The 71,576-nt window shown below is 46.9% G+C and overlaps 1 protein-coding gene across 4 annotated transcripts; it reads right to left on the bottom strand.

The window, feature by feature from the left end:
- Window positions 1–25,974: 25,974 nt before the first annotated feature.
- Window positions 25,975–67,721, bottom strand: SAMD10 (sterile alpha motif domain containing 10). Of its 4 annotated transcripts, none has more exons than XM_081949818.1 (5): window positions 67,473–67,721; window positions 37,582–37,766; window positions 34,005–34,173; window positions 29,580–29,720; window positions 25,975–26,832 (listed from the first exon to the last, which is right to left on the bottom strand). In XM_081949818.1, the coding sequence occupies exons 1-5, from the start codon at window positions 67,501–67,503 to the stop codon at window positions 26,810–26,812; spliced, it is 549 nt and encodes a 182-aa protein (XP_081805944.1). In that variant the 5' UTR covers window positions 67,504–67,721; the 3' UTR covers window positions 25,975–26,809. The 4 variants fall into 4 exon arrangements, with proteins under 4 accessions (XP_081805944.1, XP_081805945.1, XP_081805943.1 ...); XM_081949819.1 differs by having other exon boundaries at window positions 25,982–26,607; window positions 29,620–29,720; XM_081949817.1 differs by having other exon boundaries at window positions 25,996–26,607.
- Between the last annotated feature and the right edge of the window lie 3,855 nt (window positions 67,722–71,576).

Below are 71,576 nucleotides of genomic sequence, written 5' to 3'. Positions count from 1 at the left end.
GGGTGGACCTGTGGGTCCTGGGGAAGGGGCTTGGACTTTTGTTTGCGTGGGAAAAACCTGGAAGCTTTCAGATTCATGTTTTCCCAGGCGTGACAATAGGACGTCTCTAATAAAATGGAACTTTGAGGAAACTCAAGCCTCGGAGTCTTCTTTCGTTACTTGGAACTCTGACACCGAGGCCTGCCTGTAAATAAATAAATTTGTTAGAAATATAGAGAATGCTTGTTGTTCTTTCTCTTCCCTCCTCACCTGGTTGTGTGCTTACAGTATGTTCCATCAAGGCGCCAGGGACTCATAGAGACCACCTAGACCAGGTGTGGGCAATTATGGCGCCTTTACAACCTGTGGACTCCCACTCCCAGAATCCCTGAATCATGCTGGTACAGTAATTCTGGGAGTTGAAGTCCCCAGGTCGTAAAGGCGCCATTGTTGCTGAACCCTGACCTCGACTGACCTTCTTCAGAACAACCTGGCCTCTCTATGGCGTTCGATAGCCTTGCTTGCTTTACTCGCTGAATTTTAAAAATGTGATGCAAGAAATTGATAGCTCGGAGTCGTGGGCGGGGAATGAGAAATTTCTGCAGCTACATTCACTCCCGCCGGCACGGTGCCAAGAATACTGCACTTCAAAGTGTTAAGAGTCATTCACTCTAAATGGCTCTGCCCACTTAATGGTGCATACATTGCTTATTGTTATAAAAAGAGGTCATTCCCCCCCCCCCCGGCTTTCTGAAAAACAATTACATTATTGACCCATGCAACTGTTGCTGTATAGCAGGGGTGTCCAAACTTGGGAACTTTAAGACTTGTGGACTTCAACTCCCAGAATTCCCCAGCCAGCCATGGCTGGCTGGGGAATTCTGGGAGTTGAAGTCCACAAGTCTTAAAGTTCCCAAGTTTGGACACCCCTGCTGTATAGTACCGAATCTTACATTCTTGGTGTCTGGTTCCTGAAAGAATAAATGTTGGAAGAAATCTGGGTTCAGTTGCAAGTGGGGAGATAGACACAGGAAACATGAAGGCCGATTGGAAAGATGGTTTAATGGTGGGCAAGACCACATGGTTTGAGATCCTGGGCAAAAAAAAAAAAAAAAGAGAGAGCACCTGGGTTGAGAGAGGGAGATAGATGTATATACCCTCTCTTGGGCTCTGCTTTGGAGCCTCCTGTTCCTGTGTAATAAATGTATTCTAATTGGTTGTCAAACTCCCATGGGGCAATGCAGAGGTACTTTTGTAGTGTTTTGAGTCCCAAGCTTGGTTGAATCTTGCTGGGTGATGTAATGAAGGGACTTTGGGCAATTCCTATTATGGCTGAAGGTTAATCCTACCTTTATTGGGTGAGGGTATTTGCTTATGAATAGACCTAGCTATTTCTTTATCTCTTAAATGTGAACATCTGCTGGGGGCTAAAGAGGAGGGTGGGGAGCTATTAAGACTGAATCTGGTTCCTGCCTAAAAAAAAAAACCAATTTCTCTATTTCTCATCGGGGTGGGGTGGGGGGGGTTGTATAATATTCTGCCTTTTAAATATTTCCTAGAATATTTCATTTTCCTAGGACAGTGATGGCGAACCTTTTTTGGCTCGTATGCCAAAAGTGGGGGGAGTGCAGGGGGGTTGTGTGCGGGCGTGTCACACCCATAATGCTATGCGCGACCTCCCCATTGTGCATGCGTGCACAACCAGCGCTCCCCCAAGTTTTGGTGTGCTTTTTTCGCCTTCCCCAGGCTCCAGAGGCTTTATAGGAGCCTGGAGAGGGCAAAAACAGCCTCCCCCGTCCCCCTGAAGGCCCTCCGGAAGCTTCAGGAACTTCCCTGAAACCTCCGGAGTGCAAAAAAATGGCCCTATGACCAAACCGGAAGTTCAGGAACTGACTTCCAGTTTGCTCGTAGGACTGGTTTTAGTCTTCCGGAGCCTTCAGGGGCCTTCAGGAAGCTTCCCTGAATGCTCCGGAGGGCAAAAAAATGACTCTATGAGCAAACCGGACTTCCGGTGCTAACTTCCTAAGGAAGGAAGAACAGGACTTGGAAGAAACTGTTTCTAAAGGATATTTCATTTCTTTAATTGCCGGAGCTCTACTGGAGTCTGAAACGAGATCAAGTCTGCAGCATTCGATGCACACTGGAGATGCCTTCAGAATTTGGGGTTAACCAACGGAAACGTGTCAACAATAAACAGTTTGGTGTAGTGGTTAAGGTGTTGGCCCAGAAACCAGGAGAGAGTGCGTATTAGCCCCATCTTAGATATCAATACAATACAATACAATAGTAGAGTTGGAAGGGACCTTGGAGGTCTTCTAGTCCAACCCCCTGCCTAGGCAGGAAAGCTGGCTAAGCTGGCAAGCTATCAAAGCTGGCTAAATTAGTTTGGGCCAATCACCAGGAGATTGAGTGTTCTAGTTCCGACTTAGGGATGAAAGATAGCTGAGTGAGTTTGGGCCCATCACTAGGAGACTGAGAATTCTAGTCCCACTTTAGACATAAAAACTAGCTGGGTAACTTTGGGCCAATTATCAGGAGACTGTGAATTCTAGTCCCACCTTAGCCATGAAAACTGGTTGAGCGAATTTGGGCCAGTCACTAGGAGACGGTGAGTTTTAGTCCCACCTTAGACACGAAAACAGGCTGGGTGAATTTGGGCCAATCACTTTCTCTCCACTTCACAAGGTTGTTGTGGGAAAATAGGAGGAAAAAGGAGTATTAGGTATATTCGCCACCTTGAATTACTTACAGAGTAATAAAGGAGAGATATAAGTCTAATAAATAAATCTCTCTATATATAAATGGCTGTGTTTGTATGTGTGTGTGTTTGAATGATCTAGCATAACTCTGGATCGCCTTGAGCAATTTCAACCAAACTTGGTACACACTTGGCTTACTCCCTGGAAACAAATACTGTGGGGGGTAAGACACCCCTAAAACCACTCAGGGTGTGTGTTCTGTTAAGATGCAGCCTGTTGTGCCTGTAAATGGCTTCTACTGTACTGCCGTAAAATGGCTTCCACTGTACAGCTCAGTGGCTTCACAGTATTCCACAAGGAGGCTCCCTCTGGTAAGGGGGAAAATCCAACATTAGAAATTATGTTTGGTCCAGACATTTTTCCCCTATAAATAAATACCCGGGCAATGCCGAGTTATCAACCAGTAAAGAAATAAAGAAATCTATTGGAAGATTAAAAGTCACCACTGGTGCCTTGGGAGCTAACATTTCAAGGCCGGCTTTTGCTGCTGGTTTTTCATCTCAGTGACAGACCAGCTTGGCACTTACGAAGTGGGAAAATGCTCAGCGTTGGGCTATCCAAGATGCAGCTGAATCCCCCAGAGGTGTTTGCGCTGCTCTGGAATGATGACCACGAAACAAGAAAACGCCAAAGGCTTTTCACGCCTGGAAGGAGCCCTTTGTGTGTTTAATAAGTTCCAGGCCAAGTTTTCTGCCCCATAAATCTTAATTAGACAGCCGCCTTTTCCTCTCTCACTTAAGAACGGTTGGTGGTTGATTCATGGCCACGGCTAAGCCGTTGTAGAAGGGGCACCCAGCGGCTCAAACGCCATTGATCCCAACAGCCCAGGGGTGATTCATGTCCAGGAAGAAGACAGACGGTTCTTTTCCAACAATTATCCACAGAGCCTGCGGGGTAGGTTAACCTCTGCACCTCCATCCCATAATAAGACATCCTTCCGCTTTCGGTACAGATGTGTGTGCTGGTGAGAGAACGGCTATGGCAGTGATGGAGAACCTTTTTTGGCTCACGTGCCATAAGTGGGGGGAGCGCAGAGGGGTTATGTGCGGGTGCAAGGCGTGACCCCCTCAGTGCGCATGCGCGCATGAGAGACGCTCCCCCCATTTTTTGCATGCTTTTTTCGCCCTCCCCAGGCTCCAGAGGCTTTATAAGAGCCTGGGGAGGGTGAAAACAGCCTCCCCCACCTCCCGAGAGGCACTCCGGAGGCTTCAGGGACCTTCAGGAGCTTCCCTGAAGCCTCCGGAGGGCAAAAAACATCCCTACAAGCAAACCGGAAGTCACTTCCCAAACTTCCGGTTTGCCCATAGGGCCGGGTTTTTTTGCACTCCAGAGGGCCTCCGGGGGGGGGAGCCTCTTTTCGCCCTCCCCAAGGTCCTATAAAGCTTCTGGAGCCTGGGGAGGGCGAAAAATGGCTTTAAAAAAGGCTGAACTCAGCTGGCCAGCGCACGCATGCGCGCTGGCCAGCTGACAGGGCAACGCCTCACGTACCCTGACGAATGGCTCTGCGTGCCACCTGTGGCAGGCGTGCCATAGGTTCACCATCCCGGGGCTATAGGGAGGGAATGGAGTTATTGGGGGTCAGCAATGTGGAAAATCCACTCAAAATCATGTAAGATTTTTTTAAAACTTGGAAACCACTTATGGACTTTGTGCTCGTTAGAAAAAAATTATTAGATAGAATTGTTGTTATAGAATGGCTAGCATACAGCTTGTCCCCAGCTTACACAACAATTGAGCCCAACATTTCTGTTGCTAAGCGAGACAGTTGTTAAGTGAACCTGTGCTGGCTGGGGAATTCTGGGAGTTGAAGAGCACAAGTCTTAAAAGTGTCCAAGTTGGGAAACCCTTGGTCCAAAAAGAGAGATGCAGTTGTTGGAACTCCATCTGGTGCAGCACGGAGAGCTATTTTCATTGCAACAAACTTTCCATGCCCTCTTCAAGACTCTCTAGGTCAGGTTTTTCCCCATGTTTTATTTATATAACATTCAAATTCCATCGAACAGTGTGTTGTCTGCGTACCGTTTGTTAGATATTAGCTACAATAAAGAGCTGTTGTTGCGTTAAGCCAGTGTCTGCCTTCTCACTACCCGATCCAACACCGTTATTCTTAAACAATCAAAGTCCACATATTTGTTGTAGTATTCATCACAATAATATTGATAATATAATAATATAACAGTAATACTTAACATCTTCTTTAACAACTCTCCCTATTAATATTTCCTTTTTATATCTCCTCTTTTCTGAGTTCTGTTTCTGTTGTCTAGCCATTGATAAAATACATCCCATATGAAAAAATATTCAGTTTTTTCCTTATCCTTAATCGTGAGTGTTAATCTATCCATTTCTGCGCATTGTATTTTCTTAATTACTTTCTCATCTGAACGGAATCTCATTGTTTTTCCACTGCTGTGCAGATACAATCCTCGTTGCGGTTAGTATATGTAAAAGCAGATACATAGCCTTTTAATCATATTTTTCCGGTATAATGCCCAACAAGAATATCTCTGGTTTCAAGTCTATATGTTGCTTTATCATTTTTCCCCCAACCAAGTATGTATTTTGGCCAGTATTTTTTAGCAAAATCGTAAGTATAGCAAAATAAGTCATGAAATTGGGCAAAACCTCCCTTGACTGCCTCGCTTAGCAATGGAAATTTTAAGCTTACTGGTGGTTGTTAAGTCCAGGACTACCTGTATCAAATTCTCCAGCCTGGCAAAAGTTTGAAAATACCTGGTATAAAGTCTTTTTTGCACACATACACATACCAGGAAGTTGAACACAAAACTGGCATGTTTTTTTTAAATTAAGTCATTTCTTTAAAAAGGGAAAACGAAGCACAAAAAAGAAAAGAAAAATAATAATTGCTGTAAGGATATAGTATCAGAGAATGGACAAGGAGAAATTGCAAAAGTTGTACAGTTGGTGCTCAGTGTATCATTGAATAAAAAACCCTGAAAATGATTCAATTCTTGTTAACGGTAAGGAAAGGATTTTAAATAGCTTTCTGAATCTCTGAGCTGAATGCCAAAGTCTCTGCTCTTTTATTTAAATATCCCATTACAAAAGTAGAAGGAAAAAAGAAGACGGTGGGATCCTGGAAGACAATTTGTTGGATATTTGAGTCTCCTTGACTTAGTTGATTCTGGGTCAGTGGGTGGACTTCATCTCCCTTCTCTTTCTCTTCCTGTCTTCTTTCTCCTTTCCTTTCTTCTTGTCCTTCTCTTCTTTTTTCTTTCTTCTCTTTTCTCCACCTTCCTTTTTCTTTCTTTCTTTCTTTCTTCCTTCTTTCTTTCTTTCTCATTTCTTCTTTCCCTCCTTTCTCCCTTCCTTCTTTCTTCTCGTTTCTGCTTTTCTCCTTCTCAACCTTTCTTCTTTCTCCTTTCCATCCTCCTTTCTTCTTTCTCTTTATTTCTTCTTTCTCCTTCCCCTTTCTTCTCCTTTGTCCTTCTTTTTTCTTCTTTCTTCTACTTTCTCTTTCTTCTACTTTCTTCTTTCTCCACCTTTCTTTTTCTTTTTTCTCATTTCTTCTTCTTTCTCTCCTTTCTCCCTTCCTTCTTTCTTCTCCTTTCTTCTCCCTTCTCCTTCTCTACCTTTCTTCTTTCTCCTTTCTTTCTCTTCACTTCTTCCTTCTCCTCCTCCTCCCGCAGTCTCCCTCCCAGTAGCAGCACTGGCTGGACAGATTGGAAATGAAAGAACTAAAAAAGAAAGACGAATCTGAATACTACTCCGTATGGGATTTATTGTACAATTGGCTAGCTAGAGGAAAGGAGGGGAAAAGCAGGAAAGCAAAAAAGAAAGGAAGAAAGATCAACAAAACAATAGACAACTACAAAACCGGAAAAGGATTAAAAGATTGAAATATGAGATAGACTATAGCAAATAAATATTACACAAAATGACGTAAATGTAGTAAAAACTGTTACACATAGAATATATAGAATATTACATATAGAAGGGAAAAAAAGTATAAAATAATGTAAATGCACAAATATATAAAGTCATAGTTATAAAAGATTTAATATATTATATGTTAGATCAGGTAATGGACAGGCACACACAGGCTAACGGTAACAACAGCTCTTTATTATAACACAACAAGTAAGAACAATCCAGCGAAGGTTGGGTCTGACAGCAGCCCTTTTATAGGGAGCTGTCAGACCCTTCGACCAATGAGATTAAACTTCTGTTCCCACCGGAACAGAGGACCTTGGTGGAAACCATTATAACAGAAGCTAGTATCTAACATTATATATTTTACAAAATGACATAAATGTAGTAAAAACTGCTATACATAGAATATATAGAATATTATATATAGAATGAAAAAAAATGTATGAAATAATGTAAATGCACAAATATATGAAGTCATAGCTATAAAAGATTTATTGGTATAGATAAAACAGACACAACATTATAGGTAAAAAAAATGTAATGTGTTGCAAAGATGTGAAGTTTGTACAAACAAAATACAATATATATATATGTATTTGTGTTACAACCCCTGGTATGCCTAAATATGGGAGGAAGGTCACTACTCCCTCTTTCTGTCCTTCGGCTCATCACAGAAGACTATGCAGGCAGAAAACCATATTTTTATTTTTAATGTTGCCTTTTTTATTTGTGTTGTATTTGTACTGATAAATAAATAAAGGGAGACTAGTATAGATCTATTTCGAGCTAATTAGCTCTCATCAGCTAGCCATACCACATAGGTTCAAATCCCAGTAAGGGTATGGCTAGCTGATGAAAGCTAATTAGCTCGAAATAGATCTATACTAGTCTCCCTTTATTTATTTATCAGTACAAATACAACATACATACATACATACACACACACACACACACACACATATATGAGATATTTGTATAAAAAAAAAGCAAATGATGGCAAATGCAAGTGCCTTTTCCTCTTTATCCATCTTAGGGATTACACTCATACATTCACTCTAAGGCAGGGGTGTCCAAACTTGGGCACTTTAATTGATTTGATTTGATTTTATTAGATTTATAAACAGCACCCTCTCCCCGAAGGGACTTCAACTCCCAGAATTCCCCAAGTCTTAAAGTGCCCAAGTTTGGACACCCCTGCTCTTAAGGGAGAAAATGTACATAGGTGGATAACCCGAGAGAGAGAGAAGGGGGAAAAAAACCCAAAGCAGAAATCTGGCAGCAATTGGCACCAAGCGGGGCTCCTCCTTCCCTTCCTTGCAAAAAATAATAATAATAAATAATTCTCCGCTCCGCCGCGCGGGCTGGGTTCTAATCGCCCCGCCTCTCCCTTTCTGGACCCTTCCCTCCCATTCATCTCTTCTGCTCTTTCGGCCGCTCTAGCCTCTGCTTTCGGCTCCTCTCGGTGCTCTGGCTCCTTCGGCTGCGCCCGTCGGCGGATCCGGCCGATCGCTCGTGCTTCCCCAGCTGCTCCGCATCGAGAATAGGATAGGACAGGACAGAAGAGAACAGAGCAGAGCAGAGTAGAATAAGGAATAGGAGAGGAGAGAATGGAATGAATATAGAATAGAATAGGAATGGAATGGGAAACAAGAGAAGAGAAAATGGAATGAATATAGAATAGAAGGGAAGGGGAGAGAAGAGAATGGAGTGAATATAGAATAGAATATAATGGAAGGGAAAGGAAGAGGAGAAGAGAGAGAATGGAATGAATATAGAAGGGAAGCGAAGGGAAGAGAGAATGGAATGAATATAGAATAGAATAGAGAATGGAATGAATATAGAATATAATATAATGGAAGGGAAGGGAAGGGAAGGGAAGAGAATAGAGAATGGAATGAATATAGAATAGAAGGGAAGGGAGAATGGAATGAATATAGAATAGAATAGAATAGAATAGAGTAGAGAATGGAATGAATATAGAATAGAATAGAGAATGGAATGAATATAGAATAGAATAGAATAGAGAATGGAATGAATATAGAATAGAATATAATGGAAGGGAAAGGAAGAGAAGAGAGAGAATGGAATGAATATAGAAGGGAAGGGAAGAGAGAATGGAATGAATATAGAATATAATATAATGGAAGGGAAAGGAAGAGAAGAGAAGAGAAGAGAAGAGAAGAGAAGAGAGAGAATGGAATGAATATAGAAGGGAAGGGAAGAGAGAATGGAATGAATATAGAATAGAATAAAGAATGGAATGAATATAGAATATAATATAATGGAAGGGAAGGGAAGAGAGAATGGAATGAATATAGAATAGAACAGAACAGAACAGAATGAGTTGGAAGGGACCTTGGAGGTCTTCTAAGCCAGCCCCCTGCCTAGGCAGGAAACCCTACACCACTTTAGACAAATAGTTATCCAACATCTTCTTAAAAACATCCAGTGTTGGAGCATTCACAACTTATGGAGGTAAGTTGTTCCACTGGTTAATTGTTCTAACTCTCAGGAAATTCCTCCTCGGTTCTAAGTTGCTTCTCTCCTTGATTAGTTTCCACCCATTGCTTCTTGTCCTACCCTCAGGTGCTTTGGAGAATAGCTCGACTCCCTATTCTTTGTGGCAACCCCTGAGATATTGGAAGACTGCTATCATGTCTCCCCTAGTCCTTCTTTTCATTAAACTAGACATACTCAATTCCTGCAACGGTTCTTATGTTTTTGTCTCCAGGCCTTTAATCGTCTTAGTTGCTCTTCTCTGCAGTTTTTCCAAAGTCTCAACATCTTTTTTACATTGCGGCGACCAAAACTGGATGCAGGATTCCAAGTGGGGTCTTACCAAAGTGTTATAAAGTGGTGTTATCTTGATTGAGTCCTTCTCTTAATGCAGCCTAGGATTGCATTGGCTTTTTTGGTGGCTGCAGCACACAACTGGCTCATATTTAAGTGCTGCCAGATTTTTCTCACACTTAACTACTATTGAACCAGGTATTACCTATTCTATACCTGTCAAATATATATCTCCCATTTGCAGCAATGGTAACCTACTTCCTGATCCTTGTCAAGAAGCAGATGAGTCCATGAATCAGGAGTTGAGCATGTGTCAAATAAGACTTTGTCTTAAAAATGCCATAATATTGGAAGTCTGAGTGAACTAAAGGTAAAGATAAAGAATCCCCTCGCACATATGTGCTAGTCGTTCCCGACTCTAGGGGGCAGTGCTCATCTTCGTTTCAAAGCCGAAGAGCCAGCACTGTCTGAAGACGTCTCTCGTGGTCATGTGGCCGGTATGACTCAACGCCGAAGGCACACGGAACGCTGTTCCCTTCCCACCAAAGGTGGTTCCTATTTTTCTACTTGCATTTGTTACGTGCTTTCGAACTGTTAAGTTGGCAGAAGATGGGACAAGTAATGGGAGGTCACTCCATTATGTGGTGCTAGGGATTCGAACCGCCGACCTGCTGACATTTCTGATCGACAAGCTCAGCATCTTAGCCACTGAGCCACCGCTGAGTCCCCTGTTATTCTGTTATATATCCATAAAACCAGGAACCACTTCTTGTTCCTGAAACATCACTTCTAGAACTGCTAAACCAGCAGATCTGGAGGAAAACAATAAGAGGGTATTCTGGAGAATACTGGGACATGCCAGGAATGCAATAGCAAATTACATTTGTTTGCTTAAAAAGTTTGGAAAGGAACCGTCTTTGGGACTGTCAGTTTTGGGGAACTTGAGCTTTTGAAGAAAACGGCATCCTTCCCACTTATTGGGGACTGGCGTGATTTCTATAATATACAATACAATACAATAGCAGAGTTGGAAGGGACCTTGGAGGTCTTCTAGTCCAACCCCCTGCCTAGGCAGGAAACCCTATACCGTTTCAGACAAATGGCTATCCAACATCTTCTTAAAGACTTCCAGTGTTGGGGCATTCACAACTTCTGGAGGCAACTTCTTTTCCACTGATTAATTGTTCTAATTGTCAAGAAGTTTCTCCTCAGTTCTAAGTTGCTTTTCTCCTTGATTAGTTTCCACCCATTGCTTCTTGTTCTGCCCTCAGGTGCTTTGGAGAATAGCTTGACTCCCCTCTTCTTTGTGGCAACCCCTGAGATATTGGAAGACTGCTATCATGTCTCCCCTAGTCCTTCTTTTCATTAAACTAGACATACCTAGTTCCTGCAACCGTTCTTCATATGCTTTAGTCTCCAGTCCCCTAATCCTCTTTGTTGCTCTTCTCTGCACTCTTTCTAGAGTCTCCACATCTTTTCTACATCGTGGTGACCAGAACTGAATGCAGTATTCCAAGTGTGGCCTTACCAAGGCATTATAAAGTGGTATTAACACTTCACGTGATCTTGATTCTATCCCTCTGTTGATGCAGCCTGGAACTGTGTTGGCTTTTTTGGCAGCTGCTGCATATGTCCGATGCAGAGGTGGGTTCCTACCAGTTTGGACCGGTTCGGCTGAACTGGTAGTGGTTTGGCGGCCTGGGTTGCTGAAACCGGCAGCGACCCTGTCCTGCCACGCCCCTGAACCGGTTCTCCTATGGTGCCGCCATCTTGATTTTCGGTTCTGCGCATGGGCAGAACAGTTTTCATTGCAGAAATTTACTTTTTTCTCTTTTTTTAACATTTTGTGCAAGTGCAAATGTGCACAAACATCGAACCGGCAGCAACCCACACCTGGTCCGATCCAATTGCAAGGATCTCCAAGATAAGGGAAAAAAAAATATTTGATTTCAGGGAAAGTCCTCTAGATGGCAGCCAAACTGTTTTTTTTTAAAAAATCCACATTTTGGGGTGGGGTGGGGGGGCGGGGGAAAGCATAAACTATGCTGGGAAATAGGAAGAAGGAGCCAGCAGCACGCTTAATCTGGCTTTTCAAACAGGATGGATCGGAGGGAGAGTGTAGGTAGGTCTGAACTTACGGCCAGAATTGAGCCCAAAGTTTCTGTTGTTAAGCAAGGCAGTTGTTAAAGCGAATTCACTTACCTGAAACGGTAGGTTCTCCTGCTTGAGCAGGGGGCTGGACTAAAAGACCTCCAAGATCCCTTCCACCTCTCCTCTCTGTTCCATTCCATTCTTATTCCTATTGTGCCGTATTTACAATACAATAGCAGAGTTGGAAGGGACCTTGGAGGTCTTCTAGTCCAACCCCCTGCCTAGGCAGAAAACCCTATACCGTTTCAGCCAAATGGCTATCCAACATCTTCTTAAAGACTTCCAGTGTTGGGGCATTCACAACTTCTGGAGGCAACCTCTGTTCCACTGATTAATTGTTCTAACTGTCAGGAAATTCCTCCTCAGTTCTAAGTTGCTTCTCTCCTTGATTAGTTTCCACCCATTGCTTCTTGTTCTGCCTTCAGGTGCCTTGGAGAATAGCTTGACTCTCTCTTCTTTGGGGCCGCCCCTGAGACAACCTTCCTTGCCACAGTTGTTAAGAAAATCACTGCAGTTGATATAGCGTGCAATTGCGGCTCCTTTATGACTTGTGGATTTAGGAAGGAGGGAGGGGGAGGAGAACTTTATATATAAAACAAAAGAAAAAAGAAAAAAAATGACTTGCAGATTTCAATTCCCAGAATTCCTGAGCCAGCCATGGGTCTCCTGCCCGAGGAGGGGGCTGGACTAGAAGACCTATTCAATGCAATACAATAATACAATAGCAGAGTTGGAAGGGACCTTGGAGGTCTTCTAGTCCAACCCCCTGCCTAGGCAGGAAACCCTATACCAGTGATGGCGAACCTTTTTTGGCCCGCGTGCCACAAGTGGGGGGAGCGCAGGGGGGTCGAGTGCGGGCGTGCCGCACCCATAATGCAACGCGTGACACCCCCCAGTGCGCATGCGCGCACAACGCACGCCCCCCCATTTTTACATTTTTTTGCCCTCCCCAGGCTCCAGGGGCTTTATAGGAGCCTGGGGAGGGCGAAAAGAGCCTCCCCCGACCCCCCGGAGGCCCTCCGGAGGCTTCAGAGACTGTCCGGAGGCTTCCCTGAAGCCTTCGGAGCGCTTAAAACCACTCTCCGAGCAAACCGGAAGTGTCTTCCGGGTTGCTCAGAGGGTGGTTTTAAGTGCTCCGAAGGCATCAGGGAAGCCTCGGACGGTCCCTGAAGCCTTCGGAATGCTTAAAACGACCCTCCGAGCAACCTGGAAGTAACTTCCGGTTTGCTCGGAGGGTGGTTTTAAGCGTTCCGAAGGCTTCAGGGACGATCCCTGAAGCCTCCCGGGGTGGGCGGGGGGGCTCTTTTCGCCCTCCCCAGGCTCCTATAAAGCCTCTGGAGCCTGGGGAAGGTGAAAAATAGCTTTTAAAAAGGTGAACTTAGCTGGCCAGTGTGCGCATGCGCGCTGACCGGCTGACAGGGCAGCGCCTCGCGTGCCCTTACAAATGGCTCCGCGTGCCACTTGTGGCACGCATGCCATAGGTTCGCCATCACGGCCCTATACCGTTCAGACAAATGGCTATCCAACATCTTCTTAAAGACTTCCAGTGTTGAAGCATTCACAACTTCTGGAGGCAACTTCTGTTCCACTGATTCATTGTTCTAACTGTCAGGAAGTTTCTCCTCAGTTCTAAGTTGCTTCTCTCCTTGATTAGTTCAGATGACCTCTAAGTGGCCTCAAGGACTCTCAGAGAGAGTACTAACAACCAGAGGACTGCAAGGGATATAAATCCTTCCATTCTCTGCCATTCAGTCAGAACTGAGGAAGCCTCCTGGGCGAGAAGCAAAAATCCTTCGAGGAAAAACAAAACCCAGTTGCTTTTTGAAAATGCAAATTTGGGACAATGGATGACTGACAATCTCCACGGCCGATGGTTTTTTTGCTGTTTTCCATATTTGATTGTAGAAGAGTTTAGTCCCAAGAGTTAAGATGTCACTGTAATTAGTTTTTAATGTATTGTGTTGCTATTATTATTATTTCTTTTATTCATTAAGCATGAAACTCAGCCAACTGAACATTCAAAAATGCTTTACAAATACCATTGACTGGTGTTAATGGTTGATACGGTTTGCTGCCAGCGTCCTAGGGATCAACCAAGGACCTTCTTAAAAGTATAAGATGTTCCGAGTAGCAGTTTTTTGCAGTTCCGCTGGTGTTAATGCAGGAAGCTGCAATTTGTGGATGTATCTTATAAAGTTCTTGGACATGGTACCAAATGCCCCAGTGACAATGGGTACCACTGTTACATGTTTCATCCATAACCGTGTAGTTTTGATGGCCAGATCGGGGTATTTTGTGATTTTTTTTCCCCAGTTCTTTTTCTTCGACTCTAGCATTTCCTCGTACCGCGATGTCAATAAATCGTATGTTTCAGTTTTCGGCAACTGTGATATCTGGTGTGTTGTGTTCCAAATGACGATCCGTCTCTATTCAAAAGTCCCACAAGATCTTCACCTTCTCATTTTCGATAACTTTTTCCATTTTATGTTCCCATGACTTTCTGGATACAGGTAAGTCATATTTTTTTACATAATGACTAGTGGATTAATTTAGCAACTCGGCCATTATTATTATTGTTATTATTGTCATTATTCGCGCACACAGAGAGGGACTTCTCCGGGTGCCGTCCGCCAAACAGTGTCGGGGGGCGACACCCAGGAGCAGAGCCTTCTCTGTGATGGGCCCAGCCCTGTGGAATGACCTCCCCCGCGACATCAGGATTACTTCCGACCTCCGCTCCTTCCGTGTACAGCTGAAGACCCACCTCTTTCAATTATCCGGCCTGGCTCAATCGCAATCGTAATCTTCCCATTCCTCCAAACTGTTTTTAAACTGTCCGTAAATATTAATTTTTTGGGTTTTTACAATTGGGGTATTTTAAAGCTGATCTTAACTGTCTATTGATGCAATTTGTTTCCTCCTCCGTGTATGTATATGTGTTGTATATGTATGTACGTTTGGTGTTGTTGTTTATGCTCCATTGTACGCCGCCCCGAGTCCTACTTGGAAAGGGAGCGGCTAATAAATCCAAATTTATTAATTTATTATATTATTATTATTATTATTATTATTATTATTATTATTATTATTTTATTATTTTTAAAAAAACCCTCTGTTTATAGTTGATTTCTGCCTACCAGCTACTATTGAGTGGGTGGCCATATAAATGCTATGAATGAATGAATGAATGGGTAGAGGGCTTCCTTTTTGGTGTAGTCTAGTGTTTTATTGACTTTATCTGTTTTGCATTGTAGATGACTAGGATTTGATTTTCAATGGTTTTCAAGCCGCAGAACCAATTAAAAAAATAAATCCCAAGATACAAAACTTTAATGATAGAAAATATAAATCTTTTTTTTTCCAGCTTTGGTTTCCTACAGAACTCCATTAACTTCTTATGCCAGGGGTGTCCAAACTTGGGAACTTTAAGACTTGTGGACTTCAACTGCCAGAATTCCCCAGCCAGCCATGCTGGCTGGGGAATTCTGGGAGTTGAAGTCCACAAGTCTTAAAGTTCCCACGTTTGGACACCCCTGTCTTATGCGAACCCAGTTTAAAGCATCCTGATGTAGACCCTGGGTGTTGAAGGTATACGACAAACACAGGTAGTCCTCGACTTACGACCATAAGTGAGCCCAAAATTTCCGTTGCTAAGCAAGACAGTGGTTCAGTGCATTTTGCCCTGTTTTACGACCTTTCTGGCCACAGCTGTCAAGTAAATCAGTGCAGTTAGTAACACAGTTGTAAAGTGAATCTTGGCTTCCCCGTTGACGTTGCTTGCCCGAAGGTCGCAAAAGGGGGAATTCACATGATCCGGGGACACTGCAACCGTCATAAATGGGAGTCAGTTGCCAAGAGTCCACATTTTCACTTATACGACGTTGAGGAGGTTGCATTGGTCATTAAGCGTGAAAAAATGGTCATCAGATTCTTTTCTCAGTGCCTTTGTAACTTTGGTCACTAAATGAACTATTGGGAGTGGAGGACTACCTGTATAAATGTAAGAAAGGCAGGATTGGAAGAGAAGAGTTGAATGCTAATCGTTTCAGTGGCTAAGATGCTGAGCTTGTCGATCAGAAAGTTCGGCAGTTCGAACCCCTAGCGCCGCGTAATGGAGTGAGCTCCCGTGACTTGTCTCAGCTTCTGCCAACCTAGCAGTTCGAAAGCACGTAAAAAATGCAAGTAGAAAAATAGGGACCACCTTTGGTGGGAAGGTTACAGCGTTCCATGCGCCTTTGACATTTAGTCCTGCAAGCCACATGACCACAGAGACGTCTTCGGATAGTGCTGGCTCTTCGGCTTTGAAACAGAGATGAGCACCGCCCCTTAGAGTCGGGAATGACCAGCACATCTGTGCAAGGGGAACCTAATTACCTTTACCTAATCAGGCTAGGCAAACGATGCTCCTTGGAAAACAAGAAAGAAAAGGAACGTGGAGCAGCTCATCAGAAAAGTCAAAATGGAAAATGAAAAATCTGGGTTAGTGCAGAAGAATAAAGAGGACGAAGATAACATCAACCAGCAAGCTCCCTGGGCTGTCTGCCAATCACAAAGAAGTGAGACAGACCGATAATTTAATTTAATGGGCCCAGGAACAGATGGAGAGAGAGAGACAGGCGTGCTGGAGATTGCAGGTAGAGAGGACAACAAAAACAGTCAGGAAGGAGATTTCAAGGAAAACAAAGTGGTGGAATAATTAAAGGAAGTGATCACGTAGGCTGGGAAAGGTACACAAAGCAAGAATATCGAATAACAGAGTTGGAAGGGACCTTGGAGGTCTTCTAGTCCAACCCTCTGCTTAGGCAGGAAAGAAAGAGAAAGGCTCTCTTTGAATTATGGATCTGAGGGAGGTCCTGGGAGAAGCAAGAAGAACTGATCAAACAGCGCTATAGGCTTGTTTCTCAACTTTGGCATTTTTGGGAAGGATTTCAACTCCCAGAATTCCCCACCATCTGGTGGAGGCATTCTGGGAGGTGAAGTCCACACATGGTGGCTGGGGAATTCTTAAGAGTTGATGTCCACTATATGCTGATGAGGGAATTCTGGGAGTTGAAGTCCACTATATGCTAATGAGGGAATTCTGGGAGTTGAAGTCCACTATATGCTGATGGGGAAATTCTGGGAGTTGAAGTCCACTATATCCTAATGAGGGAATTCTGGGAGTTGAAGTCCAATATATGCTAATGAGAGAATTCTGGGAATTGAAGTCCACTATATCCTAATGAGGGAATTCTGGCAGTTGACGTCCACTATATGCTAATGAGGTAATTCTGGGAGTTGAAGTCCACTATATGCTGATGGGGGAATTCTGGGAGTTGAAGTCCACTATATCCTAATGAGGGAATTCTGGCAGTTGACGTCCACTATATGCTAATGAGGGAATTCTGGCAGTTGAAGTCCAATATATGCTGATGGGGGAATTCTGGGAGTTGAAGTCCGTTATATCTTAATGGGGGAATTTTGGCAGTTGAAGTCCACTATATGCTAATGAGGGAATTCTGGGAGTTGAAGTCCACTACATGCTGATGGGGGAATTCTGACAGTTGAAGTCCACTATATGCTAATGAGAGGGACGCAGAGAGCTTGTCGATCAGAAAGGTTGGCAGTTCGGTGGTTCGAATCCCTAGCGCTGCATAATGGAGTGAGCTCCCATTACTTGCCCCAGCTTCTGCCAACAGCAGTTCGAAAACATGTAAAAAAAAATGCAAGTAGAAAAATAGCAACCACCTTTGGTGGGAAAGTAACAGCATTCCGTGCGCCTTCGGTATTTATTCATGACCACGGAGACGTTTTCGGACAGCGCTGGCTCTTTGGCTTTGAAACGGAGATGAGCACCGCCCCCTAGAGTTGGGAACAACTAGCACATATGTGCGAGGGGAACCTTTACCTATATGCTGATGGGGGAATGCTGGGAGTTGAAGTCCACACGTGATAGTGGGAGATTTCTGGTAGATGATGTTCACACATGTGGCTGAGAATTTTTGGTTGAGAGTGTCCCACACATACTGGGTGGGGAATTAGAATACAATACAATACAATAGTAGAGTTGGAAGGGACCTTGGAGGTCTTCTAGTCCAACCCCCTGCCTAGGCAGGAAACCCTATACCGTTTCAGCCAAATGGCTATCCAACATCTTCTTAAAGACTTCCAGTGTTGGGGCATTCACAACTTCTGGAGGCAAATTCTGTCCCACTGATTCATTGTTCTCACTGTCAGGAAATTTCTCCTCAGTTCTAAGTTGCTTCTCTCCTTGATCAGTTTCCACCCATTGCTTCTTGTGAGAGTTGATGCCCACACACCTTAAAGTTGCCGAAGATATAAAGACAAGCTGCTCTCTTGCGATCATAATAAACATCAGAACAGATGCCCTGTTATTAGGCATAGAGGACGGGCTTGAAAAAGAACGATAAGGCTGTGCAGTCAAGAGACATATAATTAAGGAGTCAGCAGATAGAAATTGCCGGAATGTTCTTGGTATTGCTATGGATTACCCACGAGGAGAGGTTGAAATGGCAGACGTCTGCACGTAATGTCTCCAAGGGTTGGCACCCCGAGGTGATGGCCCCTTCATTCAGGCTAAACTGGAAATTAAAACGAGAGCCTTCCTTCTCGCATGTTATTTCCAATTTTTGTTTTTATATGTCTATGAACATCCCACATCGTCCAGTCTGGAAAGCCTCTAAATCAGATGGAAATAAGGAATTGGGATGTCTGTCTGTCTGTCTCTTTCTCTCTGTGTGTGTGTGTTTGTGTTTTCATGTCTCCTTGGTTTGCAACGTTGCCTTGTGCACTATATCTCTGTGCAACGTGTACAACCCCCCCCCCCCATTGTTAACGGTTGGAGAGCAAAGCTAAGGATGAGAGTCGTATCGGCGATGTGGAAGAAATGCATTTTCCTCCCCGGAGGGAATTTCTTCCACAATAGACAGCTAGTAAACACACACGGCCATCTTTGTTTCCCCCGAAAAGGGCTCCTGCGGAAATGTTTGGCTGTTTTTCAACATCAAACCGAATAAAAGAACAATTCTACAGAGACAAACAGAGCAAACATTGCCCAGCTGTTTAGGGACTCTTCAGACAGACGCCAAGTGATGTTTTTAGGAGGGAGGGAGGGAGAGAAAAGGGCAAAACTGAACCAAAAATGTCATATTTTGCAATCCTTGGTGGGTTATTTCAGCAGCCTCGTCTCATTTCCTCTTTCCAAGGAAGCTGGAAGCTGTTTTTTGTTTAAACAAAAGGGATTAAGAGACTTGGTTCAATCAGAACAGAGCTGGAAGGGACCTTGGAGGTCTTCTAGTCCAGCCCCCTGCTGTTCTGTCCTACTATTCCCAATTTATTTATTTATTTATTTATTTATTTATTTATTTCTTAGATTTTTAGACCGCCCCTCTCCCAGAAAGGGACTCGGGGCGGTGTACAGTCAATACAAATAAAATCAGTCATAATAATAAAATACATTTAAGATACATTTGGAGGGGGAGATAGGCTGTACTAAGAAATAAATATATTCTAATCCTAAAAACATCACAATTAAAACCCCAAACCCAATTAAAATAAAATAAATCCCCGGGAGGTAAAACTAAGAAAGTGCCAGGCCAGCTGATTGAAATAGGTGAGTCTTTAACTTTTGCCGGAAGGAACGGAGGTCGGTGGTAGTTCGAATGTCTGGGGGGAGGTCATTCCAGAGGGTTGGGCCCATCACAGAGAAGGATCTACTCCTAGGTGTCGCCCGCTGGCATTGCCTAGCAGACGGCACCAGGAGGAGCCCCTCCCTGTGTGAGCGGATAGGTCGCAGGGACGTGTGTGGTAGGATGCGATCCTGCAGATAACTAGGTCCTATGCCATGGAGCGCTTTAAAGATGGTGATCAATACCTTGAAACGCACCCGAAAGGCCACAGGTAGCCAGTGCAGCTCGTGCAGGAGAGGTGTTACGTGGGAGTAACGTGTACTTCCCATAATAACCCGCGCGGCTGCGTTCTGAACTAGCTGCAGTCTCCGGATGCGTCCCAAGGGAAGCCCCATGGAGGGCATTGCAGTAGTCCAGGCGAGACGTCACCAGCGCATGAGTGACCGTGCGCAGGGCACTCCGGTCCAGTAGGGGGGGCACTTGGCGCACCAGGCGGACCTGGTGGAACGCCCCCCTTGCCACGGCTGCCACATGGTCCTCCATTGACAGCCGGGCATCGAGGAGGACGCCCAAATTGCGCGCCCGCTCCACGGGGGACAGTTGTTCGCCCCCTATGGCCAGCGATGGAGTCAGCTGGCTGAACCGAGGTGCCGGTACCCACAGCCACTCGGTCTTGGAGGGGTTGAGTTTGAGTCTGTTGTCCCCCATCCAGACCCCGACGGCTTCCAAACACCGGGACATCACTTTGACAGCCTCGTTGGGGTGGTTTGGGGTTGAAATGTACAGCTGAGTATCATCAGCGTAAAGATGGTACTCAACCCCAAAACCACGGATGATCTCACCCAGCGGCTTCCCAAGAGTAGGAAGCCAACTCCTCCTCCCGCTAAAACCTCTTTTATTTAGGTGAAAGGGAATTCCTCTCCAGCAAAGTCCCGGCCAACAGTCCTTCAAGAGATTTCACGACGACAGACCTTTATCAGGCTTGGAGAGCTGCCAGGCCGATATCTTCTAAACTCCACACTGTAGCAGCAATTCCTTGGCAAGAAGCGAGGAACAGATCTTCACCCTAATGAATTGAACTAATGGTCTCCTGCAAACTCCACTCCCCTTCCGCTCCTCTTTACTCCCTACAGAAGGGGCCAGTCACCATCCACCTGTGGCTTTACTCCCAAGTCAACCTTGTTCTGGCCAGCATGAGCGCCAGTAACTGGAAGACTAGCTGGCTGGCACGGAGGGGCGCGCCATAAACCAGAAGCTCATTTTGGAACGCATGCATCCCCCCTGGGCAGCTCCTCTTCCGGGTTTAGGCCCAGACGAGCGTCTTTTTGGGACTCGGTGCCAAATTGTAGAAATACAATTCCTAGGGATGGTCCCGCATAGATTCCCACGGCAGCAGTCAAGACTTAATACAACAAACGTTTGAAAGAACAGCCGGGAGGGCACAACGGTGCTTTACATTTTAAAGAATGGTTTTCCTTTAATTATTTATATTGGTGTCAAGTACAAAAAAATCCCAACCAAATGAACAAAAAAAGTGCTTCTGTATTATTTATTTTTTAAAAGATCTCCCCAATTCCAGGAACAAAATCCAGCGGCTTTCCCCTTTCTCCCCGCAGCGGCTTGCCCCCTCCCCGCCCCAAGTGACACTCACTTTTACACCAACAAGACAACATACACTTGGATGCCTACGACGCTTCACGACAATTTTATCGTGGCCTCTTTCGAACGTGGTTCTGGACAGGGTCCTTTGCAGACGTTAAGAGTTCTCCCTTACCCTCCCTGCAAAATCTGCCCTTCCTTACATTATGGAAATCTTATTTAAACCAGGGTTACCTTCATGGGAGGGAGGCGGTGGCTCAGTGGCTAAGACGCTGAGCTTGTCGATCAGAAAGGTTGGCAGTCTGGTGGTTCGAATCCCTAGCGCCCTGTAACGGAGTGAGCTCCCGTGACTTGTCCCAGCTTCTGCCAACCTAGCAGTTCGAAAGCAGGTAAAAAATGCAAGTAGAAAAATAGGGACCACCTTTGGTGGGAAGGGAACAGGGTTCCGTGCGCCTTTGGCGTTGAGTCATGCCGGCTAAATGACCACAGAGACATCTTCGGACAGTGCTGGCTCTTCGGCTTTGAAACAGAGATGAGCACCGCCCCCTAGAGTCGGGATCGACTGGCACATATGTGCCAGGGGAACCTTTACCCTTATCTTCATGGTGTGTGTATGCGCAGAGGAAGCCCCTCGTGACTCTCAAACCGCAAAAGCAACAGAGGAAGGGGAAGGAATCTTCTCTTCTCCGAGACTTGCAATGATGTTCGTTCAAACCGTTCCCAACCCAAGCCCTCTCCTTCCAGGGGGTATGCGTCTCGACTTACGACCACAATTGAGCCCAAATTTTCCGTTGCTAAGCGAGACAGTTGTGAAGGGAGCTTTGCCCCATTTTACCACCTTTCTTGCCACAGGGGCTAAGCCAGGGGTGTCCAAACTTGGGAACTTTAAGACTTGTGGACTTCAACTCCCAGAATTCCCCAGCCAGCCATGCTGGCTGGGGAATTCTGGGAGTTGAAGTCCACAAGTCTTAAAGTTCCCAAGTTTGGACACCCCTGGCTTATGCGAACCCAGTTTAAAGCATCCTGATGTAGACCCTGGGTGTTGAAGGTATACGACAAACACAGGTAGTCCTCGACTTACGACCATAAGTGAGCCCAAAATTTCCGTTGCTAAGCAAGACAGTGGTTCAGTGCATTTTGCCCTGTTTTACGACCTTACTGGCCACAGCTGTCAAGTAAATCTGTGCAGTTAGTAACACAGTTGTAAAGTGAATCTGGCCTGACGGGAGTTGTAGTCTTGCGGTCCCTCGCTAGGGAAGGCGGGTCGGCGCCATGGAAAGGAAAGTGAAAGGAGGGCGTTGCCGCTTAACGGCCCGCTTAACAACCGTGTCTCGCTTTTGCGGGATTGGTACGGTCAAGAAAGCACATAAAACATAGTCCTCGACTTACAACAGCCTGTGTAGTGACCGTTCAAGGCATATGGGAAATGGAAAACAGCTAGAGGATTTCACAGGAGTAAAATATAGACTGATAGATGAAATAGGGCAGGGGTGTCCAAACTTGGGAACTTTAAGACTTGTGGACTTCAACTCCCAGAATTCTCTGCTGGCTGGGGAATTCTGGGAGTTGAAGTCCACAAGTCTTAAAGTTCCCAAGTTTGGACACCCCTGGGCAAAGCGAAACGCCGCGGTCGTTAAGGTTTGTAATACGGTTGTAAAGAGAGTCGGCTTCCCCATTGATTTTGCGTGTCAGAAGATCATAAAAGATGGTCCCAGGGTACTGCCACCCTCATGAGGACTAGAAACAGCGGATGGGAACTGATCAAGGAGAGAAGCAACCTGGAATTGAGGAGAAACTTCCTAACAGTGAGGACAATAAACCAGGGGAACAGAAGTTGCCACCAGAAGTTCCATCAGTGGAGGTTTTTAAGAAGAGACGGGATAGTCACCTGTCTGAAATGGTAAAGGGCTGTGATGGTGAACCATTGGCACGCGTGCTGGAAGTGGCACACAGAGCCATCTCTCTGGGCATGCCAGCCGTCGCCCGTTGCTCTTCCGGGTTCCAGCATGCGCATCGGCCAGCTGGTCTTTGCGCCTGTGGGAGCGCTGGGAACCCAAAGCGGGAAGCCGAGCTTCCGGTTTCCAGTGGGTGCAGCTGGTCTTCGTGTGCATATGTGACCCAGAAACTGGAGGACAAGGTGGCTAGCATGCATGCTGGAAACTAGAAGCTCGGCTTCCCGGTGCGCGCATGCACTCTGGGAGCTGCTTTTCCAGTTTCTGCCGCTCCCCCGTGTCCACACGCACTCCCATTTCCTGGTTCGCCAACACTGGTCTAGGGCCTCCTGCTTGAGCAGAGGGTTGGACTAGAAGACCTCCAAGGTCCCTTCCAAGCTCTATTCTGATTGATTAACTACCTGTATGTGTCTGCATCAGGAATTAATCACTGCCATATTTAATCCCAGCAGTGCGCATACATTCTGGAGCTTGCCTCCAGAAGTTGTGAATGCCCCAACACTGGCAGTCTTTAAGAAGATGCTGGAGAGCCATTTGTCTGAAATGGTATAGGGTTTCCTGCCTAGGCAGGGGGTTGGACTAGAAGGCCTCCAAAGTCCCTTCCAGCTCTGCTATTGTATTGAATACCACCACTGATTAGGGGACTGGAGACTAAAACATACGAAGAACGGTTGCAGGAACTGGGTGTGTCTAGTTTAATAGAAAGAAGGACTAGGGGAGACACGATAGCAGTGTTCCAATATCTCAGGGGTTGCCACAAAGAAGAGGGAGTCAAACTATTTTCTAACGCAGCTGAGGGCAGGACAAGAAGCAATGGGTGGAAACTAATCAAGGAGAGAAGCAACTTAGAACTGAGGAGAAACTTCCTGACAGTGAGAACAATGAATCAGTGGAACAGAAGTTGCCTCCAGAAGTTGTGAATGTCCCAACACTGGAAGTCTTTAAGAAGATGCTGGATAGACATTTGTCTGAAACAGTATAGGGTCTCCTGCCTAGGCAGGGGGTTGGACTAGAAGACCTCCAAGGTCCCTTCCAACTCTGCTATTGTACTGTATTGTATTATTTGCGCTGGTGAGCATGCAGAAGGAAAAAGATAAGTGTCCTTTTGATAGCATTGTTTTGGAGAACTGAGGCAGAAGCCCACCCAACCGTTCTCCTATAGGTGGTCCTCGACATACAACCGTTCACTTAGTGACCATTCAAAATTACAACGGCCCTGAAAAGAGTGACTTACGAACCGTGTTTCACACTTAATAACAATGAGGGCATCCCCGTGGTTATGCAATCGAAAGTCAGATGCACGGCAACTGTCTCATATTTATTACGGTCACAGCGTCCCGGGGGTCACTGTGATCCTCTTTTGCGTCCTCCTAACCAGTGAAAATCAAGGGGGAAGCCTGATTCACTTAACGACCGTGCAACGAACTGCACAACTGCAGCGCTTCGCTTCCCACCTGTGGCAAGGAAGGTCGTAAAATGGGGCACCACTCCCTGAACAACTGTCTCGCTTAGCAACATGAATGTTGGGCTCAGTTGTGGTTGTAAGTCGAGGACTGCCTGTACTTACAGGGCGTACTCCTAGACATCATACTTGGTAAAGGTGTGTGACAAAGACTTCAGAAAAGGTGGCCAAGAGATGCTGCCCCGATAGATAACAGTCAGATAAGAGAGGGAACAGCCTGCAGCTCTACAAGGGGTGGAGGAAGAAGCTCAGAAGGGATTCTCTCTAACATCTCGGGCTGTAAAGGAGATGGAGGGAGAGCAAGACTCCATTAATCTAGCCCAGAGATGGTGAACCTTTTTCTTATGGCCTGCCAAAATTGTCTGCACTTGCACGCTTGCCCACACCAATTCAATCCTCCCTGCCCACCTGCGCATGCACGAATGACCCCACCCGAGGCTCCGGAGGCTTTCCTGATGCCTGGGGAGGGTGAAAACGGCCTCCCCTGCCCCTCCGGAAGCTGGAAACGGATCCTTTCCGAACTTCCGGTTGGCCTGTTGGGGCCGTTTTTCGCCCTCCTTAGGCTTCAGAAAAGCCTCTGGAGGTTGGGGAGGGCAAAAACGGCCTCTCCCGGCACTCCGAAAGGCTGAAAATCAGCTGGGCTTTGCACACATGCGTGCTGGAGCTGATAGCTGGCGTGCCAGCAAATATGGCATTGCGTGCCATAGGTTCATGGTCGCGATCCTAGTCTTATCATGCTGTAGAGTTAGAGCATCTGGAGATGTTTCCTATCTAGACTACCTGAGAATCAAAATTGGAATGGAGCTGGAAGGGACCTTGGAGGTCTTCTAGTCTCCTGCTCAAGCAGGAGGTCCTATACCCGTGATGGTGAACTATGGCGCGCGTGCCAGAGGTTGCGTGCAGAGCCTTCTCTCGGGCCATCGCCATCCTATACCATTTCAGGTAAGTAGTTATCCCATCTTTTCTTAAAAACCTCCCAATACACTGAACCAGAGGTGAAATTCAAATGTTTTTACTGCTGGTTCTGTAGGCGTGGCAGGGGAAGGATACTGCAAAATCCCCATTCCCACCCCACTCTGGAGCCAGCCAGAAGTGGCATTTGCCAGTTCTCCAAACTACTCAAGATTTCCACTACCGGTTTTCCAGAACCTGTGAGAACCTGCTGGATTTCACCCCTGCACTGAACCATCATATGCTTAGGTGGACTGGATTTGCATTTTAACCACCAAATGACCTAACCCAGGTTACTTCCTCCCCCCCCCCCCCAGACCAATCCTAGCCTCAATGGGAATTCTGCCTCCAGTGTTTTGACTGTCTTGTGAACGCAACCGTTCTTTCTCCTGTGACCTACAGCCCTCGGTGATTTGGGGCAGAGATGGTTCCTTATTCCCTGCAATTGAATCCTTTTTTATTTAAAAGCATCGGGGGAATCTACTCTGCGGTGCTTCAGATGTTAAAGCCGGCATCCCTAGCGCTGATCCCAAAGTCCTTCGCCTATTCTCCGCCCCAAGGTGTGGCGGGGGAATCATCAAGCCATCTTTTGCAGCCCTGAAACCTGGGCTTGCTGTCCCCACCCACCCACCTGCCTCCCCTCTCAAATTATCCTCCTCGTTTGGTAAGGAGAGACCCTCTCGGCTTTCCCCGGTCCCATTTGTTACCGATGGGCTGCGCTCCGTGAAATGAATAAATATTTATACGTGTAGGGAAATCACATTGAGATACTTGACGTTCACTGTTCCAGGATCCATCCAAGGGTGGAATTGCCACCCCTTCCCCATTCCAACCCCCCCTCCCAAGCCCCCCCAAACGCATCTGTTTTTCACAGGTGAAGTGTTCCACGCTCATCACTCTTATGATCCTCCATAATAAGGAACGGTGGAATATCGTGGTCGTTCGGCCTCCTCCTCCTAGAATGAGCACCTCTGCGCAACGTTTGCAAACTTGGCCGTTTTGAAACAACTCCAGACCTCGGAGGCGATTTACTCCAACTGGAGAAGGAGTTCCGGCCTGGAACTGGCTAACTTCGATTGCACTCGTCCCGTCGTAAAAGCCGCTTTCGAACCCAGGGCCCCTCTGCTGTGTGTGTGTGTGTGAGGCCTGGGCGGTGTGTGTCTCAAGTCTCTCTGTCCGTCGGGATCCACTCCTTGATCGGTCTGGGAAAGGAATTCTCTGCCCAGCTCAGAGATCGGAATGACGACCGTGAGTCGTGGGGCCCTTTTGCAAAACTCGGGTTTGCTTGGCCAATGTTTGGTGCGACGATCGCGAGAAGCCAAGATTTGCTCAAGGGGAAAATGTCCCGCTGCAATCGGACGCAGTCGCCAGATTGTACTTGATTAGTCCTGAGGCTGGCGCGTTGGCAGGTCGGGATTTCTCAACCAGAGGAGAGCTGGTCTCTACATGGACAAGGAGGGGTTAAAAGAGAGGAAGGGGGAGATTGGAAGCACACCATACACCCCCCCCCCCGAGGGAGACAGTCTGGAGTTGGGTCCCGTTCTAAACTCCCCAGCATGCGACTGAGCTGGCCATGCGCAAAACGTCCGTTATCATCCGGCACAACGAAGAGCTCAGCAAGCCTCAGGGATACGCCAGGAGGGGTTAGGAGATACTTCCAAAAGAGGCTGGGCAGGTAGGTGGGGTGGGGGTGGGACAGAGGGGGGGGGGTTAAGGTGGAAAAAAGAAGAACAAAAGGAATAAGTACAGAAGCTGCGGCGACAGACCAAGGCATGCCAAAGAAACACACAAGGAGTAGGGGTATGTGTGTAGGATATTCCGTTAGGGGGCAGGAAATCATGTGCGGGAAGTAAAAGAAGGGGGTCAGCCCTGGGGATAGATGTTCCTCTGGCCGGCCATTCCTGCAGGAATGGGATACAGGTAGTCCTTGACTTACAACCACAAATGAAAACGGAACGTACGTTACTAAGCGAGGGGATTTTGTGACGTTCATACAACTTTCCTTGCCGCGGTTAAGTGAATCACCGCACCCGTTAAATTAGTAACATGGTTGTTCAGTGAACCTCTGTTCTCCGTCGACTTGGCTGGTCAGACGGTCGCCAAAGGGGATCGCGTGACCCCCCCATCCCCCTCCAGAACATTGCCACCGTCATAAATACGAGTCGGTGGCCAAGTATCTGAACGTAAACCGTGTGATGACCACTGGGGATGCTGCAATGGTCATCAGTGTGAATCATGGTTGTGAGTCCCCCCTTTTTTTTTCAGGGCCGTTGCGACTTCGGTCACTAAACGAGCCGTTGTAAGTCGAGGACTAAATGTACTTGGCCGTCGAAGTTCAGGGGAGCTCTCCGAGGTCCTGGGCCAGCCTTCCCAACCTGGAGGATTGCCCGGCGAGGGTCGATTTCAACTCCCAGGGTTCCCCGCCAGGGCGTGCGGCCTGAGGAATTCTGGGAAACGAAGTCCACTATCGTACTTCTCGCCCGGGTGACGCAAAGCTCCATCTGCTGAGCTTTTTGAGCTGGGCGGCCAAAGAACTTTGAAGAAGGAGATCGATGCTGAGGCAGTTAGGGGGGACCAGCCAAATGGAAGCAGAAAGGTGGGGAGCGGATGCCGAGGATTCGGGGGGGGGAGGAAGGAAAAACGGAGAAGGGGGAGTGAAGGACAAGGAGCGAAGGAGGGAGAGACGGAGGTGGAGCAGAGAAATAGAGAAGGCAGAAGAGTTAAAAGAGAGGAAAGCGTAGTGCAGCTGCCCCTAACCCAGAGATGGATTCCTACTGGTTCAGACTGGATCGGCCGAACCAGTAGTGGTTTGCCAGCTTGGGTTGCCGGAATCGGCAGCAACTCAGGCCAGCCACGCCCCCGAACCAGTTCCCCGGTTGGCACGGCATGGGTTTCCCCCCATTTTTAAAATTGTCTGCAAATGCACAAAACTATTTATGCACAACTGCGCACAGGCATAGAGCGTGTGTGTGGCACGAGCAAAGCAAGCGCACTCACACAAAATGGTGCGTGCACCGAACGGACAGTAATGCCGGTAGCAACCCACCGCTGCCCTAACCTTTCAACGGGGCTGGTCTTCCCACAATGTTACAGTTCGTGAAGGATGAAAGGGATTGCTTGCTTTTCGAATTGGATGTGGTTTGCCTTTGGACAGGAGACCACAAGGAAATCCCAATCAGCTTGGACAGGAGACCAGGAGGAAATTCCCAGTTTAGATTGGGAAGTCAAAGACTCCTCTGGGAAGCCAGCATGGGCATGGCCAACCACTTCTGGGGTGCTGTTAAGAAAACTCTATAAACTCTATAAAGTCAAGCGCCACTCAAAGACTTTATTAAGTCCGACACATCTAGAGGGCGCCGCGTTGGGGAAGATCCTCATGCGAGAATACCATTCTTTCTTCTCTCCTGTCATCTTTAGGGGCCCCTTGAGCGAGTTGCTCCCTATTACACACCTCAAATCCCAGCAGTCTTGCTTTCTAAGTCAATGTTTCTCAGCTGTGGAAGATGTATGGCAGTGGTGAAATTCAAAAAATTTTCCCTGCCGGTTCTGTGGGTGTGGCTTGGTGGGCGTGGCTTGATGGAGGGGTGAGTCATGTGACTGGTTGGGCATGGCCAACTTAAAAAAAAAACTTTTTAAAGCATTTTTAAACTACCGGATCTCCTTAAAAAAAGTTTTTAAAAAGTTCCGATGTAAACCGGTAGTTAGAAAACGCTAAAAAAAAGTTTTTAAAAAGTTCCAACAATCAGCGGTGCCATGCCATCATCAGAACTTTTACAAAACTTTTTAAAGCATTTTTAAACTACCGGTTTGGGAGAATTCTTTCAAAAGTTTAAAAAACTTCCAACGATCGCGCGGCACAGCTGCTCATCGGAACTTTCTTTTACTTAAAAGTTGTTTTTACTTAAAACGTTTTTTAAAAGTTCAGCTGTGTGACAATCAGCTGCGTGATCTTTGAAACTTTTGCGCCATGCGATCGCCGGAATTTTTTTCTTTTTCTTTTTCAAGCATGTTTTAACTACCGATTCGGGAGAACTAGGAGCATTTTTTGCTCCTGATTCAGGCGAACTGGCCTGAACCGGTAGCATTTCACCCCTGATGTCTATACGGACTCCACTCCCAGGATGTTACCTGGTTTTAGGTGAGTGGATTATTCGTGGCGCTGAAGATTTACAAAAATATAAATCTAAAAGAAACCAGGCAGGCAAAAGGGGGAGAGAACGAATGCGGTCTGCAACATCTGGCGGGGAAAATGAGAAGCCATGGTTGCAACTAATCAGGGCAGGGAACGGCAGGGTTATTAGCGCCATCTGTTGAATTTCTGCCTGATGCACTTCCGTTATTCCGTTCCTTGCTTTTAGCCTTGATGGTTTTAAAGATGGGCCTGCAGGCAGACGTCGATTTCTGGTTGTCCTACCTTGACTGAGAAGCTGTAAGTTGCGGACTTCCTCCCGCACCTGAAGCTGCAGCACCTGTTGGAGTACTTCCTGCCGCTGAGACTCCTGGATAATCCCCATGCGCTGCAGCTTCTCCCCGTTCAACCGCAAGAGAGCCCGGCCTGCCAAAAGGGAAGCAAAAGAATGGATCTTCACACAACTATTCCACCCTGCTCAAAGAAAGCTCTTGTTGGTTTGGGTAGTAGTGGATGAGGCTGTGGGTTCAAGTCCCACCTCAGGCATGAAAGTCAATTGGGTGACTTTGGGCCAATCCCCAGGAGACGGTGAGTTCTAGTCCCGCCTTAGACATGAAAGCTGACTGGGTTAGTTTGGGCCAATCACCAGGAGACGGTGAGTTCTAGTCCCACTGTAGACATGAAAGCTGACTGGATGACTTTGGGCCAATCCCAGGAGACGGTGAGTTCTAGTCCCGCCTTAGACATGAAAGCTGAGTGGATGACTTTGGGCCAATCCCAGGAGATGGTGAGTTCTAGTCCCGCCTTAGACATGAAAGCTGACTGGGTTAGTTTGGGCCAATCACCAGGAGACGGTGAGTTCTAGTCCCGCCTTAGCCATGAAAGCCAGCTGGTGGACTAATCCCCAGGAGACAGTGAGTTCTAGTCCCGCCTTAGCCATGAAAGCCGGTTGGATCACTTTGGGTCAATCCCCAGGACGCTTTGATTTATTTATTTTCATCAGTTTACATGTACATTTCTAAGCAACATTCCAACATGCAGTTTGCTTGATTGCAGTTTTGATCATGTGACCATGGGGATTGGTCATAAGTCTGAGAAACGTCCATAAGTCACTTTTTGCAGTGCTATTGCAACTTTGAACGGTCACTAAATGAATGGTGGTAAATCAGAGGATTATCTGTGTTTTGCAAAGCCAATGTAGAATCTCTTTGGAGGCGGTTCAACAGCTTATTCTTGATAGACTTTTGCTCTGGAGAACGGTTTGCCTATTCTGACCTAGGCTTCCCTGAAAAGCACGAGGCAGAATCCTGGTCCCGGCAAAACCCCTTTTATTAAACGAATGTGAACTCCTCCCATTCACCTTCAGCCAAGGCCTGGCAAACAGTCTTTCAAAGGAATATTTATGACCACAGACTTTATCTAGCTTGGAAAGCTGCCATGTAAATATTTCCCAAATGAGGTGCTATGGAAGGAAAGACTCGGCACAGAGTCTCTGAGATTCACGGACAGATCTTCACACTCCTGAAACGAATCGAATGAACAAATTGTTTCCTGCAAACTCCACTCCCCTTTCGCCCCTCTTTTATATCCTATGGGAGGGGCCATTCATCGTCCACCTGTGGCCTTACTCCCAAGTTGACCCCTCTTCTTTAGCTCTTCCCTTCGCCTGGCAACTTTGCGCATGTGCACACTGGGAACAGGCTCCAGCTGTTTCTCTGCCTCACTGCTGTCTGAATCTGAAGGCAGCTGATAACTGTCAGACGGCTCTGACCCCCTCTCTGCCTTGGACACAGAGCCCTCATCCGAGCCTTCCCCAGACTCCAGGACTGGCCCAGGTTCCTCCCCAACCTCCTCATTGTCCGAATCTGCTGCCAGCTCCGCTGGCCACTGGCAAGCCAGATCACTGCCCTACCATATTCAATAATATAGCCCTATCCAGAAGAATGGCTTATGAAGGAATTCATTTCCTAAGGCCAGATTCCCCAAGCTTTTATCTTGCATCCAAACTCATTTTGTGGGATTGCCTTGGCAGGCGGAGGCCATCTCCGGCGCGTCCCCCAAGGAAGGCATCGGAGTTTCCCATCCTGCCTCGCTCCTTGTAGCTAGAGGCCGTTGGCAGAGCGGCCTTAAAACGTCCCCCACTTTCCACTTCCTCTGTGTCCAATTGAAGAAGCTTTCTTTATTTCCAGCCAAAAGAATTGAGTGAGTGGTTCCATTAGGATTGTTATTATTGAGGTCCCTTGGGCAATGAAGTGCTCGTTCTTCGTGAATGCAAGGGGAACATTTAAAAAATAATAATAATAATAAAAACCACTCACACACACACAAGGACATGTAACCAAGGCATTATGCCTCACCCAAAGGTAGCCTTCCATTGATCTAGCATCACCTGCTATATTTGTTTTTTTCTGCCATTCTGGAAACACACAAGAGTTTTACAGTGGGGTTATAGAAGGTAACCTATATTTAATTCTGGGCCGTCCTAACGGAATGAATGAAAACCAACCAATCAAACCAAAATAAAACAGGAAAATCCGAAACAAAACAAGTTGAACCATAGAGTCATCCTGAGGGCTCTGAGAGAAGGAAGAATGGATGGAAACTGAACAAGGAGAGATTCAGCCTGGAAATAAGGAGGAATTTCCTGACCGTGAGAGCAATCAACCCATGGAACAGAAGTTCTCTTCGGAGGTTGTGGGAGCTTCATCCCTGGAGGCTTTCAAGAAGAGACTGGACTGCCATTTTTTGGAAATGGTGTCAGGCCTCCTGCTTGGGTGGGGGGTTGGACCAGATGACCTACACGGTCCCTTCCAACTCTCTGTTGTTCTGTTATTCTGTTATTCTCATGGGCTGTTTTACTTTGGAACTGTAACAATTCGTGCAATATGGCTAACCAGAGAGGAACTAGCCATATTTGCGTTAGATGTGACGATCGAGTAATTTTTAATGTGTTCATTTGTTTTGCAAATCTATTCTCCAAGGCACCCAAAGGCCAGACAAGGAAGAATGGATGGAAACTAAACAAGGAGAGATTCCACCTGGAAATAAGGAGGAATTTTCTGACCGTGAGAACCATCCACCCATGGAACAGAAGTTGCCTTCGGAAGTTGTGGGAGCTTCATCCCTGGAGGCTTTCAAGAAGAGCCTGGACTGCCATTTTTTGGAAATAGTGTCAGGCCTCCTGCTTGGGTGGGGGGTTGGACTAGATGACCTACACGGTCCCTTCCAACTCTCTGTTGTTCTATTGTTCTATTGTTCTGTTATTCTGATGGGTTGTTTTACTTTGGAACTGTAACAATTCATGCAACATGGCTAACCGGAGAGGAACTAGCCATACTTGCATTAGATGTGACAACTGAATGATTTTTTAGTGTGTTCATTTGTTTTGCAAATCTATTTTCCAAAGCACCCGAAGGCCAGGCAAGGAAGAATGGATGGAAACTGAACAAGGAGAGATTCCACCTGGAAATAAGGAGGAATTTTCTGACCGTGAGAACCATCCACCCATGGAACAGAAGTTGCCTTCAGAAGTTGTGGGAGCTTCACCCCTGGAAGCTTTCAAGAAGAGATCTGTCAGAAATGGTGTAGGGCCATGATGGCGAACCTATGACACAGTTCTAGGCTGCATCAACAGAGGGATAGAATCAAGATCAGGTGAAGTGTTACTACCACTTTATAAGGCCTTGGTAAGGCCACACTTGGAATACTGCATTCAGTTTTGGTCGCCACAATGTAGAAAAGATGTGGAGACTCTAGAAAGAGTGCAGAGAAGAGCAAGAAAGATGATTAGGGGACTGGAGACTAAAACATATGAAGAACGGTTGCAGGAACTGGGTATGTCTAGTTTAAGAGAAAGAAGGACTAGGGGAGACATGATAACATTGTTCCTATATCTCAGGAGTTGCCACAAAGAAGAGGGAGTCAAACTATTCTCCAAGGCACCTGAGGATAGAACAAGAAGCAATGGGTGGAAACTAATCAAGGAGAGAAGCAACTTAGAACTGAGGAGAAATTTCCTGACAGTTAGAACAATTAATCAATGGAACAACTTGCCTCCAGAAGTTGTGAATGCCCCAACATTGGAAGTCTTTAAGAAGATGTTGGATAGCTATTTGTCTGGAACGGTATAGGGTTTCCTGCCTGTGGATGGGGTTGGACTAGAAGACCTCCAAGTTCCCTTCCAACTCTGCTATTGTATTGTATGTGCTGGAAGTGCCATCTCTCTGGGCGTGCAAGCCTTCCCCCCCTCCCCTCAGGGTTCTGGCCCGCTAGCCAGCTGATTTTCACACACAAGGGAGTGCTGGAAACTGGCAGAACAGCCCCCCGGTGCGCCTGCTCTTCCAGTTTCCGGCATGCATATGCGCACCAGCCAGCTGGCCTTCGTTCGTGCATGTGCACCAGGAAGCGTAAGGCCAGGTGTGCAGGTGTGCACTGCAAACTAGAACAGCCGCCGCCTGGCGCACACATGTGCACTGCTTTTCCGGTTTCCGGCATGCACCCACGCTCCCGTTTCCGGTGCCGAAAAGATTCACCAACACTGGGGCAGGGTCTCCTGCTTGGGTGGGTGATTGGACTAGATGACCTTCCAAGGTCCCTTCCAACTCGGTTAGCCTGCCTCTGCATCTTGATCTGAATGCTGGCCAAGGATAATAGGACTTACTGGCTGTTCATGGCTTTGCCCCTCCCCAGCGCGCCCTGACAGATGCCTACCTGTGATGGCGTGGTGTGAGAAGGCCTCCACGTAGATGAGATAATTGTGGGGGCAATGTTTCTTCAGCCATTTGCACACATCCTGCTGGGTCCATAGCACCACCGGCTTGGTAAGGCTCCCTAAGGTAGGACTGGTGTGGTAGATTCCATAGTGCTCGTAAGTCCGGCTCTAAAAGGATCACACAGAAGGAAGAAAAGAGAAAACAGAAGCATGACAAAGCATAGAATTTGCAGCCCAACAAAACTGGAATGGTTGAAGAATTTCCCACCAATGTTTATTCCTAAACTGGCCGATAACCTGGCGCTGCCCAGGTGTTTATTTATCCCAACCCTCCTTCCTTCCATGAATGTCCCCACAATTTCTAATGTTGGGTTTTCCCCCTTACCAGAGGGAGCCCCCTTGGGGAGTACTGTGAAGCTGTTACAGTGGCAACGCCAAAGCGCTGTACAGTAGAAGCCACGTTAAGGCAGTACGGTAGAAGCTATTTTAAGGCACAACAGGCTGTATCTTAACAGAACAACCCTCCCCCCCCTCAATGACGGGTGTTAGGGGTGTTTTACCCCCACAATATTTGTTTCCAGAGAGTGAATAATCTGTGTACCAAGTGGTTGAAATTGCTCAAGGCGTTCCAGAGTTATGCTGGAACATACATACACACACACAGCCATTTATATATAATAGATGATTGATAGATAGATAGATAGATAGATAGATAGATAGATAGATAGATAGATAGATAGATAGATAGGTACGTACGTGGGTGGGTGGGTGGGTGTAGGTAGGTAGGTAGGTAGGTAGGTAGGTAGATAGATAGATAGATAGAGAGATAGATAGATAGATGATAGATAGATAGATAGAACATTTATGCACCAATGTTTATTCCAGAATAAAACTTTTTTTAAAAAAAGTCAGCAACTTGTGAGTCCTCCAACATTGGAGGTTTGGATGAAGAGATTGGATAACCATTTGTTTGAAATGGTTTAGGGTTTCCTACTTGAGCAGGGGTTGACTAGATGACCTACATGGTCCCTTCCAACTCTCTGTTGTTCTGTTGTTCTATTGTTCTGTTATTTTGTTATTCTGATGGGTTGTTTTACTTTGGAACTGTAACAATTCATGCAACATGGCTAACCAGAGAGGAACTAGCCATATTTGCATTAGATGTGAAGATTGAATAATTTTTTAGTGTGTTCATTTGTTTTGCAAATCTATTTTCCAAAGCACCCAAAGGCCAGACAAGGAAGAATGGATGGAAACTGAACAAGGAGAGATTCAACCTGGAAATAAGGAGACATTTTCTGACACTGAGAACCATCAACCGATGGAACAGAAGTTGCCTTCAGAAGTTGTGGGAGCTTCATCACTGGAGGCTTTCAAGAAGAGACTGGACTGCCATCTATCAGAAATGGTGTAGGACCTCCTGCTTGGGAAAGTTGGGGGGGTTGGACTAGATGACCTCCATGGTCCCTTCCAATTCTATCATCTATCTATCTATCTATCTATCTATCTATCTATCTATCTATCTATCTATCATCTATCTATCTATCTATCTATCTATCTATCTATCTATCTATCTATCTATCTATCTATCATCTATCTATCTATCTATCATCTATCATAAGAACTGGGCAGGGCCGGTCTAGTGAAGAGAAGGAGCAGGGGAAACAGGATAGCATCTTCCAATATTTGAGGGGCTGCCACAGAGAGGAGGGGGTCAACCTGTTTTCCAAAGCACCCGAAGGCCAGACAAGGAAGAATGGATGGAAACTGAACAAGGGGAGATTCAACCTGGAAATAAGGAGACGTTTTCTGACCGTGAGAGCCATCGACCCAGTTGCCTTCAGGAGTTGTGGGACACACACACATTTTTGGCACTCAAGGACAAAAAGGTTAGCCATCCCTGCTGTATTCTTTTCACACCAGACGAAATAAATAAAGAAAAGGTGTTTGGCAACTGGCATGTAATTACAACAGGCACAGAATGCTGCAGTCATGGGACTATGATTTGCAATTTTTTTTTTTTTTGGCTGCAAACCAGTGCTTACTTCCGGTGACCTGCTTAATGAGTGACACCACTGATGGCTTTAATTTTGGGCTCAATGATTAAATGTACGTCTAGGACTATCTGCGCGGCACAGATGTCTCTGGAGATGCTCAGTCACCCAGGTCCCAAAGATGCGTTTTCCCAAAGGCACACGGGTTTTGTTTTTCCTTGAAGACGTTGCGCTTCTCCTCCAAGGAGCTTTCTCGGTTCAGAAACGAACTGATGAAGCTTCGTCGGTCGAGTAAGGGAAAGGTTTTCAAGGACAACGAAAAAACCCCCAAGATAAATCGAATTTGCCTTTTGAAAAAGGCACCTTTGGGACGTGCATTGCACGGACTCGCTCAGATCCAGGTAGGAAGTCATGTTTGGTGCACATGGAGAGCATTCCCTATGGCAGGCCTGCACAACAGGCAGTCTATGGCACCAGATGGCCCTGGTTAGTAGACTTGCACAAAATTTGATCCTGGAAAGGTTGTGGCTGCAAAAGGCACACTGCCAGATGCTTCTGACATTTCCAGACCTTACGACATCAGCAGCTCCATGGCTGCCACTGCTGTCCTTCTATTTATTTACTAGCCGGATACCCATGCTCCGCTACGAAACTATGTAATTGGGCTCCTCTCCCCTTCTCTCCCTCAGACTTGCTCCACAGGGGCCTCTCCTATCTTATCCCCTTCTCTCCCTTAGACTTGCTCCACAGGGGCCGCTCCTATCTTATCCCCTTCTCTCCCTCAGGCTGGCCCCATTGATCCTCTCCTACCCCCTTCTCTCCCCCAGGCTTGTCCCACAGAGGGCTCTGCTGTCTTACCCCCTTCTCTCCCTCAGGCTGGCTCCATTGATCCTCTCCTATCCCCTTCTCTCCCTTAGACTTGCTCCACAGGGGCCTCTCCTATCTTATCCCCTTCTCTCCCTCAGGCTTGCCCCACAGAGGGCTCTCCTGCCTTATCCCCTTCTCTCCCTCAGGCTGGCCCCTTCTCTCCCTCAGGCCTGCCCCACAGAGGGCTCTCCTGTCTTATCCTCTTCTCTCCCTCAGTCTAACTCCTTAGCATCAGAGTGTTTTTCAGGTGGGGAGGGGAGTAGAAAGTCTAAACTGCCCATCCACAGGCTGAATGAGTCATTTGCTGGCCATGCCCACACCAAAGTGGCAGTTGGAAAAGAGCTCTTTTCAGGTGGGGAGGGGGAGTAGAACGCCAAACTCCTCAGCATCAGAGCATGTTAATAATAATATAATAAATACTAATGTTCTGATGGTCATCTCAAAAAATCCTTTCTTAGCGAGCACCTAGAAGCCAAGTGGAACATATGTGCAAAATTTCAAGCATGAGTGGTATTTTGCATATATGAGTATGTATTCATTCATTCATTTCATTTATTGAATTTATAGACCGCCCCCTCTCCCCAAGGGGACTCGGTATGTATGTATGTATGTATGTATGTATGTATGTATGTATGTATGTACATATATACATATATACATACACACATACACGTATATACATTTTTTTTTCGGGAGGTGGCCAGTGCCATCCTACCTGGGAGTTCTCGGTCCCTGGTTGCTGAAGGAGCTTGACAGGTCTCCCTCCGGCTGTCCTCTGGCTTCGCCCATCGTGCCAGGTGAGATTGCCGCCTGAATTCCTCTGCAGGCGGTAACTGAGATTCTCGGCCGATACGGTGTGCTCCAAAAGGTTCGGGCAGAAGCCAAAGTGAGTCGCAGCCACTGTGGAGCAGAGAAAGTACAAACTTAAATGCTCAGCTTCTAAGTACTGGTCACTCTCCACATTGCACAGGAAAAAATCCAAAGATTTAGTTTGGTATGGGGTTTAAGGTGCTGGTGTAGAGCCCAGGAGACGGTGAGTTCTAGTCTCATCTTAGGCATGAAAGCTGGCTGGGTGACTGGGTCAATCACCAGGTCAATTGTCCTGCCTCAGGCATGGAAGCCAATCACCAGGACACGGAGAGTTCTAGTTCTGCCTTAGGCATGTGGCTCGATGACTTGAGCCAATCACCTGGAGACAGTGAATTCTAGTCTCATTTTAAGCATGAAAGCTGGCTCTGTGACTTTTCCCAATCACCAGGAGACAATGACTTCTGTGCCTTAGGCATAAAAGTTGGCTTGGTGACTTTGGGCTAATCACCCGGAGATAGTAAGTTCTAGTACTGCTTGAGTCAGGAAAGCTGGCTGGATGATTTTGGCCCAATCCCTCCCACTCAGCCCAACCCACCTCACAGGATTGTTGTTTGAAGGAAAAGAGCAAGAGGAAGGAGTATTACAAATGTAATACTTTGCCACCTTGTGTTAGGTAAAGGTTCCCCTTGCACATATGTGCTAGTCGTTCCCGACTCTAGGGGGCGGTGCTCATCTCTGTTTCAAAGCCGAAGAGCCAGCACTGTCCGAAGACGTCTCTGTGGTCATGTGGCCGGCATGATTCAATGCCGAAGGCGCATGGAACGCTGTTATCTTCCCACCAAAGGTGGTTCCTATTTTTCTACTTGCATTTTCTACGTGCTTTCAAACTGCTGAGGTTGGCAGAAGCTAAGACAAGAAACGGGGGCTCACTCCGTTACGCGGCGCTAGGGATTCGAACTGCCAAACTGCCGACCTTTCTGATCGACAAGTTCAGCATCTTAGCCACTGAGCCACCGTGTCCCGCCATGTTAGTAATAAAAATGGGATAAAACCCTAATAAATATGTAATAAATAATAATAATAATAAACCTGGTTAAGTATTGTCCACCCAGAGAGCCAACGGGTCTCTCTGCCCTTTTTGAGGTCCGAACCCTCTTTGCTTCCACCGCTCCCTTTGGAGGCCCTGAAAGATCACCGATGAATGGCAGAAACCTGACAAGAATGACTGCCGGTTTTAAGGCGCGGACGGGAACGACAGAAACTCCCTTTGTGCCATCAAGAACAAAACACAGGCAATTTTCTTCCTCTTTTTGCTGCTAGACTTAAAAACGAAAGAAAACTCATCTCTTTCCACTTGCCGCTTTTGCGGCAAGTAAAACCGATGTCAGGTTTCAGTGCCTTCTTCTTTTTCAAGGACCCGCAGACGTACACACACGCACACACGCTTCTTTCTTTTGTTTCGGCAAGTGGTCCCAACAAAGCGGCCAATGGTCATGGAGAAGATTTACTGACACCAGAGGCAATTAAATTCAAGGGCCAGAGATGGCCAGGCGGTCAGCCCTTCTGGCAATTTCGAGATAGGCCGAGCAGCTGGCTGTCGGTGCCAGATGCTGACAAATTATTCACAAGTGTTAGATTTATGCCACATTTTGGCAGTGCTGGGCCTCTCCTTTCAAATAAATCTGTATCGCTGTTCCCGGGCTTGAATGATGCAGGCGCCCGTCTGCCCAGGGCAGCTGAATACACAGCTGGAGAATTGGTGCCCACAAAAAGAAACATCTGTTTATTTATCGGCTGCGCCAAAGGATTGTTCCCTCTTGTCTACGTTCACACACAACACTCCGGATTCTAAACCCAGGTCAACAAATCAAGAGATTCGCTTAACTTGCAGTGCACCAGGAACTTACTTAGTGGCCTAAAATCCAGGAGTTCTAGTGAGTTCTAGTCCTGACTTAGGCATGAAAACCAGCTAGGTGACTTTGGGCCAATCACCAGGAGACGGGGAATTCTAGTCTCCCACTTTAGGCATGAAAGCTGTCTGGGTGACCTTGGGATTCTGCTACCAGTAATCATTGGGACTCGGTATCATATCACATATCTCATATCATTATTAGGTGTTTATTCTGTTCTTATTATTTTAAATGTAACTCAAGATAGTGAACCTTCCATATTACTCTTCCCTCCTCCTATATTCCCCACAACAACCCTGTGAGGTGAGATAGGCTGAGAAAGAGAGAGGGAGAGGGAAAGGGGGGAGGGGAACTGGCTCAAAGTAACCAAGCTAGCTTTCCTAAGGTAAAACTAGAACTCACTGCCTCCCATTTTCTAGCCTGATGCCTTCACCACTACACTAGACAGGCTCTCCATGAAGTTTCCTAACAGAGGACAACATGAGCAACAGACAGTCTCATTTATCTTCTATATATATATATAAAAGCTAAGTACCACTCACTCATCACAAAATCTCCAGAACCGATAAAGCTTACAAACTTGAAATTTGGCATGTACGTTCCTCTTGGCTTCTAGGTGCTCGCTAAGAAAGGATTTTTCGAAATGACCATCAGATCATTAGTATTTCTTATATGGTAATTAACACCCTCTGATGCTAAGGAGTTCTACTCCCCCTCCCCACGTGAAAAGAACTCTGTTCCAACTGCCAGTGCCTCACATTCCGTTACCTCAGTTCAAACTGGCAGACAGGGACGTGCGGTCAGGGGAGGCAGGGGAGGCAGAGCCTCACCTCTCATCATGAAATAATAATATCCACAAGGGAGTTTCATATATATAAGAGGAAGAGGAGGGAGGAGGAGGAGCGCGCACGGGGCGGTGCCAGCTGGGCAACCGGCGGAGGCAGGAGGGTTCTTGGAAGCGCCAATAACCTTCCTGCCTCCGCTGTACTTTGCGCGCTCCTCACGACTGCAATAGACGTCCAGAAGTGGCAGGGGCTTGATGACGTTGCCGCAGCTGCCATGCGCGGCCGGACGGAAGTAGCCAGAGTGGCGTCGAGGCAGTCCGGCGGACGAGCGACCGAGGATCAGGCTGCCTGATCCTCCATTGCTCGCTTGCTTGCTCTTTCGCCTCGGCGCCACTCTGGTTACCTCCGTCCGTCCGCGCCCAGCAGCGACGTCGGCGACGTCATCAAAACGAAGTGGCTTGGAGGCGAAGTGCTTTTCAGTGCTTTTCTGTGTGTCTGGCGTTTAGGTAGATAGCCGGATGTCCTAAACGCCAGACGCACAGAAAAGCACTGAAAAGCAGCTGCTGTTGGGGATCGCGGAGTGCGAGCCGGCGGAGCGCGCTCAGGAAGGCGGGGAATGGGATCACGTGTGCTGGAGGCTGACGCAGCCTCAGCCTCCAGCACATGTGGTCCCATTCCCCGCCTTCCTGATGACATCACCAGCCTCACCAGCCATAAACCTCACCGCACATCACTGCTGGCAGATGTTCCACTCCTTCACTTAGGAGCAGTCTGGGTCTCCTTACAGTACTAAACGTCGGTACCTCACCAAAATGTCTACGCTTTCCACCTATGGAACTGCTTCCGGACTCAAGGCAGTGGGAGCAATATTCCCTTATGTGTTTCGATCACCGACCACCGCTAAGCCAATGGATTGTGAACCGAATTTCTCCTGCATAGCCCAATCACATACTTTTGTCGCGAAGCACGGGTATCCAGTGTATATATATATATACACACACACACATATGCACACACGCACATGCATGCACACACACACACACACACCCCTACAGTGCATATATGGTAACTGGGTCAGCCAATGGGAACTATTTGGTGACTGAGAGCCATGCCAGATGGCTCAGAGCCTGGGCATGGCTTACCTATGTAGCTCTGAGTCTGTGCCAGAGAACTACCGTATGTTTCAGAGTATAATACGCACCTTTTTCCCTCAAAAAAGAGGGTGAAAATCTGGGTGCGTCATGCACTGAATACAGCATTTTTGGCCTCCCGAAACCCCGCCCCCTTTGCAAAAAGGGCTGTGAATAGCTTTTAGGGGGCCTCCAGAGTGCTCCTGGGGGATGGGGAGGGCAAAAAGGCCCATTTTATGCTCATTCCCCCCCTGCCCCCAGGAGCACTCTATAAGCCTCCTAAAGGCTATTTGTGCCCTTTTTTTTTTTGAAAAAAATGGGCCATTTTGGGGAGGTCTGCAGAGTGCAAAACTTTTTTTAAAAAAAATGTGCCTCTTCAAAATCTTGGTGCGTCTTATACTCTGAAAAATAAGGTAATCTAGTCTGCTCTCTGAATTGAAACTGGAAACCAATCACTCTCCCCCCTACCATGTTGGAAGAATCTGCTGTGGGTATTGTACATTTATTGATGTGTTATTCTGTATATAAAGAAGTTAGTGAATCCTGCTGAATCAGTTATCTGTGTGTGCTTTCTGGATGTGATTTTCACAACCACCTCTGAAATGGTTGACCTTTGTAATCCAAGTCAAAAAGGAAACCACTTCACAAAGAGCTTCCAGTGTTTGCTTCCTTGAAGGAAAAGTAATCTGGCCACTGATCCCGACAAACGAAGATGAGCCATTGCAATGAACAGATAGATCAGGGCCCTGACTTAAATTTGTTTCCGGCGCTCTGGAATAAATGCATTCAGAAACATAATTCATTTTTTGGTGAGCTTCACAGGCCATAAAATCCCTTTGTAGGAGCCATTGCAAAATCTATTGTGTGGAGGCAGCCTTTATTAAAGCAGGAGAGAAAAAATATAAATAGATGGCTAGATATGACCTATCTAGTCTAACACAACCCAATAAAAAATGCATTTTTATCTCTGCGTTCGCAGTAATAAGCCTATCCATCTTGAGCTCGCAGGAGCTCTCTGTAGTTGGGCGACAGTGACAGGAGTGAAAAAAGTCTTTAATTCAACATTTTAAATACTCCACTTAGAGAAGAAGCAGATGGGAAGGTTCAGAATTTACAATACAATACAATAGCAGAGTTGGAAGGGACCTTGGAGGTCTTCTAGTCCAACCCCCTGCCTAGGCAGGAAGCCCTATACCATTTCAGACAAATGGCTATCCAACATCTTCTTAAAGACTTCCAGTGTTGGGGCATTCACAACTTCTGGAGGCAACTTCTGTTCCACTGATTCATTGTTCTAACTGTCAGGAAATTTCTCCTCAGTTCTAAGTTGCTTCTCTCTGTGATTAGTTTCCACCCATTGCTTCTTGTCCTGCCCTCAGGTGCCTTGGAGAATAGTTTGACTCCCTCTTCTTTGTGGCAACCCCTGAGATATTGGAAGACTGCTATCGTGTCTCCCCTAGTCCTCCTTTTCATTAAACTAGACATACCCAAAATTCCTGCAACCGTTCTTCGTATGTTTTAGCCTCCAGTCCCCTAATCCTCTTTGTTGCTCTTCTCTGCACTCTTTCTAGAGTCTCCACATCTTTTCTACATCGTGGCGACCAAAACTGAATGCAAATATTCCAAGTGTGGCCTTACCAAGGCCTTATAAAGTGGTATTAACCCTTCATGTGATCTTGATTCTCTCCCTCTGTTGATGCAGCCTAGAACTGTGTTGGCTTTTTTGGCAGCTGCTGCACATGGCTGGCTCCCATTTAAATGGTTGTCCACTAGGACTTCCTTCCTTCCTTCCTTCCTTCCTTCCTTCCTTCCTTCCTTCCTTCCTCCCTCCCTCCCTCCCTCCCTCCCTCCCTCCCTCCCTCCTTCCTTCCTTCCTTCCTTCCTTCCTTCCTTCCTTCCTTCCTTCCTTCCTTCCTTCCTTCCTTCCTTCCTTCCTTCCTGTAACATCAGGAGCCACCAGAAATCCAAATAACAAGGTTCACATGAATTGTGGTTAGCTTAGTCTAGCGATGGAGAAGAATGGGAACTCAGATCGGATGGTTCACTGAAATACAGATGGGCAGGGTGAGAATGGGGAAGAACAGGAGGGGGCGGTGAGCAGCCAGAGTGCTGTCGGAAATCAGCACACACCCCTCTCCTAGAAAAATGAAATATGCTGGGAAATATTGAAAAGGCGGGATATTATATTTCCCTGGATCAGAAATGGGGAAACATGTTTTAGGCAGGAAACAGACTCGCTCTGAATAGCCCCCACCTTTGTCAATGGGCCATTAAAATGCCTGAGGTAGTCTATTCTGCATAACAAAGATATCCCCCTTCCGCTCCAGGGTTATGGGGGTAAGGCGCAATAGTATTAGCCCTTTCCCATTCTCACTGTAGGGTACCTGGGAAGAAGCGATGCTCAACCAAACTTGGACTCAAAGCGCAGCCTACAGGGTTGCCTCTGCATGGCCCCATGGGTGTCTGACAACCAATCAGAATACAAGCTCAGGTTCAAAGGCCAGAGAGGGCATAAACCCAGGGACTTTCAGCATCTCTGCCTCTTTTTCCTCTTCACCCAACATCTGGAAGCATGTGATCCCCCTTTTCTGTTCAGGACAGGGGTGTCCAAACTTGGGAACTTTAAGACTCTGGGAGAATTCTGGGAGTTGAAGTCCACAAGTCTTAAAGTTCCCAAGTTTGGACACCCCTGGTTCAGGAGCTCAAGCCATGTGATCCTGTCCACCATTAAACCATCTTTCCAAGCGGCCTCCATGTTTCCAGTGTCTTTTTCCCCCCGCTTGGAACTGAAACCAGAAGGACGTTTCCTCCAACAGTGCCAACCTCGGTGTGCATGGCACCGTTTTCAGCTGTCCGTGTCTCTCTTCCTTGCCTTGCACGTTTGCTCGCCCAGTTTTCTCCAGACACCCCTTTACCCTTTCCCTTGCCTTCCCCTTCTAGGAAACCATCCCAGCCTATGATTAAATGGAGGATTAAGTCTCCCCACCACCACTCTCTGCCCGCTGGCTATGGAAGCAGCCCCCACCCCGCTCTGCTTTCTTTCCCTTTGTGCCCTGCTGCGATAATCCCTCCTCCCCCAACCGGGCTTTGATTAACCTCCGAGGGAAAGGAGGCAGATGAAAAATTCCTAGAAAACAAGCGTCCTTCTCCAAAGAGCCAGACGGCTGAAGCGGCTCCCTCTCAGGACCCATTAACCCCGTGTCAAGTGGGGATTTCCAGAGACACACGCAGCCACTAAAATGGGGAGCTGGGCAGCCTCACGCTTGCCAACCTGCCCTGCACCACCTCTACGCAAATTCCCCCCCCCCAATCTGTAGTGAAAAGGCTAGTAAAAAAGTGTTGATGGCCAGGTGGTCTAGTGGTTAAGGCAGGGGTGTCCAAACTTGGGAACTTTAAGACTTGTGGACTTCAACTCCCAGAATTCCCCAGCCAGCCTGGGGAATTCTGGGAGTTGAAGTCCACAAGTCTTAAAGTTCCCAAGTTTGGACACCCCTGGGTTAAGGCAACAGGCAGGAGAGGATGGGAGAAGATGAGTTCTAGTCTCACCTGAGGCATGAAAACAAGCTGGGTGATTTTGGGCCAATCACCAGGAGACAGTGAATTCTAGTTCTGCCTTAGGCATGAAAGCTGACTGGGTGACTTTGGGCCAATCACCAGGAGACAGTGACTTCTAGTCCCACCTGAGGCATGAAAGCCAGCTGGGTGAAATTGGACCAATCACCAGGAGACAGTGACTTCTAGTCCTACGTGAGGCATGAAAACAAGCTGGGTGACTTTGGGCCAATCACCAGGAGACAGAGAATTCTAGTCCCACCTGAGGCATGAAAGCCAGCTGGGTGAAATTGGGCCAATCACCAGGAGACAGTGACTTCTAGTCCCACCTGAAGCATGAAAGCCGGCTGGGTGAAATTGGGCCAATCGCCAGGAGACAGTGACTTCTAGTCCCACCTGAGGCATGAAAGCCAGCTGGGTGAAATTGGGCCAATCACCAGGAGAGAGAGAATTCTAGTCCCACCTGAGGCATGAAAGCCATCTGGGTGAAATTGGGCCAATCACCAGGAGACAGAGAATTCTAGTCCCACCTGAGGTATGAAAGTAAGCTGGGTGACTTTGGGCCAATCACCAGGAGACAGAGAATTCTAGTCCCACCTGAGGCATGAAAGCAAGCTGGGTGACTTTGGGCCAATCACCAGGAGAGAGAGAATTCTAGTCCCACCTGAGGCATGAAAGCCAGCTGGGTGAAATTGGGCCAATCACCAGGAGAGAGAGAATTCTAGTCCCACCTGAGGCATGAAAGCCAGCTGGGTGAAATTGGGCCAATCACCAGGAGAGAGAGAATTCTAGTCCCACCTGAGGCATGAAAGCCAGCTGGGTGAAATTGGGCCAATCACCAGGAGAGAGAGAATTCTAGTCCCACCTGAGGCATGAAAGTAAGCTGGGTGACTTTGGGCCAATCACCAGGAGACAGTGAGTTCTAGTCCCATTTTAGGCCTGAAAAAGCTGGCTGGGTGACTTTGGGCTAATTTGCCAGGAAATTGTGAGTTCTACTCCCACTTTAGGCATGAAATCCAGCTCTATGACTTTGGGCCAATCATCAGGAGACCGTGAGATCTAGTCCTGCTTTAGGCATGAAAGCCAACTGGGTAACCTTGAGTCAGTGGTGGGATTCAGCAGGTTCTGACCAGTTCTGGAGAACCGGTAACGGAAATTTAGGGTAGTTCGGAGAACCGGCAAATATCTCCTCCTGCTGGCCCTGCCCCCATCTATTCTCTGCCTCCCAAGTCCCAGCTGATCGGGAGGAAATGGGGATTTTGCAGTATCTTTCCCCTGCCACGCCCACCAAGCCATGCCACGTCCACCAAACCACAGGCCCACAGAACCAGCAGTAAATTTTTTTGAATCTCACCACTGTCTTGAGCCAATCTTTCTCTCTCATCCCAAGCCATCTCGCACAGTTGTTATCATGGGGAAAATAGAAGGAGAACAGAGTATTGTGTATGTTCACAGCCTTCAGTTATTTGCACATATACAAACAAATGCAAAGAAGCAAAGAGAGTGGGGAAAACACAGCAATACCACTTGCCTTCCTTGCTCAGAATCCCTTCCACATTAGACCTTCGGTTGGTTGTTTTTTCCACATTTCTAATTCCTAAACGAGACAAGATACGCCGTATTTTTCAGAGTATAAGACGCACCAAGGTTTTGAAGAGGCAAATTAAAAAAATAAAGTTTTTGCACTCTGCAGACCTCTCAAAAACGGCCTGTTTTTTGTGAAAACGGGCCCATTTCCTCCCCAAAAAGGGCATGGTTAGCCTTTAAGAGGCTTATATTGTCTCCTGGGGGCTGTGTGGGGCAAAATTGAGCAAAAAAACACTCCATTTTTGGCTCGTATCTGCCCTCCCCAGCCTCCAGGAGCATTCTGCAAGGCTCCTAAAGGCGATGCACGGCCATTTTGGTGAAGGGGCCGACCCCAAAAATGCTGTATTCAGTGTATAAGATGCCCCAAATTTTCAGCCTCTCTTTTGAGGGAAAAAGATGCATCTTTATACTTTGAAAAATATGGTAATTTGCAAAATGGTGTCACATCCTGGTTGGAACAAAAGCACTTAGGCCAGTGATGGCAAACCTTTTTCGCCTCGAGTGGCAAAAGCACGCCCGCGTGCTATAGCACACACTCACATGCCCACCCCCATAATTTAATGCCACCCGGTGTGCCGTGCCCCCTGTGCATGCATGGGGCAGCGGGGTGTGTGTGTGTCACATTTTCGATTCACTAGGCAAATCGGTTCTTAGCTTATGTGAAGTCCACCGCTGGATGGAAGACACCTTGAAATCAAAGCATGCTGACTGCTTTGTCGTCAGGCAGAAAACAATTCCTCTTCTTTTTTTAAAAGACAAAAGCTGGAAATGGATGAATTGCTTATCTGCAGGCCGCTTGCTTAAGGATTTGTCATTCTTTCGAGCAGTTGGTTAACCAACTGATTTAATGTAAATATGAATACGGGGGGGGGGGGAAACAAAACCCTTGCAGGCAGACTTTTCTGCCTTCCGCTTTATCGCTATTCATCATGCGATTATCTTCCAGCTCTCCGCCATCCTCAGAGGTGCTGTATAAAAAATCCATTTTGCAGTCTGCACATGGCCAATTCACCCTGGATCTCTCCAAAGATTAATTTTCCACAGGACGCTGACTGATGAGCCAGAGAAGCACGCGTCAACCTCAGGTGGGATAAGATGCAAGTCCGCATAGTCGGGTTTAATGCAGCGATTCCTTCATCTTCTCTTTTGTAAAATAGAAATACGCCCAGCTTTTTCCTCTGTTTCCCTTGTGGCTCGGTTTCCAGATTCCCTCTCAACCAGGTAAATGCCTACGGAGATTCTCAAACATCCAGGTCATGGTTGACCCAAAACAAGGCTCCATACCCATTTGGACCATCCTGGTAAACCTGATGACACAGATAAATGTCCAAGTGACCTCAACGACTCACTACGTCAGTGGTAGTCAACCTGGTCCCTACCGCCCACTAGTGGGCGTTCCAGCTTTCATGGTGGGCAGTAGGGGTTTGCTGTAACTCTGCTTTATAAATTTTATAAAGGAAAGTTACTTCCCTACTGTATAAATCACCATTACTGTGGAACCGGTGGGCGGTTAGAAAATTTTACTACTAACAGAGATACAGAAGTGGGCGGTAGGTATAAAAGGGTTGACTATCCCTGCACTAGGTAAAGGTAAAAGTTCCCCTCGCACAGATGTGCTAGTCGTTCCCGACTCTAGGGGGCGGTGCTCCTCTCCGTTTCAAAGCTGAAGAGCCAGCGCTGTTCAAAGACGTCTCTGTGGTCATGTGGCTGGCATGACTAAACGTTGTTCCCTTCCCACCAAAGGTGGTTCCTATTTTTCTACTTGCATTTATCACATGCTTTCGAACTGCTAGGTTGGTGGAAGCTGGGACAAGTCACGGGAGCTCACTCCGTTACGCAGTGCTAGGGATTCGAACTGCCGAACTGCTGACCTTTCTAATCGATAAGCTCAGGGTCTTAGCCACTGAGCCACTGCATCCCTACAACAACTCACTAAAAGGATGCAAATGACCAGCGGTCTGAAAGGTATATAAATACTTCCATTCCCCACCATCCAGTCAAAGCTGAAGAAGCTTCTAGGATGAGAAGCAAAATGTCTTCCAAGAAAAAAACCCAGAATGTCCAGTTGCCCCTGGGTGCTTTTTCAACTGGACTTTCTCTTTTTGTCTTCGAAGATGATTCGTTTCTCATCCAAGAAGCTTCTTCAGCTCTGACTGGATGAAGAGGAATGGAAGGATTTGTAATCCTTGCTGACTGCTGGTCATGTCAACCCCGAAGCTGACTGGACCGGAAGCTTCAGTGTTGCCACACTGGAGCTGAGAGATAGGGAGGGGGGGAATAGAGATAGTTGGGGTTTTGTAGCCAAAACAAAATACTTTTCTCTTGAGAACCAAGGACATTCTCACACCTGGTCCAAGAGAGGAGGAGCGACGTTACCAGGCAACCGGGCAGCACCTTGATTGGACCATGTGACTGATAGTTCGGAGGAGGGGAAAACTTTTATTTTTAATTAGGTGAAAACCGTGGGAATCTTCAGAGTTGGTTTTCCTCAAAATTGTGCTAATAGGGTATCTCCAAATAAAACTGTTCTTTGAGGAATCCTGACAGGTCATTTGCATCCTTTTAGAGAGTCGTTGAGGCCACTTGGAGGTTTATCTGTGTCCTCAGGGATCACCTGAGAGGGGCAAATGGGTATGGAACCTTCTTGGAATTGTTGCAAGGTAGCTTTTTTGAAGGTAGCCAAAATCTGGTAGGTATTTTTCCTCTTGACTTCTTAGTGCCCCCTTTAAAACTTCTTTGGGTAGCAAAATGGGTGGCATATCAATAGAATACATAAAAATGTGGTGCCTAGAATTGGACACGGTTCTCCAGCTTCAGGGTGGCTAAGCGGCCACGACGCTGAGCTTGTTGATCAGAAAGGTCGGCAGTTCGAATCCCTAGCGCCACGTAACGGACTGAGCTCCCGTTACTTGTCCCAGCTTCTGCCAACCTAGCGGTTCGAGAAGCATGTAAAAATGCAAGTAGAAAAATAGGAACCACCTTTGGTGGGAAGGGAACGGCGTTTCGTACGCCTTCGGCATTTAGTCCTGCCGGCCTCATGACCACGGAGATGTCTTCGGACAGCGCTGGCTCTTCGGCTTTGAAACGGAGATGAGCACCGCCCCCTAGAGTCGGGAACGACTGGCACATATGTGCGAGGGGAACCTTTACCTTTTCCTTTACCTTACACACACACACACACACACGACACATACACACACACAGCAGTTGCAAGCCAAAAGCCACGGCAAAAGAGTTGCCATTTTAACTTTTAGCAACTTTTCCCCCCAGGCAGCCTAAACAAGACCGCACGAAAAAGGAATAACTGAAAGCGTCTATTTTCAGTCCGGTTTTAAATGGTACCTTTCCCGCTGGCCAAATTTTTGCTGGAAGGATTGTTGCGAAGCCCTGGTGGTTGGATTTTCATATTTAAAAAAACAAAAAACCCTCAGGAGTCTGTGGCTTGCCCAGCCCTGCCTTAAGTCAGGACATCCAAAATGGGCAGGAGGATGATTTCATAGCAGTTTGAACCTCTTCGGTTAAGAGGAGGAGGGGAAAAAAACCCTGTGATTGAAACCTTTAAAATAAGCAAAACATAAGCTCCTTCAATGTTCTCTTGGCTCAGCAGCTGATTTTGGCTCCTACCCCGACAGCCGTAGCCCTTTCGCCCTTCCTTTTGCAAACCTCAGCGTTTTCCATCCCCCCCCTTCAATTTTGACCAAACCCCCAAATTTCCCAACACCAGCAACAAAAGGGAAAGGAAAACAGAGCTCTTTCACCGTCCACAAGCAAGAGGTAAAGAGCGTTTCCAGCTCCTCTCTGCAGTACTGAAATTCCTTTTTTTTTTACTACCGGTTCTGTGGCCGAAGCTTAGTGGGCGTGGCAGAGGAAGGATACTGCAAAAAAGATGTGGAGACTCTAGAAAGAGTGCAGAGAAGAGCAACAAAGAGGATTAGGGCACTGGAGGCTAAAACATATAAAGAACGGTTGCAGGAACTGGGTATGTCTGGTTTAATGAAAAGGAGGACCAGGGGAGATGTTGGATAGCCATTTGTCTGAAACGGTATAGGGTTTCCTGCCTAGGCGGGGGGGGGGGGTTGGACTAGAAGACCTCCAAGGTCCCTTCCAACTCCGCTATTGTATTGTATTGTAAGAGAATAATGGTTATGATTAGGGTATATAACACCATGTATATATTCTAAAAGGACTTGATACAACCAGTATACCGCTGTTGCAAAATTAAAATTGTGATGTAGAATAAAGGAAAATGTACAATAAAAACATATATCTAAAGCTGCAGCCTCTTTCTCAGTTTTCCACTTGACAATGGCATTAAAGAATTAAGCAGCGCAAAGGGAGGTAAGGGCAGACCGAATCCAGGAATAAAATCCCTGCTGCTAAAAAAAAAAAGAGGCCCCAGAAGTGCACCAATACAATACAATACAATAGTAGAGTTGGAAGGGACCTTGGAGGTCTTCTAGTCCAACCCCCTGCCTAGGCAGGAAACCCTATACCGTTTCAGACAAATGGCTATCTAACATCTTCTTAAAGACTTCCAGTGTTGGAGCATTCACAACTTCTGGAGGCAACTTCTGTTCCACTGATTCATTGTTCTAACTGTCAAGGCGAAGAACCTTTGCAAAGAAGCTGCCAGGGGCACCGGGAACAGGGGTGGGTTCCCGCCGTGCCACTCGCACACTTGATCCCAGCTATGGGCGCATACACTGTACGAAAAAAAATGCTTCTTTGCATGTGCAGAAACAAAAAGCAAGTTGGCGGTACCGGTTCGGTGGCGTGGCAGGCTGAATTATTAGCTACTCATCCAAACCGATCTGAACCGGTAGGAACCCACCTCTGACCCGGAGGCTTTTTGTGAGTTGCGTTGGCCCTGGACGCTTCACAGGCGTTGTTGAAGATCAGACATCTCTGTTTGGAAGCTTGAGGGCGTATTTATCTTCCTTAGCTTTGGGGCAGCTTTTGTCTCAGGAAAACTTTGCATTTGATTTAGGGGCCGATCTGTCGTTTGGACCCAGAACACGGAGTTAATTCAGGAAGTGAGTTCAGCATCAGGTGCAATTGCAGGCCAGAAGTGGTATTCAGTAGGTTGTGACCAGTTGCGGAGAACCGATAGCGGAAATTTTGAGTAGTTCAGGGAACCGGCAAATATCACCTCTGGCTGGCCCCGCCCCCATCTCTTCTCTGCCTCCCAAGTTCCAGCTGATCGGGAGGAAATGGAGATTTTACAGTATCCTTCCCCTGCCATGCCCACCAAGCCAGGCCCACAAAACCGGTAGTAAATATTTTTGACTCCCACCACTGGTGCAGGAGCTAACCTAGCTAGATCTCCAAGAGAAGGACAGGTAGATTCTGGGGTGGAGTCAAGAGAGCAATCAGCCTGGATTCCTTATGTTCCCACAAGTGATCCAACTGCAACCAAGTCCAAATTTTGGTCACCAGACTATAAAAAAGATGTGGAGACTCTAGAAAGAGTGCAGAGAAGAGCAACAAACGGGATTAGGGGACGGGAGGCTAAAACAAATGAAGATCAGTTGCTGGAATGGGGTATGTCTGGTTTGATGAAAAGAAGGACTAGGGGAGACATGATAGCAGTCTTCCAATATCTCAGGGGTTGCCACAAAGAAGAGGGAGTCAAACTATTCTCCAGAGCACCTGAAGGCAGGACAAGAAGCAATGGGTGGAAACTCATCAAGGAGAGAAGCAACTTAGAACAAAGGAGAAATTTCCTGACAGTGAGAACAATGAATCAGTGGAGCAACCTGCCTCCAGAAGTTGTGAATGCTCCGATACTGGAAGTTTTTAAGATGTTGGATAACCATTTGTCTGAAGTCGTGTAGGGTTTCCTGCCTGAGCAGGGGGTTGGACTAGAAGACCTCCAAGGTCCCTTTCAACTCTGTTATTTTATTCTATTCTGTTCTGTTTTGTTCTGTCATTTCTATTCTATTCTATGCAAGTCACTTTTTTCAGTGCTGTTGTTAAGTTCAAATGATTGCTAAACACATGGTCGTAAGTGGAGGGCTTACTTGTAGTAAATCCAATGCCCAGAAATAAATTAATCTAATCCTACCCTGACTGGCTGCTCCTCAGGTGCCTCTGAGGTTCTGCTAAGGAAAGCATCTATCTCCCACCCTCTCTCTCTCACAAACACACACAAACACACACACGGCTTCCTTTTGCATCTTTTACGAGCGAAGAGCAAAAGCAGCCATCTTTTTAGCCCTGCCAGGAAGAAAGGTCATTTTGCGTCCTCCCCTACTAGCTGTTCGGGGGTTGCAAATGGGAATTTATTGTCTGAAATAAATGGGGGACCAGAGGAATTATTATTCCCAGGCAGGCAGAAACCACCACGAGAATCTTTCATGGAAAAAAACAAAAGAAGAAGAAATAAAAATCTCCTTCTGGATTCTTTTGAAATGACTCAATCCGGCCGAAGGATATCTATATTCCCTCTGCCCCCCAAAACTGCTTTTCCTTATCAGCAAGCACCAGGCAGCCACTCCATCAGCCCAACCCCCCCTGCCGTTTGGCTTCCCCCCTTCGGCTGATCCTATCGCTCTCATTCGTCTTCTAGGGCATCGCTTCACCGGGTCTGGGAAAAGCCCAGTGGGGCCATGAATGGCATGATTTAAGCACGGCTGCTTTGAGTTTTGGGTTGGAAAGGGACTTCATGCATTGGTGTAAAGCAGCTGCTTTATTTTATTTTATTTTATTATTTATTATTTTATTTATTTTATTTATTTTATTTATTTTATTTATTTTATTTATTTTATTTATTTTATTTATTTTATTTATTTATTTAGTTTATTTAGTTTATTTAGTTTATTTATTATTTAGTTTATTTATTATTTAGTTTATTTAGTTTATTTATTTTATTTATTTTAGTTTATTTATTTTATTTTATTTTTATTTATTTTTTATTATTTTATTTATTATTTTATTTATTTTATTTGCTTTTATTTGCTTTTATTTTATTTTATGATTTTATTTATTTTTACTTTATTTTATTTAACTTATTCATCTTACACACGTGGACAAAAACATACACAAAGCCTACAAACCACTCCCGGAACTGCACTTTCCTCCTGGCAGCAGATGTCTATCGGTGTATCTTTACAAATATTATTTCCCTCTCCATAAATTCTAATTTTACATAAGCGATGCTTTTATTCTTCTTCTTTTTTTACTTTTGTAAATCCTACTTTTCCTACATTCTTATCACCTAATTCTTCGATAATACAAATGACCTTTCCCTAATTCTTATTTCCAAAGCAGCTGCTTTAATTTGTGGACAATTCGATACATTACACCTGGGGGTATCAAACACAAGGACTGCAGGTCGGATGGGGCCTGTGATGTGGTCGGATCTGGTCTGCTGTCCTGGAAAATGAAAAGGGGCTGCCCGGCATCACTTCGGTCCAGTCTACCCAATGGGTACAGGAAACATGCCAGCAGTTTGGGGAGTGGCGTCAAGCTGGCCACGCCCCACCCAGTCGGCCATGCCCACCAGCCCCCCCCCCCCGAGGTCCACCACAGATGCGTCCCTCAATGAAATTGAATTGGCACCCCTGCATTACACAATCCTAAGAAGTGGGCAAATTGGCTCACGAGGGCAAGGATGTCACATAGGTAATCCTCGACTTAAAAGGTAAAGGTTCCCCTCGCACATATGTGTTACTCGTTCCTGACTCTAGGGGGCGGTGCTCATCTCTGTTTCAAAGCCGAAAGGCCAGCATTGTCCGAAGACGTCCTCGTGGTCATGTGGCCGGCAAGATTCAACGCCAAAGGCGCATGGAACGCGGTTACCTTCCCACCAAAGGTGGTTCCTATTTTTCTACTTGCATTTACGTGCTTTCGAACTGCTAGGTTGGCAGAAGCTGAGACACTTTTCTCAAGGAGAGAAGCAACTTAGAACTGAGGAGAAACTTCCTGACAGTGAGAACAATGAATCAGTGGAACAGAAGTTGCCTCCAGAAGTTGTGAATGCCCCAACACTGGAAGTCTTTAAGAAGATGTTGGATAGCCATTTGTCTGAAATGGTATAGGGTTTCCTGCCTAGGCAGGGGGTTGGACTAGAAGACCTCCAAGGTCCCTTCCAACTCTGTTATTCTATTCTATTCTATTCCATTCTATTCTATTCTATTCTAATTCTATTTTCCTTCCATGTTTTCCAGTATCAGACGTCTCTAATAGCTGATGTCAGATTTATTTTCCTCTATACAGATAGTCCTCGGTTTATGATCACTATTGAGACTAGAATTTCCATTAAGTAAGGTGATTGTTAAGCGTGTCATGCTCAATGTTATGGCTGTTTTTGCCATGTTTGTTAAGTGAATCGCTACCGTCGTTAAGTGAATTATACAGTCCTTGAGTAAATCCAGTCATCCACCATCGACTTTGCTTGCCCGAAGCTGCCTCGGAATGTCGTAAACGGTGATACATGACCGCAGGATACTGCAATGATTGGAAATACATACCTGATGCCAAGCTGTTCTGATGGAAGCTTCCTAAGAGCACGAAGGAGACTCCTGGTCCCGAAAAAAAACCCTTTTATTAATTGACTGTGAATTCTGCTCATTCACATCCAGCAAAGTCTTTCGAGGGAGGATTTACAGTCACAGACCTTCTCTGGCTTGGAGAGCTGCCAGGCCGATCTCTGCAGAACTTGGCAAGGAGTCTCGGAGAGTCACAAACCAATCAAGTGAACTAATGGTCTCCTGCAAACTCCACTCCCCTGTCGCTCCTCTTTTATTCCCTCTAACACTTGTAGGTGTTAGATACTAGCTACAGTTATAATGGTTTCCACCAAGGTCCTTGTTCTGGCGGGAACAGAGGTTTAATCTCATTGGAGCTGTCAGACTCAACCTTCGCTGGATTGTACATAGTTGCTACTGATTTAATAAAGAGCTGTTGTTGCCTTTAGCCTGAGTGTGCCCTTCCATTACCCGATCTAACAGTGGCCTTACTCTCAAGTCGACCCCTGTTCCTTAGCTCTTCCCTTCGTCTGGCATCTCTGCGCATGCGCACACTGGGAACAGGCTCCAGCTGTTCGTCTGCCCCACTGATGTCTGACTCCGAAGGCAGCTGATAACTGCCAGACGGCCCTGGCCCCATCTCTGCCTCCGACATAGAGCCCTCATCAGAGCCTTCCCCAGACTCCAGGACTGGCCCATCTTCCTCCCCAACCTCCTCACTGTCCGAATCTGCTGCCACAACACAAGCAACCTAATTTTGATCACACAACCGTGAGGATGCGGCATAAGTTGTAAATGCAGGGGCTAACTGTAAGTCACTTCTTTCAGTGCTGTTGTAACAGTCACTAAACGAATGGTTGTAAGTTGAGGACTATCTGAGTTAAAAAGGGTCTTCCTGGAAATCAGTTCAACTCCTGGAGATTTTATGGCTCCATCTCTATGACTCTAATGGCGAGAGAGTAAAATAGTTTGCCGTTGTCTTCTTTCAGTGCTCGTTTCCCCAATCTGGCCTATATTCCTGGGTTATCCTGGCTTGTCATCCAAGCCTCAACCAGCTGCACCCCTGTTTAGCAACTGGCTGGCCAGGCCCGGGTCCAAGAAACCGCTCCAAAATCCTGCGTTTGGGAGTCTTATGAAAGATTCATTTTGTGAGCGTCTACAAGTCAGCTCTACAAAAAAACCCAGGAGTTAATAAATCAATATATTAGTTTCCAGTGGCGTCACTGAATGAAATAGCCTGCTGCAGATTTCCTACCAAATGCTTTAAGGGCGTCTGGCTTGAGTTGCTGGCCATTTTTGCAAAGCGAACAGCTGGACGAGTTTGACCAGCCCTGGGAGAATTGGACCGTTTGACCCATTTCTTCACTTTTCTCTCCGAAAAGCGGCTGACAACTTTGCAGCTGCAGCTTTGTGCTCCCACAAACTCAATGTTGCTCTCCTTTTAGGTCAATATTTTGTTCAGAAGCAAATAAATAAAAAGGATGATTATGGCTACATTAAATGTGCTTTTTATTATTTGCCTATTATCCCGGCGTTATTATTTTTAGGAATAATTTAAGGCAGCAAACATACTTTTTTCTCCTCCAATTTTTCCCCACAACAATGTTGGGAGTTAAGTTCGGCTGAGAGAGGGGGGCTGGCCCAAAGCCACCTAGCTGACTGTCATGGCTAAGGTGGGACTAGAACTCACAGTTCCCTGGCGATTGGCCCAAAGTCACCCAATTGGCCTTCATGCCTAAGATGGCACTAGAATTTCCCATCTCCTGGTGATTGGCTCAGTCATCCAGTCAGCTTTCATGCCTAAAATGGGACTAGAAGTCACCATCTCCTGGCGATTGGTCCAAAGTCACCCAACTGGCCTTCATGCCTAAGATGGCACTAGAATTTCCTGTCTCCTGGTGATTGGCTCAGTCATCCAGTCAGCTTTCATGCCCAAGGCGAGACTAGAACTCACCGTTTCCTGGCGATTGGCCCAAAGTCACCCAATTGGCCTTCATGCCTAAAGTAGTACTAGAATTTCCCGTCTCCTGGTGATTGGCTCAGTCATCTAGTCAGCTTTCATGCCTAAAATGGGACTAGAACTCACCATCTCCTGGCGATTGGCCCAAAGTCACCCAACTGGCCTTCATGCCTAAGATAGTACTAGAATTTCCAGTCTCCTGGCGATTGGCCCAAAGTCATCCAGTCAGCTTTCATGCCCCAGGCAAGACTAGAACTCACCGTTTCCTGGCGATTGGCCCAAAGTCACCCAACTGGCCTGCATGCCTAAGGTAGTACTAGAATTTCCCCGTCTCCTGGCGATTGTCCCAAAGTCACCCAACTGGCCTGCATGCCTAAGGTAGTACTAGAATTTCCCTGTCTCCTGGCGATTGTCCCAAAGTCATCCAGTCAGCTTTCATGCTTAAGGCAAGACTAGAACTCAGCATCTCCTGGGGATTGGCCCAAAGTCACCCGGCTGACTTTCACCTCTAAGGCTGGACTAGAACTCACCGTTTCCTAGTCTCCAGTCTAGTACCTTAAGTTTTAGTCGCCTAAATGGGAAGAAAACCCCGACTTTTAGTGTGTTAAAAGTCCCAACTGGGAAATACGTGCTCAGCAGAAAGAGTTTCTAATCATGTCAAAAGTCCCCTTCCCCTTCATGACTAAATCATCCAAAACAATTGTTGCATTTTAGTTGAGGCGGCATAGTTTTTAATGAGAAACGCATCTATCTATAACCAGATCTCCCATTTAAGCGTATGGTGAGACTCTTCTTTTTCATCATTGCTTTGATTAATTTATTTAGTTGAAAATGAAGGGACAGGCCATTTCCTTTCAGATGACCTTAGCAACATGGTGGTTAAGTGAACCTGGCTTCCTCATTGACTTTGCTTGTTAGAAGGTCGGAAAAAGTGATCACATGACCCTGGGATACTGCAACTGTCATAAGTACATGCCAGTTGCCAAGCATAATTCAATGTGCAGCGCAGTCATAGGGCTGGCCCATAAGTCACTTTTTAACATGCCCTTATAACTTTGAATCGTCACTGAGCAGTTTGTAAGTTGAGGACTATCTGTCCTTATTTCCCAGTCAATTGACATCTTTACTGACAATAGAGTGGAAGAGAAGGAAATGATATAATTTACTAACCTCCTAGTTTTTAAAAATCCTACGTATCTTTTCTGACCTAGGCTTCTTCAAAAAGCACAGAGTCCTTGTCCCCAAAAAATCCCTTTTACTAAACGAATGTGAATTCCTCATATTCACCTTCGGCAAAGGCCTGGCAAACGGTCTTTCAAAGGAATATTTATGACCACAGACCTTATCTGGGTCTGTGGTCATAAATCAAGAACATGTGAAGGGTTAATACCACTTTATAATGCCTTGGTAAGGCCACACTTGGAATCTTGCATTCAGTTTTGGTCACCACGATGTAGAAAAGATGTGGAGACTCTAGAAAGAGTGCAGAGAAGAGCAACAAAGAGGATTAGGGGACTGGAGGCTAAAACATACGAAGAACGGTTGCAGGAATTTTGGGTATGTCTAGTTGAATGAAAAGAAGGACTAGGGGAGACATGATAGCAGTATTCCAATATCTCAGGGGTTGCCACAAAGTAGAGGGAGTCAAACTATTTTCCAAGGCACCTGAGGGCAGAACAAGAAGCAATGGGAGGAAACTAATCAAGGAGAGAAGCAACTTAGAACTGAGGAGAAACTTCCTGACAGTGAAAACAATGAATCAATGGAACAACTTGCCTCCAGAAGATGTGAATGCCCCAACACTGGAAGTCTTTAAGAAGATGTTGGATAGCCATTTGTCTGAAACAGTATACAGTTTCCTGCCTAGGCAGGGGGTTGGACTAGAAGACCTCGAAGGTCCCTTCCAACTCTGCTATTGTATTGTATTGCATCTAGCTTGGAAAGCTGCCATGTAAATATTTTTCAAGTGCTGTGCAAGGAAAGACTGGGCACAGAGTCTCTGAGATTCATGGACAGATCTTCACACTCCTGAAATGAATCTAACGACCAAACAAGCAAATGGTTTCCTGCAAAAGCCCACTCCCCTTTTGCTCCTCTTTTATTCCCTATGGGAGGGGCCAATCACCTTCCTCCTGTGATTTTACTCACAAGTTGACCAGACGTGGTACTCAGTAGGTTCTGACCAGTTCTGGAGAACCGGTAGAGGAAATTTTGAGTAGTTTGGAGAACCGGTAAATACCATCTCTGACTGGCTTTGCCCCCATCTATTCTCTGGCTCTCCGAGTCCCAGCTGATCGGGAGGGAATGGGGCAGGGGTGAAATTCAGCAAGTTTTGACAGGTTCTGGAGAACTGGTAGTGGAAATTTTGAGTAGTTTGAAGAACCGGCAAATGCCATCTCTGGCTGGCCCAAGTGGGGTGGGAATGGAGATTTTGCAGTATCCTTCCCCTGCTACGCCAACCAAGCCATACTGTGCCCACCAAGCCACGCCCACAGAACCGGTAGTAAAAAAATTGAATTTCACCACTGAAATGGGGATTTTGCAGTATCCTTTCCCTGCCACGTCCACCAAGCCACGCCCACCAAACCATGCCCACAGAACCGGTAATAAATTTTTTTGAATCTCACCACTGAAGTCGACCCAGATTTCTGAGTTGTTCTTTTCTTCTGGCAGCTCTGCGCTCCTCTTTTATTCCCCACGGGAGGGGCCATTCATTGCGCACCTGTGCCTTTACTCCCAAGTTGAGTCCTGTTCTTTAGCTGTTCCCTTTGTCTGGCAACTCTACACTGGGAACAGGCTCCAGCTGTTCTTCTGCTTTCACTGATGTCCGACTCCGAATGCAGCTGAAAACTATCAGATGGCTCTGGCCCCCTCTCTGCCTCCGACACAGAGCCCTCGTCTTCCCCAGACTCCAGGACTGGCCCATGTTCCTCCTCAACCTCCTGACTGTCTGAATCTGCTGCCAGCTGTGCTGGTGGGCCACAACCCTATCTTATTGGAATTGGAATCTATAGGTGGTTTGTTAATTGAATCAGGGTTACTTGCAGAGGGCTGAACTAACCCCAGCTAGTTAACAAGGTTAAACTGATGCCACCTGCTCAAAATTTATTTGGAGACATTTAATTTCAGTTCATTAACTGGGTTTTTGTTTTATTTTTATTTATTGTTTGCTTCCATAGTCCTCCAAGGAAGAGAGGTGAAGAGAAAGAGCAGAACAGCAAGTCTGCCCATCGGGGACTCACTGCCGAAGCCTGGCAACAGAGAACATATCCTAGCACTGATTGGCTGCAGTGACTAAGCCACACCCTGCTAGTGCCTGATTGGCCGATGGTAGATTAGGCTCCTCCTGGAGAAAGCAGCTGGAATTCTGTAGTCTCAAAGCACAATTTTTGAGAGTGGGATTGAGTGCCGTACCCAGCGCAAGTAGTCCTCAATTTATGACCATAATGGAGTCTGGAGTTTCAAGCAAGCGTCGTTGCAGTTGTAAGTCGAGGCACCACATGAATGGGCTCAACTTTATGGCTCGTTATAAAGTGAGTCATCGTGGTCGTTAAGTGAACCCATTCCCCAGAATGGATGCTTTCACCTGGCAGTCCCATCATTGGGAAACACTACAGGTAGTCCTCGACTTACAACAGTTCATTTAGTGACCTTTCGAAGTTACGACGGCACTGAAAAAAGTGATTTATGACCGTTTTTCACAGTTGCGACCTTTGATCATGTGATCACAATTCAGATGCTTGTCAGTGGCTTTATATTTATGACCGTTGCTGTGTCCCAAGGTCACGGGACAACCCCCCCTCCTTTTTGCAACCTTCTGACAAGCAAAGTCAATGGGGAAGCCAGATTCACTTAATGACCGGATTACAAATTTATCAATTGCAGTGATTCCCAATTGAGGCAAGAAAGGTCGTAAAATGGAGCAAAACTCACTTAACAACTGTCTCACTTGACAACAGAAATGTTGGGTACAATTGTGGTCAAGCAAAGCCAAAGGGGAAGCCAGATTCACTTAACAACGTAGTATAACAACTGCAGCGATTCACTTAATAACTGTGGCAAGAAAGGTCATGTAACTGCCTCGCTTAGCAACAGAAATTTGGGGCTCGATTTTGGTTGTAAGTCAAGGACTACCTGTATTGTTGGGGGCAGCCTTGAGCTCCTCTATGAACAGTAAGATACAATACTGATAATCCCCCATTTTCAAGTAGAAAATTCTGCTATTAAGTCGTACAGACATTGCATCACACAACCATATCTTAATTTATAACCTTTTTCGCCATGGCTGTGAAGTGAATCCCTGTGGTCATTAAGTGAGGCATCATAGGACTGCAACTTGTGCTCTTCTCTTCCCTGCTGGCCTCCCCATCGGTTTTGTTTATCGGAAGCCCACTAGGAGTGTCGTTTAACGGCGATCATGTGACCATGGGACACTGTAAACATTGTACACCTGTGACTATTGCCAAATGCCTGAATCCTGGCAAAGTGACAGACGCTGCAGTGGTCATAAGTGTGAGGATAGGTCATCACGCTTTATTCAGCTGTTGTAAGTTTGGTCACTAAATGAATGGTCGTTAAGTGGGGAATATACATACATATATATATATATATATATATATATATATATATATATATATATATATATATATATATATATATATATATATATATATATATATATATATATATATATATATATATATATATATATATATATATATATATATATATATATATATATATTATAATTCAAATCCCTGTAAGGGTATGGCTAGCTGATGAGAGCTATAGAGCTTGAAATAGATCTATACTAGTCTCCCTTTATTTATTTATCAGCACAAATACAACACACAGACACACACACAGAGAGTTTTGGTCACCATGACGTAAAAAAGACTAGAAAGAGGGCAGAGAAGAGCAACGAAGAGGATTAGGGGACTGGAGGCTAAAACATATGAAGAACGGTTGCAGGAACTGGGTATGTTTAGCTTAAGAGAAAGAAGGACTAGGGGAGACATGATAGCAGTGTTCCAATATCTCAGGGGTTGCCACAAAGAAGAGGGAGTCAAACTATTCTCCAAGGCACCTGAGGGTAGAACAAGAAGCAATGGGTGGAAACTAATCAAGGAGAGAAGCAACTTAGAACTGAGGAGAAATTTCCTGACAGTATGAAAGATTATTCAGTGGAACAACCTGCATTCAGAAATTGTGGATGCCCCAACACTGGAGGCTTTTAAGGACTGTCCCAAAGGTGCTTTTTCAAGTGGCAACTGGACTTTATTGTTTTCCTTTGAATACGTTTCGCTTCTCTTCCAAGAAGCTTCCTCAGCTCCGAGTTGATGGTGGGGAATGGAAGGATTTATACTCCTTGCAGACAGCTGGCAATGTCTGCCAGCTGAAGAAGCCTCTTGGATGAGAAGCGAAACGGCCCAGTTGCCCCTTGGGAAAAAAAGCACCTTTGGGACAACCGTGACCTGGAGGACGGAGAATCTCCATAGAAAAGAGAGTGGAATAGCATTTGTCTAAAACAGCATAGGGCCGTGATGGTGAACCTATGGCACGTGTGCCAGAGATGACAACGCAGAGTCCTCTCTGTGGCACGTGCACCGTCACCAGCTGCTTTTCTGGTTTCTGATGCGCAAAAGTTGCACCGGCCAGTTGGTCTTCATGGGTGCTGGAGCACCGGAAAATGGCCTGACAATGGCCAGAAAAACAGACATAAGCAGACAAAAAACAGGCCATTTTTGGGCTCTTTTCAGGCTGTTTTTCAGGCCGAAAAATGACCTGAAAATGCCCCCCAAAACAGCTTGAAAATGGCCTGAAAAACAGCCTGAAAATAGCCCCCAAAACAGCCTGAAAATGGTTCAAAACCACCCTGAAAATGGTCCAAAAACAGCCTGAAAATGGCCCGAAAAACAGCCTGAAAATGGCCAAAACTGCCCAAAATACAGCCATCTGTGCATCGGCCCGCTGGTCTTTGGGTTTTTGGTGCTCTGGTGCACCTATGCGCGCACATACACATTCATGCACAAGCGTTTCCAGTTTTGGCGCTCGGTGCCGAAAAGGTTCTCCATCAACTGGTATAAGGTTTGCTGCTTGAGCAGGGGGGTTGGACTAGAAGACCTCCAAGGTCCTTTCCAACTCTGTTATTCTGTGACTTCTGGAGGAGAATCAAGTTGGAGAACTGCCAATGCAGAAAAAATAATAATAAAGCTGTGCGGTGCCTGGTTTTCTCTCCTAACATACGGACACAGCGCCACTTGCATTGCATCTGGCAGAGAATTTCCTTCTGCTCGGCTGAGAATTTAATGTGAGCGGGATTTAAAGCCTTCTAAGACTTTCCCCAGTCGATTGGCTTTGTGCAACCCCTACATTCCTCCTCCTCATCGATTTTCCCCTTTTCGCTTTTCTTGACGACGCGTCAAGAATCCAAGCGGCACTGAGCTGTCTTTAAACATGGTTTGTTGAGCAAGGCATAGTAGATTTGAGTCACACCTCTCATCCAAAGTGAGCAAGCAAGTACGCGCACAGTTGTGTTTTACAAATCCGTCAGGCCGAGCCAAAACCGAGCGTTCCCACTTTCGGTTAGCATTGGGTGTGACTCCAACACAGTTGGGTAAGATTTTAAAGACTCGGCGAGAGAGCTGTACAAGAACACAACCAATCGCCTTGCAAGTATGCTGTCAATCAATCAATCAATCAATCCATGAATCAGAATGCACTAATCAGCCAACGGTGGGTAATCCGTGAATTACGACCACCGTTGGAACCGGAATTCCCATTATTAAGTAAGCCGATTATTGAGTAAGTCGTACTCAATTTTACGACACCTTTCTCAAGCCAATCCCTGCAGTTGTTAAATGAATCAGGCAGTCGTTAAGCGAATTCGGTTTCCCTTGTTATTGACTTGGCTTGTTTTAAACTGGCTGGAAAAGGTTGCAAATGGGTGATCACCTCTGACCTCAGGATGCTGCAACCATCATAAAAACAAGCCAGTTGCCAAATGTTCAAATTTTGACACTGACCATAGGGATGTTGCAACCGTTGTAAGTGTGAGGACCGGTCTTAAGTCGCTTTTTTCAGTATTATTGTCAAATCAAACGCTTGCTAAACCAATGGCTCTAATTAGAGGCCTACCTATATTAATGCAGTGTATCTATCAGTGTAAAAAGAGACCCAAGGACTTGGTGGCTAAGAAGCTCAGCTTGTCAATCAGAAAGGTTGGCAGTTTGGTGGTTCAAATCCCTAGTGCCGCGTAACGGAGTGAGCTCCCGTTACGTGACCCAGCTTGTTCCAACCTAGCAGTTCGAAAGCACGTAAAAATGCAAGTAGAAAAATAGGAACCACCTTTGGTGGGAAGGGAACAGTGTTCCGGGCACCTTCGGCGTTGAGTCATGCCGGCCACATGACCATGGAGACGTCTTCGGACAGCGCTGGCTCTTCGGCTTTGAAACGGAGATGAACCCCGTCTCCTAGAGTGGGGAACGACTAGCACATATATGTGAGGGGAACATTTACCTTACATTTACCTTATCTGTCGGTGTAAATATACACAGACACACACGTCTCTGGAATTTTGGATCGGATTGCACTATGGCCCAACCTGAACCAGGCAAGCAAAAAGCCAAGGAGATCATTTGGTGCAGTAAATCGCGGTTGGTTTTTCTGTGGCTTAACCTGTGTAATAAGATGCACATTCAGAAAAGCCATTTGTTCCAAAACCTACAGGAATGGGTGAATGTAGCCACTAGATGGAATATCCTGAAGATTACGTTAGGTGCAAAAAAAAAAATCCCTCCTTGGTGAAAATGGGATTCCAATCCCATTTAGGTTGTTTCAGTCCAGTGCACTCAACCCAGGAATATATGAGTTTTCACCCCATTACCAGCTGGAGATACAGAATACAGACTACAGAAGGGATCTTATTCAACCCCCTCCACAGGCAGGAAACCTATATCATTTCAGACAAATGGTTGTTCAATCTTTTCTTAAAACTTCCAGTGTTGGAGCATTCACAACTTCTGGAGGCAAGTTGTTCCACGGATTAATTGTCCTCTCCATTAGGAAGTTTCTCCTTAATTCTAGGATGCTTCTCTCCATGATTAGTTTCCACCCATTGCTTCTTGTTCTACCCTCAGGTGCCTTGGAGAACAGTTTGACTCCCTCTTCTTTGTGGCAACCCCTGAGATATTGGAACACTGCTATCATGTCTCCCCTTGTCCTTCTTTTCATTCAACTAGACATACCCAGTTCCTGCAACCGTTCCTCATATGTTTTAGCCTCCAGTCCCCTAATCATCTTTGTTGCTCCTCTCTGCACTCTTTCTAGCATCTTCATTCCCAGAGCAGAGGATTTGGGCAGGTTTTCAGATTGCTCGAAATGCAGCTTTTTTTTCTTAGTGGGATCTAAGTTCCTGCAAATATACTTAACAGGGGCCGGTTTCGGGCTAAGGTTGCAGTGCTGGCTCTTGGCAACAAATCCTGTGGAAATCAACTGGAATTAGTTGGGCAGAGCTGCGAAACTAATTAGAGCTGTCCCATTGCTCTAATTAGGAGCAAAAGACTTAAGAATAGGAGGAAGGCTGCCTTCTCCACCGAATAACATTTTCTCTCTCTCTCTCTTTTCTTTCTCATCTCTCTCTTTCTCTCGCATCTCTCTCCCTCTCATCTCTTTTCTCTCATCTTTCTCTCTCACTTTCTCTCTCACACACATCTCATCTCTCTCTTTCTCTCATCTCTCCCTTTCTCGCTCGCTCGCATCTCTCTCTCATCTCGCTCTCTCATCTCATCTCTCTCTCTCCTCTCTCTCTGTCATCTCTGTCATCTCTCTTTCTCTCTCACCTCTCTCTTTCTCTCTCTCTTTCATGTCTCTTTTCTCTCTCATCTCTCTTTCTCTCATTTCTCCCTTTCTCGCTCACTCGCATCTCTCTCTCATCTCGCTCTCTCATCTCATCTCTCTCTCACCTCTCTCTCTCTCTCTCATCTCTCTCTCTTTCATATCTCTTTTCTCTCTCATCTCTTTTTCTCTCTATCTCCCTTCTCCTCTCTCACTCTCTTGCAAGATCGCTCTCATTTCAATGCGTAAGTCTCATTCCCTCCCTTTTTTGGGGAGTGGGGGGGGGAGCGGTAGTATTTCCCAGCATGCTAAAATTTACACGCCAGGGTTCTGGCAAAGGCAGATCCTGTTTTCAGTAAGTTGTTTCCATGCCGGATCAAACTCTTTAAGGCAAATTTGAGAAGCGGCTGCATAAAACGACAGTCACCTTCACGGCAAGTCAGCGACGCCGCTAAAGGGGAATCCTTCAACACGTTTGTTTGCTCCTTTGGTTAAAGAAAGAAAGAAAGAAAGAAAAGGAGGCTTCGTTCAACCGGTAAACCTCTCCCTGTTTAATCCTGAATTAGACAAGGGTAAAATCTGGCTCCCTTTTTGGAGAAACCGGATCAGGCACCGGTTTGATGCACCTTGCACAGTGTTGAAACCATCGCAGTAAGAAGGGGGGGGGCTTTTCTTATTCATTTGACGAACCCCCTTTTTAAGGGGTGTGAGAAGACGCACCGTCTCCCCACTCTCCCCAAATTCTCCCTCTGCTTAAGAGACGGCCTCACGAACTCCATAGAAATCAAAACCGAAAGGGGGGGACACCGAGTGTGGGTCTTTCATCCAATATGGGGAGGGGGCGTCGAGATCTCCGCTATTCTACCCATCCACCTGAAACGAACGGGGGGGGGGAGAAACCGACCGCCACTCCTGCTTACCAAGCCTGCTCCCCATTATATCGCCCACCGCGTCTCCCTAAGCCCACCCCCCCTTTTTCCTTCAAGGACGCCCCCTCCTCCTCCTCCTCAGCCCCAAATCTGTCGGGCTTATTATTAGGTCCTTTCACCACACCCGGCTAGAGGGCTTGGGGAGCATGGGTTGGGGAGTCCAAGAGGATCCCCCCGCTGGTTAGGTTGGAGCTGTCTACCCTGCGGTGGGGTGTCACACACACACACACACACACACACACACACACACAAACACACGCGGATCTGTCACCCGCTTCCCCACCCCGGCCTTTTGTTCCCTTCCCCTTTTGTCGCGTTCCGCCACCTCCCTCCGTCTCTCTCTCTCTCTCTCTCCAACGCTGGAACCGCCTAAGATGCGCGCCGCAACTTGCAGGCGATCGCAACCGCCGCTTCGGCAAGAGGCTCCGCAAGGAGAAAGGATGCGCCCCCACCAAACCCCGAGCGCGCATCGGCGGGGACCCCCAGCCCCCCCAGTCCCCAATTTCACCCCGCGATCCTTTCCTTTCCCTCCCCCCCGCCCCCCACCAGACGGTCGTTCGGTCGATCCCGGCTCCAAGCCCCCGAAAAGCAGCAGAGCCGCTTCCCCGCCGCCCCTCCGTCCGGCACACGCCTCCCTTACCCTCCATCTCGTTGCCGTCGCCGCAGTTCATGCTTTAGCCCGCGCGCATCGCCTCCGCCCCGCGCTCCCCCGATGGGCTGCAGGATGAGCGGAGCGGGATCCGGCGGAGCGAGCGAGCGTCCGGCTGCCTGGCTGCTTGGCTGGCGGTGTCTTTCCGACGACCGCCCGGCGCCCCAGACGTCCGTGGAGGGCGGGGCAGGAGAGGGCGGGGGCGGTCACTCGCCTCGCCGGAGTTGGGCGGACTTTGGACCGGGGCTGCCAGCCGCCCTCCTCCGCCTCCCCCTCCCGGCTTCCAGCGCTTAAGCCCCACCGCGCCGAAGACTGTCTGTCTCTCCACACCTCCCCCCCGGATCCCCGCAAGGTCACCCGCGCGGCCTCGGCCTCTCCTACCCGCCCTAGACCGAGCGCGGAACGGACGACGACGACGACGCCTTCTCCCGCGGCGGCTGGCGGACAAAAGGCCGGACCTCCCGAGGCCGCCTTGTCAGCTGTGCTCCAGCGGGAGACGCCGCCGGCGGGGCGGTGCCCGAGCCGGGCAAGGCGAGCTGAGAGAGAGACTCATCCCGAGCGGGCCTGCAAGGCTGCGACTGAGGAGAAAGGAGGCAAGGAGACGGTCAAGGGGAAGCTTCCCCTCGCACGGATGTGCTGGTCGTTCCCGACTCTAGGGGGCGCTGCTCATCTCTGTTTCAAAGCCGAAGAGCCAGCGCTGTCCGAAGACATCTCCGTGGTCATGTGGCTGGCATGACTCAACGCCAGAGGTGCACAGAGCACTGTTCCCTTCCCACCAAAGGTGGTTCCTATTTTTCTACTTGCATTTTTTACATGCTTTCAAACTGCTAGGTTGGCAAAAGCTGGGTCAAGTCACGGGAGCTCACTCTGTGATGTGGCGCTAGGGGTTCGAACCGCTGAACTGCCCACCTTTCTGATCAACAAGCATCTTAGCCACTGGGCCACCGTGTCGCTCGTACCTTTACATATACGTATATGTAAAGGTAAAGGTTCCCCTTGCACATATATGCTAGTCTAGAAGGCGGTGCTCATCTCTGTTTCAAAGCCGAAGAGCCAGCGCTGTCCGAAGACGTCTCCGTGGTCATGTGGCTGGAATGACTAAAGTGCACAGAACGCTGTTACTTTCCCACCAAATCTACCCCACCAACTCTGCCAGGGCAAGAGGCTTTCTATAAACCCAGAGCAAACCCAACTCCCTTCTAGCATTGACAATGTTACTTAGTTGGGTCATGAAATGTCTGCAAGAAAACAACCGAGAGCAACAGGGACACCCCCCCCCCCCAGTGCAATCCTGTGATAGAGATTTTTCTTCTATTGGACACCCTACTTTTAAATGAAACTGGCAATGTCTGGGACTGCCTTAATAAAGGTAAAGGTTTCCCTTGTACATATGTGCTAGTCGTTCCAGACTCTAGGGGGCGATGCGCATCTCAGTTTCGAAGCCGAAGAGCCAGTGCTGTCCGAAGACGTCTCCGTGGTCATGTGGCTGCCATGACTCAACACTGAAGGTGCACAGAGCACTGTTCCCTTCCCACCAAAGGTGGTTCCTCTTTTTCCACTTGCATTTTTACGTGCTTTCGAACTGCTAGGTTGGCAGAAGCTGGCACAGGTCACGGAGCTCTCTCTGTTACGTGGTGCTAGGGATTCGAACCGCTGAACTGCCAACCTTTCTTATTGACAAACTCAGCATCTTAGCCACTGAGCTATTGTGTCCCTTATACATATACATATATGCAAAGGTAAAGGTTCCCTTCACACATATGTGCTAGTCATTCCCGACTCTAGGGGGCGGTGCCCATCTCCATTGCAAAGCCAAAGAACCAGTGCTGTCCGAAGACGTCTCCGTGGTCATGTGGCCGGCATGACTAAACATGGAAGGCTGTTCCCTTCCCACCAAAGGTGGTCCCTATTTTTCTACTTGCATTTTTTACATGCTTTCAAACTGCTAGGTTGAAGGAAGCTGGGACAAGTCACGGGAGCTCACTCTGTGGCACAGCGCTAGGGACTCGACCTGCCGACCTCTCTGATCGACAAGCTCAGCGTCTTAGCCACTGAGCCACCACGTCCCTTCCCCAGCGGTAGTTCCAGGCAAATGTGGCCCCTTGCCCTGGTGAAGGAACCCGGGTTGCCACTTTGCAGCAAGGGTCCCTTCTGCGCCTGCCTCCCCTTCTCGCCCAGATGCTTTTGATGATCTGCCCCATCTCTGTCCACCCTTCCAACCTTCCGGGAGGCGAGCCTAGGTTGCGCTGCATTTCGGGGGAATCACACTTAGCGGACATCATCGCAAGGCGTTAACAGATTAACAGAGTTGGAAGGGTCCTTGCAGGTCATCTAGTCCAACCCCTTGTCCAAGCAGGAGACCCTACATCTGCCGCTACCTAGATCAAACTCACAACCTCCTGATTGTGAGGCGAGAGCTACACCTGTAGGCCACAGGCGCCAGGGCTGAGTAGACTTGGGGGGGGGGCTCTATAGGTCAACCGGGGGACCCTTCCTGGCCCCTCTGCTTGGCGATGAAGTGTCCGCTAGCTGCTTCAGCTGAGGCACTAGGCCAGATGGGGAGCTGGTGGTTTTCGGGTGTCGTGGGAATCCACCTCTCCTTCTTAACTTCGGGTGACGAGAAGGAATTTAACTTTAGAATTTAGAATAACACAGTTGGAAGGGATCTTGGAGGTCTTCTAGTCTAACCCCCTGCTTAGACAGGAAACCCTGTACCACTTTAGACAAATGGGTGCTTGTGTGATACACCAGTAAGCCTTGGGTGCTTGTGTGATACACCAGTAAGCCTTGGGTGCTTGTGTGATACACCAGTAAGCCTTCCCCAGTGGGGTTACCTCTGGCCAATTGGGTATCCTGGACCCCCTAATCCCCAGCCAGCGCAGCCTTGGGAAGTCAAGTCCCAAATGTCTAAGGGGCAATAAGGGAAAAGCCTCCTATAAGGATATAAATAAATTATGTGTTCTAAGAACAGGGCAGGACATTGTTAATTATTATTTTTATGGTTAGACCCATTTTTAAATTTTCCCTTCTTTTTTTTCTTTGTTCGCCTGTGCCTATCCAGTGCCCACCCCCCTCATTTTAACTTTTCAGGCGAGATTTCCAGGTGGCCTCTTATCCAAATCCTAACCGGGGTTATAAGAATATCCAAGGTGAACTAGGCGCGGCCACCTAGCTTTGGCAACAGAGATCTCTAGTGTTAACAATACAGGCCCAGTTAGTGCAGTGTTGCTTAACCTGGTGCACTTTAAAAAGTGTGGGCTTGAATTCCCTGGCCAGCAATGCTTACACAAGCATGTAAACTTAAAGCTAATATTAAAGTACAGCTCAGAAGTGGAATTCAACCGGTTCGCACCGGTTTGGGTGAACTGTTAGGGGAAATTTTGCCTGGTTCGTAGAACCGGTAGCAACCTCTGGCTGGCCCCGCCCCCTGCCCAGTCACTGCTCGCTTGCCCCCCTGCCCGGTTGCCACTTGCTGGCCTCACTCGCCCTGCCCACCCGGTTGCCACTCACTCACTCGCTCCATCCACCCAGTTGCTGCTCACTCGCCTCACTCGTCCTGCCCGCCCCGCCAGGTCGCTGCTCGTTTGCCCTGCCCACCCGGTCACCACTCGCTTACCCCACCCGCCTGGTCGCACTGCCCACCCCACACAATCACTCCTCACCTCCCGGGCAGCATACCACACGTGTGGCACTTGTGCATGCCTCACAGTCTCCTCCGCGGCTTGCCTGCCTACAGCTCGTGCATTTTGGGTTGATAAAATTAAGTAATTAGTACAGACAAATAATCTCAGACTACCGTATTTTCCCTTTGACCAATTCTAGAAAATTTAAATATTTCTAGGGGTAGAATTCAACCTAGAGTCATTTTTAGTGACCATTCAAAGTTAGAAAGGACTGAAAAAAGGGACTTACGACTATTTCTCACCCTGTTGCAGTAGCCGCAGGGTCACGTGTCCAGACACTTGGCAACTGGCTCGTATTTATGACCGTTGAAGAGTCCTGGGGTCACTTTTGTGACCGTTTGATAAGCAGAGTCAATTGGGAAACCCGATTCACCTAACATTCGCCTTCCTAACTTAACAAGTCTGGTGATTC

Source organism: Natrix helvetica, assembly GCF_964273705.1.
Source record: "Natrix helvetica genome assembly, chromosome: 3".
Classification (NCBI taxonomy): domain Eukaryota; kingdom Metazoa; phylum Chordata; class Lepidosauria; order Squamata; family Natricidae; genus Natrix; species Natrix helvetica.
The sequence above is the reverse complement of the archived record's forward strand: the minus strand, read 5'-3'. Positions and strand labels throughout refer to the sequence as shown.

Coding starts and splice junctions, on each gene's coding strand:
- SAMD10 (XM_081949816.1), bottom strand. CDS start 67,503: ATGAACTGCGGCGACGGCAACGAGATGGAGG. Junction 29,721..34,004: donor CTCACACCACGCCATCACAG/GTAGGCATCTGT, acceptor CCCTTTTGGCAG/GCCGGGCTCTCTTGCGGTTG. Junction 27,721..29,579: donor CTTACAGCTTCTCAGTCAAG/GTAGGACAACCA, acceptor TAACTGCCTCAG/CATCGATCTCCTTCTTCAAA.